At 46.5% G+C, this 72,089-nt stretch overlaps 1 long non-coding RNA gene across 1 annotated transcript; it reads left to right on the forward strand.

Annotated features, from left to right (window-relative positions):
• Positions 1 to 2,408: 2,408 nt before the first annotated feature.
• LOC109028432 (uncharacterized) lies at positions 2,409 to 49,971 on the forward strand. Its single transcript, XR_002007475.3, has 3 exons — positions 2,409 to 2,511; positions 47,145 to 47,336; positions 47,915 to 49,971. It is a non-coding gene; the product is annotated as an uncharacterized lncRNA (long non-coding RNA).
• Positions 49,972 to 72,089: the final 22,118 nt, after the last annotated feature.

The following is a 72,089-nucleotide window of genomic DNA, read 5'->3' on the forward strand; positions in this document are numbered from 1 at the left end:
GTCACAGCATATTGGCCAACAGCGAACCTCTGGGGGACCAGACCACTGTTCACTCCATGTCCCTTCCTTGCCGTCTCCCCAGCCTGCTGAGAAAGCCCCCTGGAGCCTGGCAGCCATGCCCTTCAGTGCTAATGACCAATCCTGGGAGGGGAAAACATCCACCAGGCACACAGAGAGGACACGTGGAGATGAAGGTTTGCTCTGCGGGAGCGGCTGGGGTCACAGAAGCCGCTGCTAATGGGCAGTGTTTGGGATTGCCATCCCCCTCCATTAGGAACTGGGCAATCCCGCAGCTCCACGTTGCCCTGTGAAGCTAGTGTCCTCTCCTGCTGGGGGAAGGCTGGGCTGTTTCACTAATGGGGACCCCAGGCAGCTAGAAGAACAGCAGGGGGCTGCTGCAGGCTGAGCAATTCATTTCTTCCTCTTGGGAGCCTCACAGGCTCTCTAAAGGGTTTGATACAGGAGGGACGAGCTCAGACTCCAAGTTAAAGCAGGGAGGCTGCATTGTTAGGTCTGGGCCAGGGAGTTTATTTGCAAGATGACTTGGAGAATATTCATCCCAGAGGGGATCGAGGCGGGTGCGAGGTGATGGAAAGTTCTGTGGACACAGAGTCAGGCAGAACTGACATAACGGTGAGAATGAAAACACACCTGCACTGGGGGCTGACTGTGTGCCCAGCACACCACTGTATGCTTGGTCTAATTCAACCCTCGAACCACCGCTGGAGGTGAGTACTATTATCTCTGCTTCACAAAGAGGAAACTAACAACCGAAGGTGCATCAATTTGCCAAAGGCACACGCTGGCATGTGATGGATAGAGGGCCTGCCCACTCTGCCCTGGTTTTAAACCACCACACTGTGGACATGCTCCAAGCCCAGACCTGGTCTGACACTGGCTGGCCGATGTCCCTCAGCTGCATCCCCCAGGACATGCACTTACTGCTTTGCCCCACAAACATTTACCCAGTGCCTCTGCTGTGCCTCTCACTAATCTTGTTTTACAGATAAAGGACCTGATATTCCGGGACACAAGCTCCCATATGAAGGCGGACAATAATTTACTACCAGGAAATGTGAGCCAGAGGTCCCACACAGCCCAGTTGCTTCTCTGTGAAGAGTGCAGTACCCACCTAATTCCTACCAGGGCTCCTGGGCTATATCTAGAATCTGAGGCAGGAGAGTCAGGGCAGGGCTGGAGGTCCACTTGGGAGGAGGGCAAAGGAGAAAATGCATTGAGAGACAGAGTCCACAGCCCAGAGAGTCAGGACCTGGTTGAGGGACAGACTCAAATGTGCCTTCCTGCATATAGAAGCCTCAAGCTCAGGGGACATCCTTCTGCAGGGGCAGCCAGGGGCCTGCTCTCAGCTCCCAGAGAGGTCCCTGGAGGGCCAGAGTTGAGCATGGAGGGTGACCAGTTTCTGCTCCAACCCCCTTGCAAGTGTCGTTCCTTAGAGCAGTCTCTGACACTGAGGGAGACTGGAAGAAGGGAAAGAAGAGCTGGCCTGGACAGGGGGACCAGGAGAAAAGGAAGGCCCAGAACAGTGGGTGGCGACGCCACAGGGAGCAGTCTGGGACAGCCACCAGGTGGGCTAGGCACCCAGGTCTCCCCTGCAGGACTGGAGGACGCTCTCCCCCAGCTGCTGGGAGTTGTGAGTGGAGAGTCCTCCACGTCAGCTGTCAGCCCTCTTCAGGAATGGACTAAAGAAAGCTACACTGCCAAGGTCACACCCCTCCCTGGGAAAGCCCACATCCAGTGACTGGCCAACTGGGAGGTAGAAAGGCCCAACCCCTTTGCCTGAACTCAGGGCCACTCTGAAGGGCCATCCTGCTTCAGCGCTCCCCACAGGGTCAGCTGCGGTCTCGCTGTGACTACACTGTAGCTGGATTTCTCCCTCAGCTTCTCCCTGCTTTCTTCCCTTTCCCATGGGTGTGGGTCCCGGGAACACCCCTCATTAATGTTCTACACACTGACCTCCGGCTCAGAGTCAACTTGCCAGGGAATCCACCCTGCAACAGTGGCTGACCTCAAACTCATGCTCATTCAATAAATCTGCCTCTAGTTTTCTTTTGGGCCAGACATGTGCAGGGTGCTGGGAACAGACATCTGGATGAGCTGTGTTTCTTGTGCTTTCCTCTGGTTGGGGAGCCTGATGCCGAAAGGTGGTGGGTGCTGGCACAGGGATTTGCTCCTGGAGGGCCTGACCAGGGTGTGCCTGCTCTCCCTGAGTGCAATCCCAGTGTCTTGGAAATGGAAAATGGGGAGTGGCCAGCCCTTTTTCTGAGGCTCGACTCACCAGGTAGTCAGCCCATCTGGCCTTGGGACCTTCAGTGCCACAGAGCTCACGTGGTCCTAAGTAACTCTGCATACGCAAAGTCCATCCTGGAGCTGTCCCACACTGGCATCATTCTGAGAATAGACTCGCAGGAAAAGTCCATTCTGGAGTCAGGGAATTCCTGGCAGGGTGCGGAGGCTCACTCACTGAGAGAAGCCCAGAGTGCATTCAGTAAGGTAAGGAGGCAGCTCCCTGCTACACAAATCTGCAGAGAATGGAGGGTTCCTTTTGGTGGATGTGTTTCCCACTTGAACCTGTTTACTCTCCAGCCTTGCAAAGTGTTTCTACATCTGGAACACATGCTCTGAGGATGAAGGATACATTTGGAAAATGCTGCAGGACTTCTCAGTGCCTGCATCATTGAAGTGTACGCTGGGAACCTGTGAGACCCGGGCAGAGTATGCAACATCTCCCAAAATTGTTGCACCATGGAACACTTTTTTTTTTTTTTGCAGGACATCTCTCAGGGCCAATGTTTTGGAAACTATATTTTGAAACAAAAATGCTGTTTTCAAAAATTCTCAGAGCTTTCCCTGTTCTTGCTCAAAAAAGAAAGGAATTCTATCCTGGTGGAGGTGTGCAGCGGATATTAAGAGGATACTGGGGAGTGCAGGAGGTGGGGGAAGGAGGGGGAGCTAGGGTGCCCCTTTCTCTCACCTTCCTTAGAGCCGTGACCTTGCAGGGTGCCAGGGGAAGGCGGTACGGGACTGTTCGGTGGGGTGCAGTGAGAAGCCTGGGGAGGCATGGGTGGCATCTGTGTGTCCCTGCCTCTGACAAATGCCATGCCGCAGGCTGACAAAACAAATGTGAGTGTGCACCAGGCTGTCCTTAGTCTCTGCCAGTTCAGATGCTCAGACACCAGGCACTGGCTTCCATCCTCCCTGACATCTGAATTACGGCAAGGCAGGAGGCAGGGCCTGGCCGCTCTGGAGTAGGGGAAATGGCAAACAGATGTCAGAGGACAAAGGGGCAGGATGTGCTGGAAGGTTTGTGGCATCTCAGGCCTGCTTGCAAAACAGCCCTTCCCCCTGGGGAACAAAGAGGGGTGCCGAGGCCACAACAAAGAGACGCTGGTGGCAGAGGGGTTAAGAGCATGGGCTTTGAAGTTCCACAGGCCTGGGCATGAATCTGGGCTCTACCACTTGCTAGCTGTGTGACCTTGGACAAGTTATTTAACCTCATGTGTCAAGGAGGGAACATAATAGTTCTTCGCTCAGAGTGTGGCTTTGGGTGGATTAAATAAGATGATGCATGAAAAGGACTTAGCACACTGCCTGGCGCATAACACTCAACAAATGTCCCTTGTTTATTTTGCTGCTGCTGCTTGGGAAACAGTTCCTGAAAGACTAAATGTTTATTTGTTCAGCAAATACAGACTGTGCCCTGCTCTGTGCCAGGTGCAAGGGCACAAACACAGACAGGCCCTGACCCTGGCCTTATGGAGCTGATAGTCAGGGAGTGGTTGTGCCAGGAAGCCACGCTTGGCTGCAGAGTGACATCTAGACCCAGAAGGCTCTGGGCCTTTCCTAAGACGAGAAGGCTGTGAAAGCAGGGATGGCAAGGAGGAGCACTGAACAACGTCAGGACCTAGCGCCGTCGTCAGCTAGAGACACTGTGTGTCTTCCTGAAAGTCCCCTCTGCCCAACAGACTCTTGCTCAGCCTTCAAGGCCCAGCCCAAATGCCCCTTTCTCTGGGGAGCTTATCCCACATGGCCAGGGCCCTCTTAGCTCTTGGTGCAGGTCTTGGTGGTGGCATTTGCCTAATTCTGGTGGTGTAAATGTCAGTTCTCTCCTTGACTGTGTCTCATTTTGGACTAGAAGGTTCGTGAGGGCAGTAAATGTTTGGGGAGTAGTATAGGGTGCTGTTTAAGGATGAAGGTTCTGGAGTCAGTCACATGCAGGTTGGAATTCCTGGATACAGCAGATTTTGTGAGCTTTGGTGAACTCATTATCAACTCTAAGCTTCAGTCTCTTTATCTATAAAGCTGAGAGAAATATACAGACTCCTGGAATTGTTATGAGGTGTAAAATTGACGCTAGCCAGAAAGGGCTCAGCACAGTGCTTGGCACACAGGGAGCCATGTACCAGCATGGTCTTATTTCCACCTTTGTGTCTATCTAGTCTTACCCCACTACCTAACCATGGTAGGTGCTCTATAATTAGTTATCAATTGAATCAAGTAAGTTCCCCATTCTAGGATTCAGTCTCCAAATCTGTAAAAAGGAAGGAAATGACCTCTCCAAGGCAACTTCAGATACATTCTCTGCACCCAAAGGAACTCTCGGACTGTCCAAACCCACCTTTTCAGTTTATAGAGAGGGAAACCGAGGCCTGTGCAATTGTGCAAGAGCAGCGCATGTGAGTGAATGCATCCATAGCCTTCCTGGAGAGGTGGAATGTTATTTTGGTTAGTTCTGCGGTATACAGATTCTCAATGGCCAGTTTCTTTCCCATCTGAACTGTTTTTGTAAAGAGGAAATATCAAGGTGTATGATGTCAATGCAGTTAAGTAATCCAGCCAGCTGTGTAAACATCTGGAAGTAGTAGAGACACAGCCCCAAAGCGAATGCAGGGATCAGCGCTTCCAGACGTCTCTGGGAGGCTTCCAAACTGTAACCTGTGAGGAACCAGCTAGGAGAGGCAGTGCTCTGATCAGAAACTGGAGTGGTATTCTCTCCTTTCCAGGTTCTGAGTTCTGGAGAGCTAAGGAAGAGGACAAGAAAACCACTATGCCCAGGGTGTGTGACTTTGGAAAATAGAGGTGAGGTTTAGGAAAATCCTGCTAATAACAGGTTAGCAGCAGATGGAAACAATGTGCCAGAATCACAGGGACCTGCTTCTTCTCACTCTTTTCCTGCGGTAGGGAAGGGATGAATGTGACCATGCCCTGACTCTAGATCCTCAAGGGAAAGGGAGTGGGTTTCAACATCTGGAATCTAGGGCTTCAGACTAGGAATCCCTGAGCTGCTTTCTCCTTAGAAGTGACTTTTCACAAACCACTTAGGTCAGGGGAGAAAGGATCTGCAGGTGCTTCCATTCCAAAGCTCAAGCTGTAGATGAGAGAATGGAAGCCCAGAGTGGGGGAGGCCACAGGGCCAAGGTCACATAGCTGGGCAGGGAAAGATTCAGGGCTAGGAGCCAAGCTGCCAGACTCCAAATCCATGCTGGATTTCTCCATAGCCCAATGGCTTTCCCTCATTTAAAATTACATATATATAAATATATATATATATATATACACACACATATATATATAAATATACATATATAAATATATATAAAATACATAGATAAATATATATATAAATATACATATATAAATATATATATATATAATTACAAAAGTAGCATTGTCAGAATGTGAAAGACACAGAAGCACAAAATACATTTGTAATAAAATCTCTAGCTGAAGCTAATCACTGCTTCTTGCACTCCCTGCCCCTACCTCATAAAATGCACACATGCATGCACACACATGCACACATTCACACACACAAATACACACACACACACACACACACACACACACACACACACACACACACACACGGTATCCAGCTCCTTTGGTAGACTTTTTCTCCTTTCTTCGCCACAATCCCTTTACAGGTGTGGTCTGTTGTTTCCTGGAACCAGAGATTGTAGTTTGCAAGTAGAGAGCACAGGGTGGAAGGAGACCTGGCTTTGCTTTATCCCTCACCAGCTATGGGGTCTTCTCTGAGCCTCACTTTCCTCATCTGCAAAATGGATTATAATGTATACCTTAGAGTAAATCAAATTAGATCAAATATGTGGAAATGCTTTATAAAATCCAAAGCACATTTTTCCACATTGATGATGGTGGAGGCTGGTGCTTGGGTAGGGGGCTGGTTTGTTGGTTTCTGCCTCAGGCCAGTTGGATCTCACTCTCTGACTCCTTTCCAGGGCAGCGTCCTTCTTGTTCCCACACATCCATTCCCAGCTCTTTGGCTAGTCCCTCCCCCATCTCCTCACCAGCCCCTGACCCCAACAACTACAGCCCCAAAGAAGAGACCCCTGGTCTAGAACCCCACATGGACAGACTGGCTGGGGGGTATCAGGTGGGCACTGGGGGTGGGCATGGGGACAGGATGGCCCTGCACAGAGGACTGGCAGCTCACCTACCTCAGGTGTCCTGCGCCCTTCCTTGCCCTGACCCCAAAACTGCCATGCTCATTTCACAGATTCATCAACCCAAACATTTCAGGGTTACAGACTGTCCAGCCTCTGTGCTGGCAATTTCTCCTGCAGCCTCTCAGCCTCCTTGCCCTGAGTTGGAGAGGTTTTCATACCTATTTTACAGAGGCGGAAACTGAAGACTCTGGCACTCCAGGTGATTCCCTCTTACAGAAATATTTGCATTTGAAAGGGCTCTTGAGAACCCAAGGTTGCTGATAGTGGAGATTTGGCTACTGTGTTTGTGCTGCTGCTGGTACAGTGGGCTGTGGGGATCTGCGAGGTCCCATCCTCCTCAATCCAGTTGCAGGCATTTGGGAATTAGCACTGACCTTTATTGCCATCTGCCTCTGCTCCTCACCTGCCCTGTCAGGACAGAGATGGATGTCATCCCGTCATTCCCCTGGCTACTGGCAGAGAGGCTAGGGACAGAGGCTGGTGCTGGCTCACACCAGCTGACCACAAAGCTGGCCATGCACATGATTCCACAGGTGTCCATCTCTGGGTGTCACCAGTCCCGAGCCCCAGGCAGGAAAGCTGGGGAAACACCTGAGACCAGGGAGGAGCAGGTGCTGACTATATCTCATTATTCATGTCAGCTGAGTTTCAAATTTAGGAGATGGCGGTCAATGAGTGTGGGCCTTGCTGGGAGAGGGGTTCTTCCTCCCAAGTCCACTTGTCTTACTGACAGCCTCCTCCTTAAATGTTAGACAGACAGAGCCTAGTTTCAGCTTCATGCCCTGGTGAGTTTGGATAGATATCTTAACTCTCTCACCTCAATCATCTGCAAAATGGGCACAATAATAAGCCCTAGTTGGCCTCCCTATTGGTAACAAATGAAAGACTGTTCAAAACTCTGTTTCAGTGTACAGTGGTTTTCCTGCCAGACAAACAGAACATGGCCACTGGCCAAAATGGTAGGGGACCAGGGGCCAAGGGAGAAGAAGAAAGCAGCAGTGAGACTGCCCTGCGATGGCTCTCTTGGCATTACCCCAGGGAAAAGCAGAGTCAGTGCTATCAAGGAGCCAGGTCCAGACCCTTGTCCCATCTCCCCATTCCTTTGAGAGCATTGCAGCCACCACTTCATGTTCTCTGCATGCCTTCTCCAGCTACAGGCCTTGGCTCAGTGGCTTGTGGGGCTTCCTGCCATGGCTCCATAGGCTGCATCAGCTTTAGGTATGAGGTAAGAGAGAATTAGCATCTCTTTGTGACTTTTTCACAACATCTTTATTCCACTGTGGAGGTGCCTTTGAACTTGGCTGGTGTGCATGGCCCATCGACTCACCCTCTCTATCAGCTTTAAAACTCTCCAGTGGGCACGTGGTTGCCCAGGGAGGAATGCTCTGGCCCAGGACTTCTCTGTCTGAAGGCAGGTGGTTCTGAACAGCCAGCTCCAGAATGCCAGTGGAATCCCAGCTGGGTCCCTTTAATGGGTCTTGTCAAGCCGACTCTCCTCTGGCAATGATAAGGGGGCCCCCACAGCTGGGGACAGCAGCCCAGAGACAGACAAGGGCTCCTATCTTCTGTTCTCATAGGCAATCATGGGAGTTCAGCACCTTTTATCAGGCAGATGTAATCTTCTCAAATAGCTGCCAAGTCCTCCTCTTCTTGGAGTTCCCTAAGATAACTGTTTCCCCAGGAGGTGAAGGGGCATTTCCTTCACCAGGAAGAGATTCCATCTGTGCGCAGGTTTGCACAAAGTCATTCACTTCTAGAGGCAAAGGTTGCAGATTGCCTTCCACAACATGCATCCTCCTTCTCCTCCTTAATAACAACATGTATGTAGGGCAGCAATGCCCATGATAAAAGGACTATTACTCTCAGCTTCTTTGGGGACCAGAAGGGGAATAGGTGACTAGGTTCTGGCCAATGAGATATAAGCAGAAGTTGAGTGGTAACTTTGGGAAGTCTTTTTAAAATGGATGGTGAAGACCTTACTCCTTACTTTTCTAAGTTTTCTACTTTTTACTACCTGGAATGTGGAGATGTGATGACTGGAGCTCCAGCACCTGTTTTAGGTCTTGAGGTGACCTATGTAATAGGAGCCATGTGCTGAAATGATTGGGCAGTGAGATTACAGAATTAGTCCCAGAGCCTATGGAAACACTATGCCAATCCTGGGCTGCATGCCTATGGAACTCTTTGCAAAAGAGCAAATAAACTGCCATCTTATTTAAGCCACGATTATGGGTTTTCTGTCATATACTGCTAAATCGAATCCTAGCAGATATTCTTTGATTGTGAAGTCTGGCAACACCATGTTGGTTTGTTCATTCATTGAAGGACTGATTTTTTTTTCAGCCATGCTGCAGCAAACACTCTGTGTACTAGGCAGTGTGCTGGGTGTCGAGGGCCTAACGACGAATGACACTCAGACTGCGCCACCTAAGAGCTCCCAGTCCAGGTTAAGAGTGAGATGTGATCCTTCTGCTCGGTGGCCTTCAGAGGCTCCCCTTTGCCTTGGGCTTGGTGCAATGTAAGGCTGACTGCCCCTTTTCCCCCACTCTCCCTCCTCTCCATGATGGACTCCTTGGTGGTTGGGGGTGCAGCCCAGGAGTGACAGCAAGGGCTGCAGAGTCAGTGGCTTCTGGGCTGAGATCTGCCTTTCACTAGCTGTGTGGCCCTGACACATTCCTCAAAAGTGCTAAACTGTTTCCTCATCTGTAAAGCAGAGATAACAGTTCTCCTCTCACAAGACTGTTCAGAGGATTCAGTGAAACAACGGTTCATGGCATGTATTACAGTGCCTGGCATGTAATCAATACTTTTTCTCAGTAATACGTGATATTACTGTTATCACCCTATTGAACTCACCGTTCCACTCAGTGATGATGACTGTGTATGAAGCAGCTGCCTTGTGCCACACCATATGTCCTCCCATATGTCCACTCCTGCCACTCTCTCCCTGGGCAGGCCCATCTCCCCTGCTTGCCTCATGGCTAGGCTCTTGGAGCCCGAAGCCCAGCTGCCCTGGAGGATCTTCCCAGTGCACTCAGAAGACTGAGGTCAGTGCCCCTCTTGGCAAGCCCATTCTTCTTCCTTGAAATGCCTCCACCTCATGGATGTTGCTTTCTATGGGCTGGGGTGGGGGTCCATGGAAGTCAAGACAGTGCCCTTGTTTGACTCTGTCTCCCCAGTAGTATCTGGTGCTTAGTAAATACTTGCTGATTGGATGGATGGACGGATGGATGAATGGGTGGTTAGATAAATTGAAGAGCTGTCCACAAACAGTGAGGCAAGTGCTGGAATAAATGAATGTACAAAATGCCATCAGAGGAAGAGGGAGTTCTAACTAGTTCAAGCAAGGGAGAAGGGGAGGGAGAGGACATTTGTGCTGAATGTTGATGGGTGGGTGTGAATTTCCAGGGTTGGCAATTACCTGCAAAGGGACCTACCATGAGTGGGATGATCTGTTTTGTTTTACTTACACCAAGAGCTGGATACGTTCATAGATCTTGCATGTTAAAGCCTCCTTCCATGAGGTGAGGAGGAGAAGGGGGTCCCAGTGTCCCTGCTTGAGAGTCTAAGCAATAGTTCTGGCACATGCAGGGCCTTTACCTTTAGATAAACAGTCATGAAACTTCATCATGAAGGGGATGAAGGCTGGTCTCAGCAGCATTGAGGAGGAGGGAAAAAATGCGAAAATGCCACCATATCCTAGTGTTACAAACGCTGACCTCCAAGCCTCTCCCAATGACCAGGTGAACACAGTAGCTTACTCTTCCACTTCAGGTGTGCAAGCTAGGGCTGGGAGTGGTTGAGCCATTTCTCCTGGTTGGTGATGGAGCAGCATCTGGAACCTCAGAAAAGGAAAGGCTGTTGGGAACAAAGGGCTTAGGCAAGGAGACCTCAGTGAGACCTCCTACTTCCCTCACCTTGGAAGTCAACTTTTGGTGCTAATATGTACTCAGCTGTGCATAGGGAGAAAGTTGGCAGGCTCCGTGGGGGCAGACCCTGGCTCAAGCTGCCCACTATATCAGAGGCTGTTATTTGTCTCCTAATACTGTTTCTCCTTTGTTTCCTTGCTAATACAACCCTAATTGTTATCTGCCCACCCAAATGAAAGATCACATTTCACACCTTCCTTTGATGCTTGACTAAGTTCTTGTCAACGACATGCAAATGGAAGTGACCACCTCTAGTACCTTCTTTAAAAGACACTGGACTCATACCCTTTGCTCCCTCTTCAGCTCTCCTTCCCTCCTGCAACCTGGTATTCAGGCATGATGGCTGGTGCTGTAGCAGCCATATGGGACCGTGGGACCTTGAGGTTGTCTTAGGAGTAGCGGCCATGCATGGTGAAATGAAAAGATTGAAAGAGCCTTGATGGAAAGAAACCCCCTGTAAGATCTCCAGACTTCCTATATTCCAGCTGTAATACAAGAAAGAAATAAACTATCTATGAAGGGGCCATTAGTTATATGTCTGATACTTGGCTAATCAGCACACTGCCATCGCTACAGGAGGAGAGATGGCCACAGAAGAGGCACACGCAAATTCAGGCCAGACCCAAGGATGCAGAAAACAGGATGCTTGAGATAAAGAAGTGACCAATCCCAAGGGGCCACAGCCTCTTTCAGCCTGCAGCAAGAGGTACAAGAGAGAGGCCAGGTAGAGATGTGGCTTTTTTTATCATGGTGAGCCTGCTCACCTGGACCACGCCCAAGTCAGCATCTTGGATGTGCACCAGTCTTATTTGCAGGTCCACCCTGAGCAAGTTGTGGGAGAAGGGCAAAGATGGGCTTAGCATGGAAAGGAGGTGGAATTTCTTTCGGCCCGGAGCAGAGCCAGTATAAGAGGAGCTTAACTCTAGGCTGACTCCCAACAGGTCTCACAGAGGCTCCTGAGTAGACAAGCTTTCAGTTAGCATGAACCTCGAGGCCTGGGGAGCCCTATGGCTAGACCACTGGACCACAGGGATTACAGGAACCAGTGTCAATGTAGTAACAAAAAGTAGCCTGTGTGGTCTGACTTGGAGCCATTTCCGGGAATGCATGGAAGTCTGAGAGATGATGTCGCTATGGTGGGATGTTCAGGATATTTGGGTGGCTTATGGGCAATGAAGACAGGCCATAGGATCATGGATTTGTTGATAAGAACTGGGGCTCTGGGATTGTGAATATGAGGGCCAGGGAGTGCTGGCCCCGTGGCTGCCAGGACCACCCCCCCACCCTGCCGCCATGGAGGTGAGTGGTGCAGGTGGGTGGGGCAGGGGTTTGCAGGCTCATCTCAGAGTCCGGTCACACCAGGAACAGCCACAGAGTGGGGTGCAGGTACTCACTCCCAAGATGGGTTCTCCAGGAACCCATCATATTTTCCCCCCTATGTAATAAGAATTAGCAGAAGAAAAATTTCAGAGCACTTGCAGGAGAAATGGCAGGGCTCATGCAGCTTCCTCGTCAGCTGAGGGCATGACCTTAACCCCACTGACCCCTTTTCACTTTGCCTGGTCTAATACTCTACAGTACTCACCCCAGGCTCTGGTTGGTTGTCTTTGCCTTGCTGTAAATGTCAAAAATGTCAGCTTCACAAAAAGTCAATTGGAGGTTTTTTTGTTCCTCGAGCTGGAAGTCTGCACTGGGATCTAGCCTTCTGGCTCTGGGTTTTCTATTTCTGAAGGCCCCATGGTGGAATTTCCACTGAAGTTCTGTTTCCAAAAATTCAAAATGTCCTGTTCCACTCAATGTTTTGGTGTCCCAGACCTCTCTCCCACCTGCCACCTACACAGTACCAGCATGGAAATCTTGCGTTCATTAACCCACCCCTCGTGTTGGTTCATTAAGAGAGGTTAACTCATTAACAGAGGACATACCCTGCCGTGACCACCACCAGTATTGTGAAAGCATCAAGTCCCACAATGTGGGGTGCCATCTCCTCTGGCCAGTAAGCTACCTCCTGCCTCCTCCTCTTCTCTTTCCCCTGGTCCGTAGCTTTCATCATCACCCAGTTCTCAGCCAGTGGAAGAGGAGATAGACAGGAAGGGGAGCTTGGGTGCCAGTGCATTCCCCAGAGCAGGGTTTGTCAGCCTCAGCATGATTGGCATTGAGGGCTGGATAATTCTTGGCCATGGGGGCTGTCCTGTGCATGGTAAGATGTTGAGCAGCATCCCTGGCCTCTACCCACTAGATGCCAGCAGCACTCTCCTCCCCTAGTTGTGACCAAAAATGTCTCCAGAGTTTGTTAACCATTCCCTGAAGGCAAAATTGCCCTGAGTGGAGGAGCTCTTACCCAGGAAAGGAGCACAGAGTGAGAGGAGGAGAGGCACAAAACTCTCTGTCCCTCTGTGGTTGAGTGAGACAGTGCAGTTGCAGGGCTGAGAGCAGCCTATCTCCACCACTTATTAGCGGCGTGTCTACAAGCAGGTGACCTCATCTGCCTGTGCCTCAGTTTCCTCATCTAGATATGAGGAAGACACTAGTAGCCCCTTAGCTAGCTTCCATGAGGATTGTAGTACTTTAAATGGTGCATGACGCTTAGTTAGTGCTGTATAAGGCAGACACAGATGCACGTGTTGTATGGGGAGGCTGTGACTTTTTACGATTATTTCCATGGTTCCCCTTTGCTTCCACAATAATATCCACGGCGTGCACTCAAGGTCCTCAAGACCTAGTCGTGCCCTTTTCTCCAGCGCCATCTCTCACCACGGCCCCCCACACCGGGGTGAACCGTGCACAGGTCACAGGAGACACAGTGTTGTCTGTCACAGCTATGGCTTTGCTCTTGGTGTCTGACCCTTGGCTGGGATTGGAAAGCCCTGGGCATCCTCCTTCTTCACTTAGCCCACCCCTACACAGGCTTCAGGAGTCACTTCCTCCAGGAATTCTTCCTGACCACCTTAAGATGGGGTTAATTGCCTGTCTTAGCTTGTTCCACTTTCCCCTTCCCACTCCAGCCCCACAACTAGATCCTAGGTCAATGGCTTGCATGCAGGTATTTTATTTTGGGAAGTGATCCCACGGTGGGCAGACTGAAAAAAGTGAAACAGAAAGAGGAGGAGAAGAAGCCAGTCCAAGAATGTATTGTCCAACCAGTTACAGCTGCGAGCAACTGGGGACGCTCTGAAGAACCTTCTGGAATGTGCCTGAGAATTTTTACATCCTAGATAACAAACATGGGAACATTTCTCCAGCTGTTCCTTCAGGCCCCTTCATTGGCCCGTGGCTGCCAAGGGGATGGCTTTTTTTTTTTTTTAGATAAGAGTCTTGCTTTGTTGCCCAGGCTGGAGTGCAGTGGTGCGATCTCGGCTCACTGCAACCTCTGCCTCCTGGGTTCAAGCTATTCTCCTGCCTCAGCCTCCCAAGTAGCTGGAATTACAGGTGCCCTCCCCCATGCCCAGCTAATTTTTGTATTTTTAGTAGAGACGGGGTTTCACCATGTTGGTCAGGCTGGTCTCGAACTCCTGACCTCAGGTGTTCCACCCACCCCAGCCTCCCAAAATGTTGGGATTACAGGCGTGAGCCACTGCATCTGGCCGCCCGGGGATGTTGACCTTTCAGATGCGCCAGCATGGCTGAGTGGGCTCCTTCGGGGGCTCCATCCACCCGGTGGTGGCAGAGAGGCTCTGGGACAGGGAGCAGAACATGGTGCAGCTGGGCTTCCGTGCTGTCAGGCCACATCCATGGGCAACTGATGGTTGCAGCAATGACTGGAGCACACCATGGGCTAGCGAGATGCGGAGTGAGGTATGGAAATGTTTGCTACATTGCACCTCTTCAGTCCCCTCTGTTGCCCACCCCTCCCTACCCCTCCCTTCACTCTCCACCCTGTACTGCAGTTCCCAAGTTAGCCTTGCCCCAAGACTAACTCCTTTTGAGCAGAGTCTGTTATTCTTTGCTATGTACCCTGGCCCCATGCAGGGGCTGAAAGAGGCTAGGTTTAAATAAATGCCATAATTGAATGAACAAATGAATGAATGAATGAGGCAGAGGTAGGCTTGGAATCTAGTGCTTTCACAACTTTTGGACTATGATAAGGCCAGTTTATCATATGCAGGAACCCTGTCCCATTATCTGAAAATGAGCCAGGTCTGGAGGTGGGGTTTACTGAGTGGAATGATATGAATATCTGGGAGGCTGGTTTGTGGAGTATGGCCACTGCTCAGGGCTGCAAATGGCCTTTGCAAAGAATGACCTCAGTGAAGACTCGAAATGGTTACAGCAAGCCACCACAGCTTTAGCCCTGTCTTCCTGCAGAGCCACAGGTTCTGGAAATGGGTTAAGCAGCTGGAGTCCTTGGCAAGATGCAGAGGTGTCTGGCTGCAGAGTGATAGCTGAGACCTAAGACCCAAGAAGACACTGCAATGCCCAAGGCAGGGTCAGGGACGCCGTCTCTTAAGACTCAGAACTTTATGGGGAGCAGAAGCCGTCACTGACTACTTCTCCAAGGAGAATGTTTTACAGGGATCTTAGGGCCTGCTTGAGCCCCATGGAGCCAGAGTTTGGGCCCCAGGATCCTGACTCCTAGCCCAGTGTTCTTGTCTCCTGTGTGTACTGTGGAGCCATACTGTTTCTTAAAGAGCTTTTGCGTATTGTTTTAGTTTGGATTCTTCAAATGGTGGATGCTGGCACAAAGATTTGAGTGTCAATGGTTTATTTAGGAAGTGATCTTGAGAAGCAGGAAAGTACATTACGAAAGGAGAAAGCCAATATCAGGGCACTCAAATGAGGCCACTGCCATAGACAGTAGAGCTCAGTTTCACTAGGACTTCTTGGAAGCACAGGAGACTTCTCTGAATTGTCTGAGAGCCTGGGACATTTATGCACTAACTCTGGGCCCCAAACTCCCTATACCTCGATGAGTGATCCCTTACAGTGCTTGGGGAGGTTAAGGGACAGAATAGGGAGAGTTGCTTGGCTGTGCTGGAGGGGAGAGGCTCATAGCGCAGGGTGAGTCTGAGCATGCGCAGAACTGTCCAAGAAGCTGAAATCGAAGGTGGGCCAAGAGGATGTGATAGAGGACCCCCAGGGTCAGATACACAACCTTGCAGCCCCCACAAGGATTTTTACTAAGGTGTCCCCTGTTGGATCTGGCTGATTGTTCTGGATTCCTTCTCTAAACCTTGGCAATCCAGTACCACAGCCACCCTGCCCTGTGTGATGTCAGGCCTGCCTGCTGTGCCACAGCACCCTCTAATCAGAGCTGCCCACCGACAGTCCACAGGCTCTGAGTGAGAAGCTTCATCAGACAGGTTGCTTTGAACGCAAGCCCCAGAAAGCAGCCCCGGTTAACCTCGCCAACGAGGAATTTGTGGAAGGATATTTAGGACTCTCAGGATCAATAGAAAAGCTGGGGATGCAGACTGGGAAATTGGCCAGAACCAAGAAAGGTGGGCTTGATTTGGATCTGTACCCGCCCTGTGAGACTCTATCCGGTAGAAAAGAACTAGTTCCTCAAAAGGAAATTGGCAAAATCTTAAACACAAAGTTACCAACTGACTTGGCAAAAACTTAAACACAAAGTGACCATCTGTCTCAGCAACTCCATTCTTAGGTACATACCCAAGATAAATGAAGACATATGTCCAGGTATAAACTTGTACACAAATGTTCCTAGCAGGATAATCCACAAGAGCCCTAAAGTGCAAGCAACCCAGAAGTCCCTTAACTGACAAACGGACAAATAAAATGTGCATCCACATGATGGAATACTACTTAGCCTTAAAAAGGAATGAAGGACTGATACATGCTACAACATGGATGAACAACATGGATGAACACAGAACACATTCTGCTAAATGGAAGAAGTCAGACACAGAAGACCATATATGGTGTGATTCCATTTCTATAAAATATCCAGAATAGGCAAATCCATGAGACAGAAAGTGGATTGGTGGTTTTCTAGGCCAGAATGGATGAAGGTGATTGAGGAAGTAAGAGCTAAATGGTTTGGAGTTTCTTTTTAGGGTGATGAAAATATTCCAAAATTGATTGTAGTGGTGATTGCAGTAGTCTGAATTTACTGAAAAGCATTGAATTCTACACTTTAAATGGGTGAATTATATGGCTTGTGAATTGTATTTCAATAAAGCTGTTTTTTTTTAAGTTGAGACCTGGGTGGTGTTTACATAGGAGGGACACTTTGTGCTCATTTGTGACTTTGCTCACTTTTCTCTATGGCAGTTACACTAAAAATAAAAAGACATCAGGGCATGGCTAGGGAAGGGGAGGGACTGCTAGACACTCAAAGACCACAAATGCCACTTCTCTCTTTCCTGGCAATTTGTACAATTTATACAGTTCTAGATATTTCTACATGTTAATGCTGGATGAAGGAGAGGGACTCGAGGCTAAGCTCTTTAGTAAAGCTTCAGCCCATATGGACTCACTGAAGAGTCACCAAAGAGTTCTTATGGGCTGAGGTCGCAAAGTGCCAAAAACCAGGAGGAGGACACGACTGCCTCCCAGGACGAAGAACCCAAGCGTTTCAATCATGTGCCATTTACCCATCTTGTGACCCCATGGGGAGGTTTCCATACTGAGAAGGGGCTGGTTTTGGAGGACAAGTGTCATTTTGGCCTCGGGGAAGGGGTTGAAGGTCTTGTTCAACATGTCAGTGGAGGTTGCCGTTGGGAGGCAGTGCCCTGTTGTGTGTTCCTGCTCACTCAAGCACATAAGCATAACCCGGTCACTGCTCACCAGCCCAGGGACCTCTCTCTCTCTCTCTGCAGTTCAGATTAGTAGTGCTCATAATGGTGACTGGCCACTTTCTCAGAAGGGAATCCAAGGTGCAGAGCAGCTCAATGCCTTGTCTAAAGCCACCCTTCATGCCTGGCCTCCTTTGCATCTAAACCCAGGTGACTTATTCCTGCAGGGGTGTTTGAAGCAGCTTTGTCATCCATGGGATCCCTATCTCCAAGACCTCTCATCCCCCCTCCCATCCTCCATAGTGGGGCAGCAGCCAATATTGCGGGCACAGGCTCAGCAGCCCACATCTTGGTCTCTGGACCTGGCTTTCTCCTGGCCCTCCCTGCCTTCCACCCATCTGAATCAACCCAAGTGGCTGTGTCCAAGGAAGATCTCTTCCTATCTAAACTAGGGCCGGTGGGGGAACTAGAAACCCATTCTGCAGTGATGCAGCCACTGAGGCAGGCAGTATCTAGCTTGGGACATGCCCATTTGAAGTCTTTTAAGGATCTTCCTGCCTGTGGATCCAGTGGCTAATTTGGCTGGAAGCTCAGAGCCCTTAAGTCACCTTTGGTTCTGGAGACTGTCTAGCATTTTGTAGTTGCGCTTTGATTTCCTTTTTCACAAACTGGGCACATTTTTTGCCTTGGGCTCTGAGGGGTCCCAGTGAGTGGACTCTGGAAACTGGATAGTTTAATTGGGCACCAGGGTGGGAGATGTGCCTTGACGCAGAGAAGGGTGATAGGCAGGGGCAGCCAGCCACAGCACCGATGCCATCAGGAATGCCTGATGAGAAAATGACTTGGCATTGTGTTGTCATCTGCTAATCTACACCAAAGGTTATTTTTCCTTTTGAATTTCTCAGCCCCATGTAGGTGGGATTGTGGGAAGCCTGTCAAAGGGGGAATTGGAGAGAGAGAAGAGAGAATGGCAATCAATTTATGCAATGTTAAAAATAACTGGAGGGATAAACAGGGGTCTTTGTGAATTCTTAACAAATTGTCTCCAGCAGAGGAAGGTGGAGGAAGCAACTAGCACAAATTGTGCTCCTGTTATGCGTAGATGTTGTGCTAGGTACTTTGTGGACTGGACTCATTTTGTCATTGTCACACCCCTGTGTGGTGACTTTTGCTATCCTTATTTGATAAGTGACCCAGAGAAGTTTATACAGATGTTCAAGAACTGCTTCTATAATAGGCGATGGGACCAGGGTTGGAGCCCAGGTGCAGCTGACCCTGAGGCCAGGCCATTCTGAAGAGACACCAGTTCACATGTGAAATCTTGCTTCCTCCTCACAAGCACTTTGCAAGGTGGGTGCCATGGCCTCTGTTTTATGGGCGAAAAGACTGAGATGCAGCGAGATGCATTAGGCAGGCAGCTGGCATTCTTTCCAACAAATCCAGTCTCTCTATTCTTTGCCCCTTGTGTGATATGCTAAGTCTAATTTTCAGAGACACTCCTCTCTCTCTCTCTTTCTTTTTCTTGTTCCAGGAAACTGCTTGAAAGCTTTGCTGCCCTTGACGCAGTGTTCCAGGTCAGCTCACATTCTAGAAGCATCTATGACTGAGGGTATTTTAAGAGCGGGTGAGCCAGGCAGGGAAATTTGGAAAGCAGCCAGTTGCCTGACACTTGTCTGTTTGGAGGGGGAGGGTGGGTGGTGGCTGATAGAGAGGATAGAGATTTTGTTTTTGTTTTTTGCTTTCTTTAGAGAGAGACCATCTCTGCCTCTGGAAATACAGAGTGGGGGTGAGAACAAGAGAAATATTAACAACAAAATACCTCTTCTGTGTGGTGTGTGCTCTACCTTTGCTCCTGTAACTGTGGCATCTCAACCATTAACATCATGGGAGGCCCTTAGAGAAATACAGATCCTGTACTACAAGAGACAGACTAAATTGGAGTCTGTTTCCTAACAAAGTCTCCAGGTGGCAGGGTGAGTCGAATGCACTTCCATTGGAGAAGCCCTGGTCTCTGCCATCTTTGCCAAGTGCACATCTATGAGCCCACCAGACACTTCTGCAGGACCTGCACCACAGCACATTCAATGGGGGCTGTCCGGCACTGAACTCATTCTCTCCCCAACTCTATCCTCCCTGTGTTCCTGTCTCCATGGCGCCATGTCCACCCATTGCTTACGGCCCAGCCAGAGGCAATGCTTCCTCCTGCTCTCTGTTGTCCACCCCAAGTCCAGAGGACCCCACTTCCTAAATACCTCTTGGTTGGTGCACTTGTGCTGTCCTCTCTGTCGCTGCCCCATTCCATGGGTGCCTTGCCTGGGCTTTCCGACAGTTTTTCACACTGAGGCTGGAGTGCACCTCCCTCCACACAGATCTGAAGACAGCACTCCCCAGCCCCCATCTAAAGCCCTCCTGCCCCCTACCACCCTTTGAATCAAGTCCAAGCCCCTCCATCTGGCCAGTATGATTGGGTTTTGCCCAACCCTCAATCTTTTCTCTGGAAACTGCTTCCCAGGCCTTTCAGAATGATTTCAAGCTTTTGTCCCTCTCTCTATAAATTATCTTTTTACCCCCTTTGGCTGCTTTATCATTTTTTTCTTTATCATTGGTTTCAGCAATTTGTTTGTAATGCGTTGTGGCTTGGTTTCCTTTGTGTTTATCCTTCCTGGGGTTCATTGACCTTTTTGGGTATGTGAGCTTATACATTTCATCAAATTTGGAAATGTTCAGCCATTATTTTATGCATTTTTTTTTTTTTGCCTCTCTCCCTTTCATGCTTATATTTGGCTGTTTGGTATTGTCCCATAGCTTACTGAGGCTCTGCTGGTTTTTCAATATCTGTGCTTCCCTTAGGATAAATTTATTCTCTAAGTCTTTAAATTTACTGAGCCTTTTCCTGGTAGGATCTAATCCATTGTTAATTTAATCTAGTGAAATACTCATTTCAGATAGAGCAATTTTTATCTTTGGAGTCTTCTTGATTTCTCCTACTTTTGTCTTTCTTGTGTCCCTGTTTTCCTTTAGATGGTTGAACACAATAGCTGTTTCAGAGTCCTCGTCTGCTGGCTCCATCATCTCTGCTATTTCTCATCTCTTTCTTTTGACAGATTTTCCTTCTGGTTATAGTCCACACTTTCCTGCTTCTTGGTATGTCTGGTAATTGGTAGTGGATGATGGACATGGTGACTTGTGTGTCGCTGAGTGTCTGGATTTTGTTCTGGAAAGCAGTTGAGCTGCTTGTGGATTATTAGATTGCTTCCAGCCTGTTTCTGGGAGTTGCCAGGGCAGGCCTGGAGTCACCCTCACTGTTGGGATGGTTTAAGCTGAATGTTTAGGTGCAATTCCTCTGAGGCCCCACTGAATGCCCCAGGTGATCACTGAGGACTCTCCATTCTCCTTGCCAGACTTCCAATGTCTCTCTGCCCTGTGTGAACTCTGGGAGTTGTGTGGTTTACGACTCCCCATTGGTTGTTTGCCTGGTTTTGTGGCATTTCATTCTATGCAAGCAGGCCTAGTACACATCAAGGGGGTAGCTCTGCAGATTTCTGGAGCTTTTTTTGAGTTAGTTCTTCTCTTCTGGAAATATGTCCTGCAACTTCCAGCCATTTCAGCCTTCCTGAACTTCCATTTCTGTCTCTTCAATTCAGTGAGGCTATGAAGTCTGACTTCCTCCTGTGCCTCTGATCTGGAACTCATCGCTAGGCAGAAAGCAAGGGGCTCACAGCCAGAAGGCCTGGATAATTATGGGATTCACTTCTCCCCTGCCCTACTCTCAGGAATCAGTGCCCTTGTCTCATCCCAGAAAGTGTTGTTTCATATATTTGTTCCATTTTCCTAGTTGTTTACAGCAGAAGATTAAGTCTAGTCCCTAATATTCCACCCTCCCACAATGACAGGGTTTTGGTAATATTCCCTTTGGCTAGAACGCTCTTGTTGGACTTTACCTACCCCGACCCCCAATCATTCCCCCCAGTGACTTCAAATACACTACATCATTGGAGACCCCATCTTTTGGGACAATTCCCATCGTTGGAGGGTTATGCCCAACCTGAGCTATAATCTGATTCCCAGAGTTCACCACACTCCCAGGAAGAGTTAGAGCAAGGATTGTCGCTAAAAATCTGAGCAGCATGCTACAACACACTTTCTTGTCTTCTAAAGTGGTTTTCACAAAAGGTTTGGAAAGCAACTGAGAAACAGAGGCTCAGAAAGGCTCAGCTCCTGCTCAAGTAAGTGGCAAGGTTGACTGATCAATCCCAGAGCCCGTACTTTAGGATTTGCTACCAGCAAAACTTAAGTGTCCCTGGTTCTGATCCTCTACCACATCCCCAGGGGTGTTTGTGACAGAAGATCCCAGCAACCTCTCCTCCATCTAGTTTGCTGCTGCACAGCCTGCACTCTACCTGCCAAACCCATGAGCTTCTGTTTGTTGTGACATTATAGTTTTGTTTTGTTTTTTTTTTTCTGAGGCAAACAATTCTGCTACCACAGTAGCTTGTTACGACTGTGGCCGGGGAGTGGGTGGTAGGAGCCCAGGAATCACTAGGGAAGGGAGCGTCTTTGGCAGGCTAGCCTGTTAAGAGCAGTCATAAAGGATCCTGCAGATGAGATGGTGGGTGGTGAGGAAAGAGCATCCCTCTGAAGGCATAAGCATCTGTCAGTCACTCAGGTGGGCTACAGCCTCTAATGCTGCCCTGGTGTGTCTAGGGTGGATCAGAAAGCTATAGTGGTGCCTGGAATGAAGGGGATTTTTGTATAAACAGGGAACATTCTCTTTATCAAGCATCCACTCTACCCCATGGCAGAAACTGTTTGAGGAACTGTATCTCCTGTCATTCTCGTGGTGTTCTCTTTGGGCGAACTTAAAAAAAAAAATGTTACAATTGTATATGCTCACTGAGAGGAAAAAGTATGAACAACCCAACAACAAAATAAACAAATCATTTTAGGATTAAAGAAAACAACTTATCCGCGTGCTATAGATCTGCTATAGTTTGGATATTTGTGCCCTGCAGATCTCATGTTGAAATGTGATCTCCAGTGTTGGAGGTGGGATCTGGCGGGGGGTGTTTCCCTGGAGGGATCCACGGTGGTGGATCCCTCATGAGTGGCTCAGTGCCCTCCCATGGTGATGTGTGAGTTCTCACTCTGTTTGTTCATATGAGATCGAGATCTGATTGTTAAAAGGAGCCTGGCACCTCCTCCCTTCTCTCTCTTGTCCGTCTCTCGTCATGTGGCACGCCTGCTTCCACTTCATCTTCCACCAAGAGTAAAAGCTTCCTGAGATCCTGCCCAGAAGCAGACGCCAGGGCCATGCAATTACTTTTGAACCAACCTAACACATTAGCCAAGTTCAGGTATGCCTTGATAGCAGCACAAAACAGACTACTACAGTAACCTTTCAGAAACACTTAAAAATAGCATTTGGAGGTATAATTTACATACTCTAAAATCCACCCATTTTAAGGGTACAGTTGGATAGTTTTAGTAAACTTACACAGCTGGTAACTTCTCACCACAGTCAAGTTTTAGAACACTTCTATCACCCCTGAACTTTCTCTGTTTGTCCCTCTGTAGTCAGTCTCAGCTCCCACACCCAGCCCCAGGCAAACACTGACCTGCTTTCTGTCTCTTTTGGTCCCTTTTCTAGAAATTACAGATAAATGGAATCATAAGACATAGAGACTTTTGTATGTGGCATCTGAAGTTTCTGAGGGTCACCATGTTGTTGCATGTATCAGTAATCCATTCCTTTTTCATTGTTGAAAAGTATTCCGCTGAATGAGTGTACCCGTTTATCCATTCACTAGTTGATGGACGTTTGGATTGTTTCCAGTTTTGAGCTATTATGAATAATACTGTGGTGAACATTCTTGGACAAGTCTTTATGTGAACATATGTTTTCATCCCAGTTAGGTAGATGGCTAAGCACAGAATTGTTGGTTTGCATGTCAGATGCATGGTTAGGAAACTGTCAAACTGTTTTCCCAAGTGGCTGTACTATTTTATATTCCCACAGCGATGGATGAGAGTTCCAGTTTCTCCACATTCTTTCCAACATTTGGCATTGTCAGTCCTTTTGATTAGAGCCAGGCGTGTAGTGATATCTTTTAATTTAAGTTTATATATTCTTAATACTAATGATGGGAGCCTATTTTCATATGATTATTGACAGTTCATATGTTTACATTGGTCAGGGGTCTGTTAAAATATTTTGCCTTTTTAAAAACTGTGTTGTTTACCTTCTTATTAAGTTGTAAGAATTTTTCTTATACTCCGTATACATGTCCTTTATCAGATATGTGACTTGCAAATATTTTCTCCTAGTCTGTGGATCATATTATTTTCTCAATGGTCTTTAGAAGGGCAAAAGTTTTTTATCGTGAAGTCCAGTTTAACAATTTTTCTTTTTGGAATGTCTTATGTAAATATATTTTAATAGGACTGCAAATGTACAATCATGTTTTCTCTTATTATTTTTAACTTGATAAATTATGTTAATAGATTTCAAACCTAGCATTACCAGATTACACCCTACTTAATCATACTCCATGATTTTTAATACATTTCTGAAATCTGAAATACATACATATTTATTTAGAATTTTTAAATGTAAATTCACTGATGATATTATCCTACAGATTTATCTTTTTTTTTTTTTTTTGAGGCAGAGTTTCACTCTTGTTGCCCAGACTGTAGTGCAGTGGCGTGATCTCGGCTCACTGCAACCTCTGCCTCCCGGGTTCAAGTGATTCTCCTGCCTCAGCCTCCTGAGTAGCTGGGATTACAGGCACCCACCACCACGCCCAGTTAATTTTTAAAATATTTTTAGTTGAGAAGGGGTTTCACCATGTTGGCCAGGCTGGTCTCGAACTCCTGACATCAGGTGATCTGCCCGCCTTAGCCTCCCAAAGTGCTGGGATTACAGGAGTGAGCCACTGTGCCCGGCCGATTTATCTTTTATTTATGATTTTTTCAAACATGGTTGGGTTAGGCCATTCTTGCATTGCTCTAACGAAGTAGCAGAGACTGTGTAATTTACAGGAAAAGAGATTTAATTGGTTCACGGCTCCACAGGCTGTACAGAAAGCATGGCAGCCTGTGCTTCTGGGGAGGCCTCAGGGAGGTTTTGCTCATGGCAATGGCAAAGCAGGAGCAGGCACTTTCCATAGTGAAAGCAGGAGCAAGGCTGTGGGTGGGAGGGAGGTGCTACACACCTTTAAACGACCAGATCTCCTCAGAACTAACTCAGTATCTTGAGGACAGTACAACCGGATGGTACTAAATCATTCATGAGAAATCTGCCCCTGTGATTCAATCACCTTCTACCCAGCCTCACTTCCAACATTGAGGATTACATTTCAACATGAGATTTGGGTGGGGACACAGGTCCAAAGTATACCAATGGTTATTAATCATATTCTAATTTGAAAAAAGAATTGGGTTTCATCTTTTTTAAAATATCCTGTAATAGTTTATATAGCTTGAAAATTACTTATTCTCTGAAATTTTGAAGGAAAAAATACTCTATATAAAACTATTTGAGCCTTTTGCTTTTTTAAAAAGATGAAAATTGTTTAGAGCTGTAATTCATGAATTTTTCCCCCAAATTATTCCAGACTTTTGTCTGATAAAATTTTTATTTTTTAAAGTTAATTTTAACAACTTATATTTTCATAGAAAATTGTGCATTTGATTTTGACTTCAAATTTTTTACATTGTTGGTATATATAGTTTTATATTAGTCTTATAACATCCTCCATATGATACCAATGGTCATATTCCCTTTCCCAATCCTAATTTTGAGTACTGTTTTGTCTTTATTATTTTTCTTAATTGGGCTAACTGGGTACTTATTTTTCTATTTTGTTGGTTTCCATTTTCTCCACTCCCTTCACCCCCACGCCAGTTTTGATCATCTCTTTTGGTTTCTAAGATGGGGCAGTTGACAAAATTTTTCAATGCTAATTTCTGGAAGGCACAGCAGTACTTTCAGGGAGTTGTCATTTTGCAGATGAAGATACTGAAGTTCAGAGATGTCACAAAGCAAGGGAATTGGTAACACTTACATGAGCTGGGATTGGATTCAAAGCCAGTACTTCTTCTTCCAGATCATGGCTCACCTCTGAGGAATGATGAGGTTGCTTGGGGGGTGAAATACACCACAAACACACTAGGATATTCATAAAAACCTGTATTAGGACAATTACCCTCATCCCAGAGGGGCACGAGAAATCCCACATCTGCCTTCCCTATGTATGGTCTCTGATGATTATCCCACCCTTTGTCCCTGAAGCTGCAGAGCCAGGACTACTAAGTCCCCAAGCTATAAATTTGCATATTGAGGCCAAGAAGTATCAGGCTGCCCTCTTTTCTCTTGCTGTGAAGGATGTGATGTGGGCATGGTGTGGGCACGTGTAAGCCTGTGTATATAAAAGGAAGATAGAAAGCCTGTGTTGGTCCCCATCAGGACTGCCCAGAGAAAAGACATTGACCTCATCCTTGACAAATATCATGATCTCTGAGAGATATGCTCTGGTAGGGAGAGAGAGGGGCTATACCACCAAACTCTGCCCTAGCCTGCACCTGTCTACACCCAAGACCCCCTCCCAGCAATCACATACTCCCATTCCAAGCTCAACTAGAAACCTACCAATTACTTCTGTGTTTCCCAAGTTTTTTGACATTTGAATAATGTACATGAACAGTTGTGGAATTCTGCTCCCCACTGAGAATGAATACGTAGTCCTTGGACTTCTAAAAGAGTCAGAGAATCCCCAAAGCTCCAATGCAGCCTCCTCCATGAAGCTGTCTCAGATATCCCAGGTGGAGGATCTCATCTCAGCCCTCTTGGGGCTGTTTAGTTTTAACTTTCTGTTGACATGCTTCAGGGTCTGCCTTGCATTCGTTCGTTCATTCTTTTGTTCAACATTCATTGAGCTTCAACTGTGCTATGGGATGGGCTACAACAGTGTACAAAGTGGGCACAGTGCCTGCCCTCAGGGAACTTGCAGTCCAGTGGCAGAGGGAACATGAGCTAGATGACAAATTGTGATAGGTGCTCTGAGGAAAAGCAGTTGGGTGGGAGCTCTGTCAGATGAGCTGAGCTACGAGGACCTGAAAGGTGAAGTGACCCAGCCACCTGAAGCGCCGTAGGAGCCGTGCCACGTGGGAGGGCCTTTGGGGAGTGACTGACCACAGGCCCCTGTGGCCGACGTGCAGTGAGTGAGGGAGGGTAATGGGGGTGAACAGAGAGGGATGCCGAGGCCAGCTTGTAGTGTGGCTGTTGGTCTTGTCCATCCTATGGCACAACCCTGTCACCACTCAGATTTTGTTAGGAGTCATCCCCCAACTTGAGAGTGGAAGCTCCTTTGGCACAAAAAGGGGTTCTGCATCATCCCCCAGCCCCCAGCCCTGAGCCTGGGTCTGGCTCTGAACTAGACCTCCATGAATGAATGCACAGCATCAGTGGGGATCCACCATCATGGGGAAATAGTAGATACAGGAATGATTTTCCAACCAGATTACAGACTATTTCAAGCCCAGCCAGAGCCTACCAGGCCAACATTCCCCAGGCTTGTGCCTCTCCGAGCCTCAGATTGCTCATCTTTCAAACGAGGGCAGCTCTGCTGGCGTTGCCTGCACTCTAGGGTCCTTTATAAGCTCAGACTCCAGCTTAGAGCACACATTGAGAGGCTGCTGCACCCAAGAGCCACATACGTGCAACAGAGGGTGGTCCAGGCCCCTTATTGGTCCCCATGGGGTTTGAGAGAGAAGCCTCCAGACCAGCTCAACTTCTCCCTCATCTCACTTAGGCCTTTGCACCCAGCTCTTAGGAGGTTGTCAGGTGACAGTGCCCCATTTCTTTTCTCTTCCCCAGAAATGATGCGGGGGATACCTGCTCAGACAGGACCTTCATGAAAGCCAGGCTGCGAGGTGTGTTAGGGAATGCATAATTGATAGGCCATCGTTCGGAGGCCCTCCTGGAGGACCAAAATGTAATCAGCAGTGGCGAGCTTGATCACGACAGGAATTCCTTTTACATCCTGTTGAGGCCAAAGACCTGGCAAGCAAGTCCCTCTGGTCATTAAGAAGCATCCTGACTTCAGCAGGCCACCTTAGGTCACTGCAGCCACAAACATCTTTGCTGCTGGATTCGAAGTAGGCATCGGGCTTGGATCTGGGCTCCGGCATCCTTAAGGTGTGGGCGGCTGAGTGCCCAGTCCCTTACCCACTCCAGCAGGTCAACTGGGGAAATCCATCTCTCCCACGATAAAGGAGTGCATAGGCTTCAAAATGTGAAAATGTGATATGGCTACTTTCATGATGAATTATTTACATATCAAGATGAATTATTAATCCATGCTTTGAATTAATTTTATTGGGTTTCCAAAAAAAGTGAGCATTTCAGAGGCAGGAAGGAGATGGCAGTACCCTCCCTTTTCCCCAATTATTAAGGGTGGGACACACAGGCTCACCAATTCGCTTAGAAGATTTCATTTGTTTCTGTGTAGGAAGGTGACTCATGGGCTATACCTACAATTTGTTTTTGACCTTAATAAGAAATTACAATAGTTCTAATTGCCCTGGAACCTTCCCTTGTGGTGGAAGTAAAAATTTCAGATGAAATGACTTGGCTTCTTCCCCAAGGTTGGCGGAGACAGCCTTGTAGACACAATCCCTTTACACTTGGACATGGAGAAGAGGATGGAGATGGATGGCCCCATCCTGCCTGGCCTGTGCACACCTGCCTCCCTGGCTCCCACTCCTCCTGGCTGGCTCCTTGACAAGCTCATTGCTGTGCTCACCAGAAAGTGGTCAGCAGAATGTTGCTTCTGGAGAAGTTAAGTGCAGGCTAGCAACTCCTCAGGGGTTCAGTGGATGAAAGGCTGCAAAATAGGGTTTGGAATCGCTTCATAGACAGAGCCCATGTCTACACATACAACAAAAGAAGTATTTTTTGGGGAAAAAAGTTGTATCAGAGGCTTTGGGAAACACAGAGAGGTTTTGCAAGAATTTAAAGCAGGACATAGGAAAGAAAGCATGCAGCCAATGTTAATTGAGTGCATACTATGTGGTAGGCTTCCTGCTAAGCTCTTTTAAGTCACTGCTTCATTGAAGCCTCAGGAGCCTAGGGGACTGGCTACTCTTCCTAACCCACAGAGGGTAAATAAGTCTCCTGAGGCCACCCAATAGGTAGGAGAGCTGAAAATCAAACTCAGGCCTGAGTGGGCCTTGTAGCTCGTAATTTTAATCTGTGTGCAGCTCATGTCTGAGTCTGTTTAGGCTGCTATACAAAATCCTTCAGACTGGGGAATTTATAAACAATGGAAATGCATTGCTCACAATTCTGGAACTGGGAAGTCTGAAGTCAAGCCGCCAGCAGATTTGATGTGTGGTGAGGGTTCACTTTCCTCCCCAAAGGTGGTGCTTTCTATGTGTCCTCACCTGGCAGAAGTGGGGAGCAGGCTGCCTCTGGCCTCCTTGTAAGGGTTCTAATCCCATTCTCCTAATCACCTCCCAAAGTTCCCACCTCTTAATATGATTACACTGGGAATTCAGTCACAACATATGAATTTTGGAGGGAGACAAACATTCAGAACATAGAGATCATCAGGATTTGTAGAGAGGAAAAGAATGCAGGTCCACATTAACTGCAATAACGACAATCAAGAACAAAGAACAATAAAGCCTGGAGCCCTAGATTCATGTCCCCACCCTCTCACCAGTTCCCTGGAATACTATGCAAGAGTCCCTTTGCTGCCTTCGTTTTCTCATTAGTAAGACGGTAGATTGACATACAAGACCCCTTAGGCCCAATCCTGTAAACTTCTCCTTTCCCCAGTCCACCGATGAAGACAGTTGGCTCAGGAACAGGGTCACATAATTTTGGGGCCAATCTGGTCCAACCAATCACATGGAACTTGAAGTCCCTTGACAGCACACTCAGAAACCCCAAGCCTGCTGTTAAGGTCCCCTACATGGAAATGAATTAGGCCCTAGGCTGCTCATGCCACCTTCAGAGAGGGCTGAAACAAAGTTGGCTCCCCGCTAGCCTGGAGCACTGTTGGTGTTCGATACTTATTTATTGAGCAAATGAAATATTTTTAGCATGACTTCCCTAAGTCCTTGCCACATGCCAGCACTGGCAGCTGCACTGAATTCCTGCTTGTCCGCGTTGAATTCTCTCCATCCAGAGTCACTGGGATACTCTTTGACTCCTACATGCTTGGCCATCTCTGTCCAGGAGATGAGGGGATTCAGAGGAAGACTTGACTCAGTTCGGTGGAAAGAAACTTATTTCTATCAGTAAACAGTTGGAGGGAGAGGAAGAGTGTGAGATGGAATAAATTGCATGCAATACAGTGCCCAGTCATTTGAACAGTTTCTGACACTTACTGGCTGTGTGATTCTAGACAAAACCCCTAACATCTATATCTCTTGGTTTTCCTCTCTGAATAATAGAGATATTAAAATCTAGCTTGTGGAATCAAAGCACCCAAAAGGAAGAGTGTGTGTGTGTGTTCAGGGATGCTTATTACACCATTGTCTGCCATGGGGTAGGAGCTGAGATAGCAAGGTGAGTGCCCAGCAGAAGGGGAGTGGGTGTAATCCCAGCTGAACCTCTATTGTATAGTGTGGAAGGCTGCACTACCATTCAAAAAGCATGCACCAGTTGACCTGGAGAGAGGGGTTTCTAATGCAGAGAAGGGTGTAAAATATGATCCCATTTCACAAAAACAAGAGTAGAGGTACATTTATATATGACGATATATGAGCCTTGAGGATGGCGTGTGGAGGACAGACTTCAGCTTATTAGTACTGGTGGCCTGGGCTTTGGAGAGATGTACTGCAAGGCAAAGTCAGAAAGTAGGAGGAAAGGAGAGATGTGGGAGACAGAAATAAGTAAAAGGGGAAAAGTGAATTAAGGTGTCCATAAGCAAAACAGCGTGTTTATTACAGAATTTGCATGCATATATGCACAGAGAGATGGATGAAAGAATGCTTGATAAAATGTGACTCTCCTAAGTAGGCTGCTAATAATGCCTGTGTTACAGGGTTGTCATGAGGGTCAGATGATGTCATCATATGTCAGGATGAGAGAACTGTCCAAAGTCACATTGTGAGAGGACATGAAAGACTTAAATTCTAGTCTGCCGACATCCAAGTTGATGTTTTTCCTTCACGCTGCCATTGCCTTGCTAAATAATCATGAACCAGACATAGCTCAGTGATTGACTTGTTGAACAAGGGACATTGATTATTAGTCATCCTCTCAGGCTAAGAGCGTGAATCAAAACAGATGACAATCCCCTCACTTTAGGTGGGAGAGTTTCACCCAATCAACCACGAGCACTATAATCATGATGTCAATGCAGCAATCACATTTCAGCTTAAAAATAACTGGGAATGCCCACTTGAAGTAAACATATGACAAGTGTGAAGCTAACAGGTAGTAGCAGTTGGGTGATTTTTGACATAAAACTGTAGTCAAACACATGGACTCATGCCTGTGAGAGCTAGAATATAGTGGACTTGTGTTAGGTGTTTATTTTGTGCAAAGCATTTTGCATACATTATTTGAACGAACACTACTGAGAACCCCATGTTAGCTTCCCATTTTACAGATCAGGAAACTGAGGCTCAGTGAGGTTGAGTAACTTGCTCAAGGTTTAAAAACAGGTATATGGTGGGATCAGGGTTAAAATCCAGGACTCCAGTACCCACAGTTTTAATCCTACACTACAATGGTGCAGCTCCAAATTGGGAGACTTTTCAGGCTTTGTTAATCTAGATTGCTGTGTGTGTCCATAGCGTTTCCAACATAGCTCTTCAAGCCACCAGTGGTAGCTTAATTATGGCATGTCTTTTGATGTGGCTGGAATGTGACATTATTCAATGTATTCATCTGCAATGGGATGTGACTCATAGGTGTAATTTATGTGTCCTTTGGTGTGTTATTAATGTGTGCTCTCGAGGGAGTTTTAATTTTGGAAATGGTTTTCTGTATCATGGTGAAGACTTGAGAGATAGTGGGAGTGGCATCCCTTGAAATGAAAAGCGCCCTGCTGCTCTCTCAAAGGTCACCAGCGACCCCTGAGATGCCAGACCAGTGGACCAGTCTCATTCTACTTCCTCCTCCACTTCCATGCTGCACAGGACACTGTGACAGTATCCTCCTCCTACTGTCATCTCTCCCCCTCCCACCTTGGGTCTTCTGGGAATGCGCTTGTCATGGAGACTTAGATGTGTGGAGGCAAATGGGATCTTGGTATAGTCATGACTTCTCATCACTCAGCCAATGCTCAAGCCTCCTTGAGAAAACTTCTGATAAGCTGGTGTCCAACATCGGCTGGGATACCTCTGCTTGTGGGGAACTCACTTCTGCATTTCCTTCCAATGCAGTTGTTCCAACTCTGGGCAGCTATACTGTTGTTCTTTGGCTCAAAATATGGAAAGACACAAAATAAGGAGGATTTAATGCTAATTTTAACCCTTGGGTAGAAGACACTGTGTTTACTCCCTTTCACTTGACAGTCCTTTAAAGAGTTGAAAATAGGAATCGTGAACCTTCTGAATTTTGTTCAAGCAGAGCAGCAAAGCTCCCTTCTACTCTTGTAATTATATCTGAGTATGTTTGAGATTGTCAGTTTTCCTTCTCAATCTTAGAGCTGAGAACTGAATACAAGACTCAGGTGAGGCCTGACTAGGAAGTCCTTTAATGGAACTTTGACCTTCTTTGTTCCACACTCTCTACTTCTGTTAATGCAACCTCAAGTTGCTTCCACCCCAGGAAAAGCTAGAGAACAATGTTTGTAGGTACTGAACAGCTGATGACCAAAACTCTCTTCTCTTGCTCAGGCTGCTCCCAAGACATAGCTCTCTCACCCTGTGCTTGTATAATAAAGGTTGTTGGACACAATTGCAGACACTTTTCCCCATTATGTCTTTTTTTTTTTTCCTTATAAGGTTTGTTGCATCACCACAGCCCACTGAGGGCTTTGGGATTGGAATTCTCCCATCTGCCTGGTTTGTTGTCCCCTCCTAGTTCAGTGGCATTCACAGATTTGATAAGGAGCTTTCTATGCCTTCAGTCAAGTATTTGTAAAATTTGTTTTAACAGGAGAGAGTCAAGGACAAAGCCTTTTCTCAGGCCCCTGGAGAGCTCCTGAACTGACAAGCTGAACAGGAATGAATTAATCAGCAAGCCCTGAGTATGATTCTTGAAGTGGTTATAAGTCCACCTTCCTGAATGTATTATTACCTTAGCTAGAATTTTTCATGTTACCCAAAAGGATATCATAAAAACTTTACTATATACCTTCTTGAAATCCAAATAGTCTGTGCCCAATTTCATTTTCCTGCTTTATGTGATAGTTACACCACACACACACACACACACACACGCGTGCATGTGCAAAAAAAGGAAGGAAGGAAGAAAGAACAAAAGGAATAAGGAAGAGAAAATCAGATTTCTGCACCAGGATTAGTCTTTACATGGACACTGTGATTGCTAGAAACCGATAGAAGGTCATGGACAATGCAAAACCATTCCTTTAATTGCTGTATGATTGCTCAGGAACAACATCTGACATAGCTGTTTAAGTGTTGCCCTCATGTCATTTTTGAAATCTAGAATAGGTTGGCTCATCTCCATTCATCCCTCAAAATTTTTCAGGGACCTGCTCTCTACCTGGCACTGGGCCAGCAGCCAGGGTTCGGAGGAAAGAGAACTCATGGGCCTGCATTGTGATACTCAGTGTCTTCCTTTCTCTCTCATTTCACAACTCCTTCAACATCTCCAGCCAAGGATGAGTGACTCCATGTTCAAGCTCTCCTTTTGCCCAGTGGATGGAGGTCTCGAATTAACATCAGGCTGTCAGTTGGTTTCCTCTTACCTCTCCAGAATCCTGAGCTCTCCTTTCAGTTCAAACGGCATCATCTGGACTGGAAAGACAAAGGTCATTTCCATCATCGCGATTGCATTATCTTATCGATCTAGAAAAGCAGGTTAATTTCTTTTTCATCCTTCTTGCTCTGAGTATAAATTTAAAAATTATTTCTGGCTGGGAGCAGTGGTCATGCCTGTAATGCCAGCACTTTGAGGGGCCAATGCTGGTGGATCATTTGAGCCCAGTAGTTCAAGACCAGCTTGGCCAACATAGTGAGACCCCATCTCTACAAAAAGTACAAAAGATTGGCTCAGTGTGGTGGTGTGCTCTGGTAGTCCCAGCTACTGGGGAGGCTGAGGTGAGATGATTGCTTGAGCCCAGGAGGTCAGGCTGCAGTGAGCCATGACTGTGCCACTGCACTCTAGCCTGGGCAACAAAGCAAGACACTGTCTCAAAAATAAATAAAATATGCCAGGCGCGGTGGCTCACGGCTGTAATCCCAGCACTTTGGGAGGCTGAGGCCAGCGGATCACGAGGTCAGGAGATCGAGACCATCCTGGCTAACATGGTGAAACCCTGTCTCTGCTAAAAAATACAAAAAAAATTAGCTGGGCGTGGTGGCGGGCACCTGCAGTCCCAGCTACTGGGCAGGCTGAGGCAGGAGAATGGTGTGAACCCAGGAGGTGGAGCTTGCAGTGAGCCAAGATTGCACTACTGCACCTCCAGCCTCGGCGGCAGAGCAAGATTATGTCCACCATCCCCCCAAAAAAATAAAATAAAAGACAAATAAATAAATAAGATAAGATAAAATAAAATGAAATAAAATTCATTTTCTCCAAATCTCATTCTACTCTGGGCTGTGGCCCTTCTGGCTAGTGTATTTGGATTCTTTTATTTGCAATGATAGAGAACCAAACGCAAACTAGCTAAAGCAAAACAGGTAATTAATTGGCTCTCATAACTGAAAAGTCTGAGGACAGACCAATCTTCAGAAATTGTCTTGTTCAGGGATGCACACATCAGCATCAGCAACCGATCATTCATTCTATTTATCTGTTCTCCTTGGCTTTATTCTTAGAGAGCATCTTTGGCCTCCAAGAAGCCTTAGGCTTATATTCTTCACTGCTGTAGAGCACAAAAGAAAAACCTCCTTCCAGAGCCTGTAAATGAAAGTTCCAGGGTTAGCACTGATTGGAGCCTTGGCTTGGGTCACATGCCTGCTCCTAAACCAAGCACTCTTGCAAGGCAGCGCTAAGCTCTGATTGGCCAGGAAGAGTCACATGTCCACTCCTGGAGCTGGGGTAAGGGCCAGCTCCACTTGAACTGAGTATGGCAGGTTTCCAGAGGATCATTTGGGGACTGCTGCTGAAAGAAAGAGAATAAATGCTGAGTTGCAAAAACAAAAACAAAAAACAAACAAAAAAACATAGAAGAGCACCTCAGTGCTTGTAAGGTATCTGACATAGAGTAGTTATTCCATAAATCTCTGGTGAATGATTTAAAAACTACTGGCATCCACGATGTGCTTCTTCCATGCCCATCTTTCGCTAATGTTTTTACCAATGGTGCCAAAGTTGATGCTTGTGGTTGTCTACAGAAGAGCCATTTTCCCTTTCTCTCTTATAAATAAAACCTGATTTAGATGAGATATTAAGGGCTCTGCACATCAGGGAAGAGGATGCCTGGGGGAAAACCAGAGCAATCTGAACTCATGGTTCTCAAACTTCAGTGATCTCAGACACACCTCGAGGGCTCATTATAACACAAATTGCTTCCCAGCACAGGGGTCATGTTTTGCAAATCATGTTCTAGAGAGACCACTCTCGTTCAAGGATGGAGGACAGCTAGAAGGTGGAGAGGGTCTTAAGTGGGAAAACCAGATAAGAGGCCATCATCACAAGGTTCAAAGTGAGGGGAAAGAGAAGCAAACTGGAATACTGGCCATGGCATGAACTGAGCACCATGTGGAAGATCCCTGTCTTAGAGACAGGGGCAGTTAGACTTGTCAAAGGATTAGCTATGGAAACTGAGAAAGGAAACAAAGATGACCGCCAAACGTCCACCTTGGGTAAAGGGGAATGGAGAAGTTCACAGAAATAGGGAGCAGAGAGGGAAGAGAACTTTCCATAGAGGTGAGCTCAACTCTGTATATATAGAATGAGTGGTGCTGGCAGCCACATCAGTGGAGTTGTCCAGTGGACACTTGGATAAGTGGAGGAGAGTATTAGTTTGTTCTGATGCTGCTAATAAGGACATGCCCAGGACTGGGTAATTTATAAAGGAAAAAGGTTTAATTGACTCACAGTTCCACATGACTGGGGAGGCCTCTCAATCATGGCAGAAGGTGAAGGGGAAGCAAGACACATCTTACATGGCAGCAGGCAAGAGAGAGCTTGTGCAGGGGAACTCCCATTTATAAAACATCAGATCTCATGAGACTGGTTCACTAACATGAGAACAGTATGGGGGAAACCATCCCCATGATTCAATTATCTCCACCTGGCCCCCTCCTTGACATGTGGGGATTATTAAACTTCAAGGTGAGATTTGGATGGGGACACAGCCACACCATATCAAGGAGAGAGGCCCAGGTCAGATAGACAGATGTAATGCCAGCAGCCTGTAAATAGCCACTGGGAGGCAGAGATGTTTGAAAGACCAAGAAAGGGGTGAAAAGAAAGAAGAGGACACAGAATAAAGCAGCAGTGGTTAAGCAGCAATAAAGCAAACCGTAGAGTGTATATTGTGCCTATGAGGATGGCTTCAGCTACAAGCAGCAGAAAACAAGGTCTGAATGGGCTTGAACAATAAGGCACAGTCATTGCCTCCCATGCTAAGTCCGTGGGCTGGGGTTTGCAGGGTTGGCTGATTTCATGTCTCTATGCCACCATCAAGGATCCAGGTGCTTTCCAGATATTTCGCTCAGTGAGCTGACTTAGTCCTGCTTGTTCCCCTCACAGCTGCAAGATGGCTTTAGCAGTTCCAGGTATCATATCAGACATGAAAATCTCCAGCGGGGAGAAAGCACCATCTCCTCCTGGGTTCTCTTCTTTAATACTGAGAGATCCTTTCCAGAAGCCTGCAGCAGACTTCCCTCATTGCCTGTGCCCATCCTAATCTCATCACTGGTAAGCGGAGTGGGAATTCCATGTAGTATTCTCCAAGAGTGGCCACAGACCAGTGGTACCAGCAGCACCTGGGGACTCTGTAGGAATGAGAACTCTCTGGCCCCACCCCAGACACACTGAATCAGAGTTGCTGGGGTTGGGGCTTTCTAGCTGATTCTGGTGCAGGCTAAAGTTTGGGAACCTCTGCCCTGGAAAAGTCAAACAAGCCAACAAACAAAAAAGCCTGAATTGGATGGTGCTAATATGTCTCGGCTAAGAAAAGCTCAGCAATAGCCCTTATGCAGTCACAAAATAAAACCCCACTTTTCTTCACGAGGCTTTCTTGGCCATAGCCTATCTTTTAGCTCCAGCCTCCCCCATATCCCTGGCATCTCTTTTTCCCTGGCCGGGTAGAACCTTGATTTCATGGATTTATGCCTTTGCTAGAGTTCTGGCCCATCTTGTTCATCCACTTATCCTTCAAGGTGAATCTTTCCTGAGAACTCCACCCTGACTCCCTGCGACAGGAACCAGGGATCTTCCCCTCTCCTGTGAAACCCTTAAATGGCCAAACCACATACTGCATCATCGTGGTATGTCTCTCTGTCTGGGACTCGGCTTCTGGGGGCAGAAACACCTGCTCTTCTCCTCATAACCCAGCTCCTAGGGCAGTGCCCAGCACTAAGCTAGCCCATACTGGAGATTACTTGAATGAATGAAGTTCCCCTAGAAATAATGTCTTTCATCTGTGTACCGTTCACCCTCCTGAGAATAAAAAGCCCTATACAAACAGTGGCTCATAAATAAGGCATCCGAATGGCCACCAAACACCTAAACTTATGTCAGGAATTCCAAGGCCAAGAGCTTAATTGTGAACATCAGAAAAAACAGTATTTGATCCTGGCTCTGCTTGGTTACTAGCTGTGCAACCTTGGGCCAATTGTCTAATTTTGCTAAGTATTGTTATTCTCATCTGTAAGTTGGGAATATTAATAGCATCCAAATCAGTCTTATGATAATGTGAGTTGAGGCGCTGATATGGTTTGGCTGTGTCCCCGCTCAAATCTCACCTTGAATTCCCTTGTGTTGTGGGAGGGGCCAGGTGGGAGGTGACTGAATCATGGGAGCAGGTCTTTCCCATGCTATTCTCGTGATAGTGAATAAGTCTCACGAGATCTGATGGTTTTATAAAGGCGAGTTTCCTTGTGCAAGCTCTCTTCTCTTGTCTCCTGCCATGTGAGACATGCATTTCACCTTCCACCATGATTGTGAGGCCTCCCCAGCCACGTGGAACTGTGAGTCCATTAAACCTCTCTCTTTTGTAAATTTCCCAGTCTCGGGTATGTCTTTATCAGCAGTGTGAAAACAGACTAATACTGGCACCTTGCTTGCCATACAGTAAGGCTCTAAAAATGCTGGCTCTTATTATTATTGGTTTCTGACAACCGTTCAAGTATTACAAGCAAACAGGTGCAGCGACTTGGTCAGTTCTGGTTTCAGTTGCCTCATTTCTAGGAGGCAATCAGCAGAAGATGATAAGGGGACTCATATAATGTGGCTAGAGGCTTCTGAAGCTGCCTGATGTAGTCAGTTGGACCCAAATAAGAAATTGCAATGTGCTGCCCAAAGTTGTTCTAGGCAATCTCCTTGCGTGTGTGTGTTAAGGGAGAGAAGGAAAAAGCCACCAAGGAACAAAGACATCTGCTCTATGGAGACCCCTTCTGCCTGCTTGACAAGCTCTTCTTCATCCCTCAAAATGTAATCCAGACATTCTCTCTCTCCAGAAGCTGTCCCTGTGTCCTGAGTGGTCACTCAGCTTCAATGTCTCCTCTGACCCTGGTTCTGACACTTGCTTTAGCCTCGTTGCACTGTGTGCCATGGTTGCTGACCCATCTGTCTTCAGCAGTAGACTATGAGCTCCCTGGGCCTAGCCCAAGGCCTGGCACAGAGGAGGGTGCAAAGTTGGTGGTCTTTCTCCTTCTCTAAGGAGTGTTATGTCTCTTTGGAGGAGCCTCAATTGACCTACAAAACAACCACAGCAAGCTTTCAGTATGGTGCTTACAACCTCAGCCTGGGCTCAAGAGACCTCGATCCTGCCATCAGTACCCTGTGGATGATGGGGCTCACAACCTGGGTGGTCAGAGGAGTTGGGCAGCCAAAGGATGAATGCATTTATGGTGGGATAGGAGTCGGCACAGCCAGGAAGAGAGGACAGCCCAAGAGAGGGCAGGGAAGGGACCCCCAGAATGGTGAGAGCCTTGGCCTTGTGCCCCAGTGAGGCTGTCCCAGACTCTTATCACAGCCTCAGGGCAATCAAGGCACCTATTCCTGCAACATCCCCCAACCCCATCCCACATGGCCAGAGCACAAATCCTAGTTAAAAATCCCCATGGACTTTGTTTACTGGGCTCCAGCTCTGGTTCTGGCATCAGCAGTTTGCATCTCTGATTAGCAACATTCTTATGATTTCTGTCCTACATCAGAAATGTAACAGCAATGTGGCAAGGATGGAGGCAGCCCCCTGCCCCTCCCCGTGTCTGAAAGCTTCCTCAGTGCTCAGTGGTGTTGCTGCTTGGGCATGTTAACTCTTCATCCTACAGGTCTGGACAGGGAGGGTGTGCATACAGAAGGAGGAAGGAGAACCAGGAAGGAGTTTCTTATCATGGCAGATCATAATATACACACCTGAACCTTTTCCTTAATCCTTCATGCCCTACCTCTTCCTTCGTTTTCATTTCTAATACTCATGGCTTACCCAAAATGCCAGAAGTCCACACTGCCATAAAAACCAAGAAAAGGAAACAGAAAAACAAGCCATTTCTTCTTTCTTATTAACTCAACAATCCCATGATCCACTGTATGTGTTTTTAGGGAAAGGATCACAGAGGTCAATCCACGTATCAGTGATCCTGATGTTTCTATCAAATGAATCATTTGAAATGGGATCTTCAGTTTATTTGAGCAGAATCACATCAGCGCTGTTCACAATGAAAAGTGTCTATGCCATGTGTTTGGATGTGAAGAAGTTTTTATCACAGCGAAAGTATAAAGGCTTGTATTACAACCTGGTAATCTCAGTGGCTTCCAGTTCTTGGCTTAGTTGGAGTCAACTTTGCTTAAAGAGAGGAAACCTATGTATAGCCAACCTAATAAATGAAAGTAGCCCAGCCCAGTTTCCAAGGTGGTAAAGCAATACACCCACAAGCCACAAAACCCCACTCTGGGAAAAAGTGAGGCAGACTTTTGGCCTATCGTGCTTTTTATCCTTTTCTTTCCACCCCTCTTTCTTTCCCACACACCAGGGGGGTGAAAGACACAGTGTCATTTGTACGGATCAAGCTTTCTTCTTGTAAGTTTCCAGTTAAACATTCTTTTGTAGCTGACACCTATTAATAATTTAAAGTGCTTGCTCTTTTGAACAATGATCAAAATTAAGCTATTACCCACAGGGGGATATTTACATACAGTTAGTCGGCAGCTGTTTAACAGCCTTTTCCATTCAAGATTTCTTGTGACCCTCTCTATCATTAGTAAGCAGAAGAATATTTGATGATGGTATGATTTTTTTCTTCTGTATATTTGATAAATGACCACTGGGAATCACTTAGGAAGAAAATAAGGTAATTCTTTGTGATTTCTGCAGGCTGCTGAAGTTATGAAAGAAGGGCAATTACTTTTAGATCCATCTACATGCAATTTACTAATAAGCCACAGAAGGCAGAAACATGTAATTAGTAATTACTATAGTATGTAGTGATTCGAGGCTTACCCAGTCAGTCTATGGGCCTATAATCTAGTAGGAGAAAATGAAATGAGTTAGTTCACACAAGCAAGCCCCATTATATTTAAAGCAAGTTGCTGACAATAAAACTAACTGATGTTTACAGAGATCATGGCAGTACATCGCGCGTTGCTACATCCAGCCTCTTGCCTGACCCCTACCCCTGGGCTGATGTAAAATAGCCTCCTTGCCTCCATTTTTAATGAGGGCCAGATTCAAAATGTGTTGAGGGGTTTCTTGAGATCACAGGCTAATGAGGAGTGGGCCTGGATCCTGAGCTTCAGGTTGCAGGCCCATTGCTGTCCACAACATCATAATGTCACCTAGTCATGCTGCCAGATCGGTGACTCACATCCTAGGAGTCAGACATATACAGGACTCAGAAGCCAAAGGTGCATATTTATGATGGAGTTGGAGGCTGTGAAGAGAAGGAAGAAGAACAATGGACATGAGACAAGTGCCTAGTTTTGAGGGAGGGACACTGGACATTTAATGCATATTATCTTCTTGACAATAGCTAGGTATTATTGTGCCTATATTACCTCCTATATTTACAGGAGAGGAAATCGAGCTTCAGTGGGGTCACTTGGTCAGGATCTCTCAAAGTGTTAAGTGGCGGAGCTGAACTATGATGCTGGGTAAGTCTGACTTCAATAGCAGCAATCTCTCTCCCTCACACCTGGTGGGTGTGACTCCTTATTCCAGCAAACTAAGTGTATCTTCATCAAGTATCTCAAAAAGAGTAATTTGGAGCAAATAAGCGAGCTCATAGATAACAGGATCTTAAAGCTGACTGTTTTGTCCCAGAAATCTCAATTTTAGGAATCTATCCTAAAAATAAAAAGGCAATCCAAAAAAAAAAAAAAAAGAAACACTGCAGATAAGAGTTTATATGAAGAGATGTTCAACAAAGATGCTATTTATAACAACAAAACCTGGGAAAAGACTTCAAACACCCAGTAACACAGTAATAGAGAATTAAGTTATAGTTATAACTATATGATGGAATATTAGGCAACTGTGAACAATAATATCAATGAAGTGTTTGTAATAACACTGAAGAGCCTTAAAACCTAACGGAGAGTAAGGCAAGATACAAATGTCTGTGTAAGTTAGAACTCATTTATGTAAACTAATATTTATGGAAAGAGAGATGTAGACCAAAATAGTATATGGTAGCTTCATGGGTATCGTATTTTTAAAATAACAGCTTAATTGAGATATAATTCACATACCCAAAAAATCCACCCTTCTAATGTGTAATATTTTTTAGTTTTAGTATATTCACAGAACTGTAAAATCATCACCATTCTCTAGTTTTAGGAAGATCCCACAATCCTGTACCTATTCACGGTTGTTCTCATTCTTCCCACACTCAGCCCCTGGTGAATACTTATGTTTTTTCTGTCTCTATAAATCTGCCTGTTTTGGACATTTCACATAAATGGAATCATACAATATGTGTCCCTTTGTGATGGGCTTTTTTCACTTATCACGATGTTTTCAAGGTTCATCCATGTTGAAGTGTGTATCATCAGTACTTCATTCATTTTTAAGGCTGAGTAATATTCCATTGTATGGATATAACACGTTGTGGTTATTCATGCATAAGTTGATAGACATTTGGGTTGTTTCCACTTTTTGGCTATTATGAATATTGTTGATATGAACATTGATGTACAGTATTTTCAAATTCTCTTGGGCATATGCTGAGAAGAGAAATTACTAGTAACTCTATGTTTAATATTTTGAGGAAATGTCAAACTGTTTTCCAAAGTGGCTGCACTATTCTACATTCTCACCAGGAAAAAATGGGGTTACAAGTTGTCTATGCCCTTGCCAAAACTTGTTATTATTTTTCTTTTTCTTTTTAACCATACTAGTGGATATGAAGTGGTATGTCATTATGGTTTTGATTTGCACTTCCTAATACCTTACCACTAGCCATGTTGAGCATCTTTTCATGTGTTTATTGGAAATTTGTGTATTTTGTTTGGATAAGTGTCTATTGAAATTCTTTGCTCATTTTTAAATAGGGTTATTTGTCTTTTTGTTATTGCGTTCTATGAGTTCTTTATGTATTCTGGATACTAATGTCTTATCAAATATATTATTTGCAAACATTTTCTTCCATTCTATAGGTTTTGTTCTCACTTTCTTGATAATATTGCTGACAGCACTTAAGTTTTTAATTTTGAGGAAGCTCAATTTATTTATTTTTCATTTTGTTGCTTGTGTTTTTGATGTCATATATAAGAAACAATTGCCTAACCCAAAGTCTTGAAGATTTATTCATATAATTTCCTCTAAGAGTTTTATGGTTTCAGGTTTTACATTTTCATCCATAATTCATTTGCATACAACGTGAGGTGGGAGTCCAACTTCATTCTTTGGCGTGTGGATATTCAGTTGTCCTGGCGCTGTTAGTTGATTTAACTGTTATTTCCTAATTGAATTGTCTTGACATATTTGTCAAAAATCGATTGACTGTAAATGTAAGGGTTTTATTTATGGACTCTGTACTTTATTCCACTGATCTATATATCTATCCTTGTGCCAATACCACACTGTCTTGAATACTGCAGCTTTGTAGTAATTTTTGAAATCAGGAAGTGAGAGTTCTCCAACTTGTTTCTTCTTTTTAAAGGTCTTTTGGACTATTTTGAGTTCCTTGCAATTCCATGTGAATTTTAGGATTGGCTTCTCAATTTTCACAAAAAGGCAGCTAGAATTTTGATAAGGATTGCACTGAATCTGCAGATCTGTTTGTTAGGGATCGCCATCCTGTGAAGGATATGATGGCGGTGCCTACTTTAAATCCTGCGGCTTATTCTGTGCTGTAAGTGAACGCCTTCTTTGCCTGGCAAGAGCAGTGCAGCTCCATAACGTTAAGGTGGGCTTGGAAATGACATCTCTATGGAGAAAACCTATTAGGGCACAGCAGCTGCTCCCCTGAGGCCAGTTCTCGGCCACTCCATACACCACACGTTTTCTATTACTTAGTCCAGCAAGGCTTTAAATACCTCAGGGCACCCCCTCTGCCATTTCCTGTGGAATACTATTTCACAGTCTAATAGATCTTCCTAAGGGAATTTCCCTGTTACTTAGCCCACATTTCCTTTTAAGTTTAAGTCCATTGCTTCCTTAGGACCATGCCATTCCAGACTGATCTGTCTACTTGGGATTCCCATATTTCATCGCCCCAGAGGTCATATTATTTCCAGATTGTTGGGTAAACTCTGAGTTTGATAGACGTGGGCTTGAAGAGGAGGTCTCTGGTGAAGGCTGACATGGGGCTCCCTTAGGCTCATGAAACCAAGAGCAAATGTGGCCAATCCAGAGAAACCCAGGAGCCAAGGCCCTCCTGGCCAGAAACTGGAAGAGCCCTCTCTGCAGATTAGGGAAGAATGATGTGCCCCAACTTTTGTTGTATGAAAGCTGGGGTTCTAGTACTCCCCAGGCTCCAGCAAGAAGGGCAAGGTAGAGGTGCCAGCCAAGTGCCTGCTTGGTAAGCTCACAGGAAAGCCAGCCCCCAGAGCTGCAGGGGCTTCCCTCATCACTGTAGAGGGAAGACAAGGGAGAATTAGAAGGAACCTCAGAAGAGAGAGGAGCCAGACAGGACAAGGTGAGGAATGAGCATGTCTGAGTGCCTCCTGTGTCCAAGATCGGTGCTGTGTCTTTCCTATATTATCCACTCGATCTTGCATCAGCCCATCTGGTCTGGGGGTCCTAAGGAGGAACTGTGATGCAGAGAGATGAAGCCACCAGCCTAAGCCATACAGCAAGCAAGGGAGCAGGCCAGGGGCTCAGACCCACATTGATTTTTCTCCAAAATCTACATTATTTCTGGTGCATAGCTGTGCCTCAGTTTCTTCAACTATGAAATGGAGCTGATGCAATATCACAGAGCTGCTTAGAGGACTGAGAAAATCTAGGTAAAAAAAATCAGGCTGGATAAATGTTATATTGCTTTCTTCCTTTCTTGCTTCTGGATGGCTGATCAGGGCCATTTCTCCAAGTAATTTAGCAAGGCGAGTGTCTGCGGTCCCTCTCCTCCCCGCCTCCTGCCCTGCACTGATAAGTTTTATTAGCAAAGAGGGAAGGGATTTTCTATGACCAAATTTCTTCTGAGCTTTTCAGGAGAAATTGTTGGAGCTGGCTGGTCCCTCGGCTGGCACTTCATCCTGGTGGGATTTCCTGGCCTGCGGGGGTGAGGGCGAGGGCTATGGAACCTGTCTGGCCTGAGGAGGGAGGGCCGGACAATGTTATTCTTCCGAAGGGGAAAATCATCATTTGGATTCTTGGGTTTATGTACCCTGGGCGCCAGGGAAGCAGCTGGAATTTGCCTGGAAACCACAGTGCTGTCTGTTTGGTTCTCAATGGGTGGTTGGGGACTGCGTTTGACAGTTTCTCACCTGCCTTTCTGTTCTGCATAATAAGAACCAGTTCTCGGGGCGTCTCAGTGGCTCTGCTGAGCTGGGGCTGCCGCTGGGTTTCCTGAAAAGGGGTTGTGTGTGTGGGGAGACATGTATGTGCCTGTATATGTATGTACATGTGTGGGTATGGGTAAGTATGTGTTTGTGGGCATGTGTGTGTATGGATACGCATGTGCCTGTGTGTGTGTGTGCATGTATGTGTTTGTGTGTGTCAGTGTGTAGGTGTGTTTGTGTTGGAAGCACAAGTATGTGTGAGTATACATGTGTGTTACCTAAATGTGTTGATGTGCATGTGTGTGCATGTGCCTTTGTTTCTGTTTCCACTAAATGCCAGATGTGGGTCCCAGGGATGCCCCTCGAGATGCCCCACTCACCCAGTTACCTCAACCTCCCTTGAGAAGCAGTGGGTGCCCGGGAAGCCACCTACTCTGAGTCTTACTCTGCCTCATACCAGTCATGTGTCCCGCCAAGGCCTTCTGTACCCTCACCCCTGATCCCACAAGTTCACTCACTCATTCTTAAAGGTTCAACTCATGTCATTCTCTACCTCCTCCTGGAAGCCCTCTCATTCTGACTCTCTCCCCATACCTGGGTTGAAATCCTTTCTCTGAGTGTCCATCTGTGTCAGCACTGAAATCTACTGTCTTCAGCAGATTCTACCCTGGGTAGCACATGACTCTCTACACATCAGCTTCCCACCCTGGACTGTGAGCTCCCTAGGAAGGGGCTAGTGGTTGGTTCTTCTCTGTCTCCTGGAGTCTAGTACTATAAGACACCTCTTAGATATTCAATTCATGTATGTGGAAGGAGTAAATGAATGAATATTCTTCATATCTCAGTGTTCTCACCTATAAATTGCAGGAACAATATTTCACATGGTTCATTGGAGGATCACATGAGATGAATTATGTGAAAGCATGTTTTAAAATGTCAGGCAACACAGCAATGCAGCTCTCTCGGGATCAGGGACACCCAACAGTTGAACAGGATAGCAGGCAACAGGCATGGTACAGAGAGAGCTGACTTTGGAGTCAGAAGGTCCTGTTTCAAATTCTGGCTCCACTACTCAGCATCTGATTGACCCTGGATGAGTTACTCACTCTCAGCCTTCATTTGTACAACTGTAGGAAGGAGCTATTTATACTTTTCATATTGGCATAAGAAACAGCCTATGCAAAGGGCATGGCACCCTGTGACATCCAGTGAAACTTGGTTAAGCAGAAGAATACTCACAAGGCCATGGGTGCCGACAGCAGAGGTGGTGTGTGTGCAGGAGGTCCCAGGACCTTGGGCAGTGGGCAATGAGTGTGCCCTAGAGGTGGGAGTCTGGAGCTGGGCTCAGGGAATGGGGCTATGGCAAAGCAGGAGGGGCTCTGCGGGGTGAGTCGGAGTGGGTACAGGATGGAAGAAAATGGCCATGTGAGTTGGGGGTTGTATTCTATTCATTTGCTGTTGCTGCTTAACAAACTCCCAGAAACTGAGTGGCTAAAAACAACATTTGTTTGCAAAATCTCATACTTACAGGTCAGAAGTCTGTACAGAGCTCAGCTGGGCTTCCCAGTAAGGGTCTCATAAGGCTGAAATCAAGGTGTCAGCCAGGCTGCATTCTCCCCTGGAGGCTCAACTTGGGAGAGATTTGCTTCCCTTAGGCTGTTGGAAAAAATCTGCTTGCAACTCTGGAAGTGAGGTTTCCATTTCCTTGCTGGCAGCTGGCCAGGGATCTCTCTCACCTCCTAGAAGCTGCCATCAGATTCTAGTCTCATGTCTCTCTCCCAACAGAGCAGCCAACCTCTTCCTTCTTACTCACGTCCTCTTTCAGGAAGGGCCAAGTCCTTCTAGCAAGCACCTACACTTGCTTTAGCCAGGCCCATCTAGGATTATCTCTCTTTTGAATAACACAAAGTCAACTGGTTTGGGACTTTAATTACACAAAAAAATCCATTCACTTTAGCCAAATATGGCCTAATTGTAGAAGTAAGAGCCCAACATATTCGCAGGTTCTCTTTTAGAAAGAAAGGAGATCATAGAGATCTTGTGTACTGGGGGGGGGGGGGGGGGGGGGGTGGGGGGGGGTGGGAGGTAGGGGGAAGCAGCCCTCTTGTAATTCTGTGCACCAGAGGGTTATCAAGCTGTTTTTTCTGGCTGTGCTGTGAGGCTAGAATTCCAGGAAGGAGGGTTTTGCTGTCTGTTCTCTACCCACCCTCACAGCTGACAAGACCAGCAGCGGAAGGGTGACCATATGTCCCTGCTGGCTTACATAGTCCTGGTTTACGCCTGGTTTTTGGGTGTGATTATCAACAGTACCCCCTGTCATTCTCATAACTGAACCAGATTGGAGGAAAAAGTATATTGTCATTGGGGTTAAAGGAAGCAGCCGCTCTCCAGAGTGTCCCAGGCTCTTTGGGGAGAAGGAAGTTGGAGGCATGTAAGCTGTTGTCACGGGCAACATGAGTGAAACTGCCCCAGCCAAGGAAAAACCTTAAAAGGAGAAGGTCCAAGGAGATCAGTGTGTGCAGAGGCTGTGCTTCATGCCAGGTGATTGGGATAAGGTCTCTTATTGTGTTCTAACAACGATCCTATGGGAATGACAGTATTGCCCCAAATTTATGGCTGATGAAACTGAGGCTCGGAAGATAACATTGAGCAGAGCAAGGTCCCAGTTCACACCACCAGGACGTGGAAGGCCTGGAATTCAAGTTGACTCACCTGGACCTCACATCAAGTTAGCTGCACCTGTACCCTCCAGCCACCTCCCTCTCCGGGGCCGTCCCAACAACACACACTGGGTACCCCTCTTATGGTCATCTGTTTCTTTCCACAGTGACATTTTCCCCTGACTGACAACAAGTTACAAGGCTGATTTCTGGGAAGTGATAAACTCATATCGTGGGTGCTGGGATCTGTTCATCCATGGGAAAAATCAACCAGCTCTCAAGCATTTGATTTTCTCCTGAGAGTGATGTCAACAGACTCTCTACCTTAGAATGGGTCTCGAATGCCAGCTCCACAGGAGGTAAAGCTATGTCTTCTTCATTGCTGCCTCCCCAATGTCTAGCAATGCTCTGGTATAGTACATGGTTCTCACTAAATATTTGTTCAAAGGATGAGTGAATAAACCCTTGACTCAGGGGAAACTTAACTTCAATATCAAAGCCAACTTATCTCTTTGAAAACGCATTTCAACAAAGAATTGGGGGTGAGGTCCTGGAGTCCAGTGTGGGGGAATGTGCCCAACAATTTTTCTACCTGTCTGGCTAAACCTTCTGTTCATAAGACCCCGTGCCATGGGAATGCGATAATACACATTTTAAAATAACAGCTAAGACCATTGATTTACATGCATTCCCCATGTCTAAGAGTGAATTAACTGTCAGTGACCACATCCATCAACTCATGGGGGATTAGTGTGAGAGATTTGCACAGTTTTCTGAACAACACACATGGGCGTGCCAAACATAGGTTTCTGCTGACCCAGAAGGCATCACAGTTTGTGTAGTGAGGTCCACATCAAGCTGGAAAACCTGATGGAGGGACTTTGTCTGGGGCAAAGCAATGGTGCTGATTACTCATCTCGCCTTTGCGTTCGCACAGGTTGTCCTGATTGATTGCAGGATGGTGCGGACTAGAGCAGAAGCTTCCTCCTCTGCTGAAGCAGGGTGGCAGGGCATCTGATAGCATTTGCCACAACATCGCTTCTGATTCATCAGGTTGCTTTCTCTGGGAGAGAAATCTGCCTTGAATGGAGTTATCCTAAACTCCGACGCCCAATGCAAGTAAACTCTTCAGAAAGTGGGTGCCGCTCCGGGAAAGCCAGGCTTTTTTGTGCTGGGAAACACACTTTGTGAGAAGAAAATGGCTGCAGAACAAAGACAAGAAAGCAAGAAAAAGAAAAGCTAAAGGAATTCTACTTCCTGTGCTCAGGGGTTGGGGAAGCCTGTGGAAATGCTCTGTAGGTTTCTCATCGAGGCGATTTTATGTCAGGGCAAATACATAATTGTTGGGCTCTCCTAGGCCCAGGCTTGACGCTATTTCTACCACCTATTAGCTGCGTGACCTTACAGAGAGCTGTAAATGCTCTGAGCTTCTGTTTCCTCATTTGTTAAAGGGGGAAAATAATAACTACCCCAACTCTTAGGGTTTTTATAGGATGGGATCCTGTGCCAAGATGCCTATGCCTCCTCCTTTTGGGGTTTGAATGAATGTTAAAGTCTTCACCCATCAGGCAAACCCAAACAACAGTAACAAAAGGCATATGTAGTCTGACAAAGACTATTTTAGAAAATGGTTCTAAATACATTTGTAGGAAAAGTCTTATAGAGGTACACAGATGAACACACATTGAACATGTTATTTTTATCAAAAATAACAAGAGTTTTACAAAACATTCAGAGATCCAGGACACATAGGGCTTCCCAGCCCACATGGACCACTCTTCTCATGCTGTGGCCATGTGTGCTCAGACGAATGTCTCAGACATAAGTGAGCCAGCCTTCACCTTTAGCAGAGCCAAACTGGGGTGCAACCAGGCCCTGGGCATTTATACCTGAAAATCTTGCCTAGCTTCAGGGAAGAGGCAGCAATCAGAACAGGTTCAGGCTCTTTGGCAGGGCTCGCCAGCCTCCAGGTTGAAGTCTTTTTCCTCTTGCTTCCCAGTCCCCACTTCTCAGCCAGTTGCTGCTGTCTTCCATTTGTGACCCTCTGCCTTCTTGCCTGGAATGTCCCCTTCCTTCTCTGTACTTGACCTTAGCTCTGCCCCTTGGAATACTGCTGCCTCTGGTCCTTTGAGAACTCTGTCTCCTCCATTCAAGGAGAGGAATCAAATAATCAAGGGGTTGTGTATCCCTGAAAAGAAAAAAAAAAGCATGTTGCTTTCTGCATTGATCACAGGTCAGCACCTTTTCTTTCATAAAATGGATGAAGCACAGGTCCAAAACCAAAGGAGCCCAGAGAAGCAGCAGGTTCTGTAAAAGGCAGAGTCCCTCCTGGCCCCAGAATATTCACAGCTAAGCCACCAAGATGCCTGCCAAGCAACGGAGTATTTTTTAATCGTTATTTCTCTCTTATAGGTGGGGGGAAAGAGTCATTTGTAGCCTGGCAACAGAGATCGGCGTGTTCTCCCTTCATGCCAAGCTGTAAACACAGCCTTCCCTATGTTCAGCCTAATGATGCTAAAAGGCCGGTGACCAGGAGAAATTAGGGTGATGGTGTTGATGGTTGCAGGCGTGGGTGGTGCAAACAGGACAGTAGTGAGTGTCGCAGAATTGGCACTGTGACCCAGGGGCTTTCAGTAGAACCCAAGAGCTCATTGGAAGAGTCCGAGATGAAGGGCAAGGAGTTCCTTCTAGACACAAGGCTGTTTCCTGCACTGGTCAGGGATGAGGTCCTGGAGTCCAGTGCAGGGGAAGTGTGCTATGGGGAAGGGCTGTAGGTGGTGGGGACAGCCTTGCTGCTCCCTCCTGGGGCACCCTCACTGGTCCCTGCTGGTGCCACCTCCTACCTGTCCCCCATGTACCTCTCCTCTGTGTTTTCCTCTGGTCCAGGCGCAAACTCTTCTCAGTGTGCCACAGCAGGCTTGAATGGGTCCAAGGAACATGTTCTTGAAACAAAGGTAAAAACAGGCCAGAAACACTAACTCAGGTGAGTGTACCCCCACCCCTCCCCCCACCCCCACCCCCTTCCCACCCCCCGCCCCATTGGCATCACCTTAGAAAGATTATATGAAGGAGTGGCTAAGAAGGTGGCCTTGGGGACAGACTGCCTGGATGCAAATCCTAATTACCAGCTGTGTGGCGTGGCAAATGACTGACTTCTGTGCCTTGGATTTCTCCTCTGGCAGGTCCAGGTAGAAATAATTTCTATAAAATAGAAGTTCATGTAAAGCACTGAAAACAGAGCCTGGCAATAGGAAATAAGTGCTAAAAGGATGTTAGCCATTATTATTATTGTTGTTATTATTATTGCTATTTCTGAAACATCTGACTGTAGGCAAGTAACATATTCATTCAGTTTTCTCCTATCAGGGTTGCGGTCAGGTTTAAATGAGCTTATGCACTGGGCTCATTGAGTACAGTTCCTGGCACCGAGTTGGTTCTGCAATCACTGTTTTCTATGGGTTCACTCTGTGGGCTAAGCCTGTGAGAGATGTGGCTGTGCCTACCTGGCAAACCATTGGCCTCTGTTCCCCACACAGAGCCAGGCACACAGCAGGTGCTCAGGAGGACACGTTGTTAGTCTACGAGTCTCTCCTTACCAGTAACTTACTCAGCACAAAGGGAGAAATAGTGATTTCACAGTGGAGAGGCCAAGCAGACACCACCCTAACTAAGGGGTCAAAGCAAACAGGGCCAACATCAGGACAGACCTGCATGACGTGCCCTGCAATGAGAGAACTTAGAAGGACACAGCAAAACTGCAGTAGGATTCCCTCCTGCCACCGACGTGAAGCTCGAACCCCACCTTGAGAAATGACCAGAGGAACTCAACTGAGGCACCTCTTACAAAGCAGCTGACCTGTCCCCAGAAATGTCAAGGTCAAGAAACAAAAAGGAAGACTAAGGAACTGTTCCAGATCAAAAGAGAATAAAAGATGTGACAATGGAATGCAATGCATAAACCTGGACTGAACTTGGACTGGATCCACAACTGGGAAAAAAATGGGTATCACTAACATTATTGGGACAATTGATGAAATTAGAATATGGGCTGTGGGTTAGATCGTATTATTATATTAATGTTACATTTTCTGATTTTGATCACTGAACTGTGGTTATATAAGACACAGTTGTCTTAGAAAATAAACATTAAAATATTTAGATATATACTGAAATATTTAGGTGTAAAGGGTCAGGAGTTCTCAAATTCTCAAATAGTTCAGAAAATTGTATATACTTATACACACACACACACCCCACACACAAATACACATATAGAGAAAGAGAGAGTCTATTTCATCCCAGCTATTATTTTCTTAAGGTTATCTTCTTTCTTTGAGCTTTTTCAGTTTTGCTTGTTTTGGGACTTTATTTACATGAGATCACACTGGATGTATTCTTCGTATCTTGTTTGTTTCTTTCTTTCTTTCTTTTTTTTTTTTTTTTTTTGACTGAACCTCCATCTGTTGCCCAGGCTGGAGTGGAGTGGCATGATCTTGGCTCACTGCAGCCTCTGCCTCCCAGGTTCAAGTGATTCTCCTGCCTCAGCTTCCCGAGTAGCTGGGATTACAAGTGTGCACCACCATGCCTGGCTAATTTTTGTATTTTTTAGTAGAGATAGGGTTTCACCATGTTGGCCTGTCTAGTCTCAAACTCCTGACCTCAAGTGATCCTCCTGCCTCGGCCTCCCAAAGAGCTGGGATTACAGGTGTGAGTGAGCCAACATGCCCAGCCTATATCTAATTTCTTGGCTCAGCATTACAGTTCTGAGATTCATCTGTGTTTCTGTGTAGAGAAGGGATTTGTTCATTTCCACTGGTATACAGAATTCCATTTTTTCTGTATCCATTCTCCCATTGGTGTGCATTTTGGTTGTTTTCTCTTTTTAGCTATTATGAATGATGTAGCTGTGAACATTCTTGCACATTTTTGGTGAACAAGGTATACATTTACACTGTGTTGATTCATACGAGTGGAACTGTTGATTTATATAGTACACATGTGTTCCACTTTAGTAGATACTGACAATTTGTCAAGTTTCTTGGACACTTTATACTTCCAACAGTGGTGTATAAGCATTCTGGTTGCTGCACATCCTTGTCAACACTTGGTATTGTCAGCCATTTGAATTTTAGTCATTCAAACAGGTGTATCTTATTGTGGGGTTATATCACATTTCTCTAACGACTATTGAAAGTGAGCCCCTTATGTTTATTGGCCATTTAAATACACTGTTTTCTGAAGTGTTTATTATAATCCTTTGCCCATTTTTTTCTGTGGGCTATCATTTCTCATTGATTTGGAAGAGTCCTTTATATATTCTAGATAGAAGGCCTTTGTCAGATATGCTTATTGTGAATGCTTTCTCCTGCTCCATGGCTTGGCTTTTCAGGCTTTTCGTAGTGTCTCTTGATAAGGAGAAGGTTTCATTTTTATGAGGTCCACATTTCCATTTTTTTCCATAAACTCATATTCCAACCTTTATTCTCTTAAAGAATTAAACTGAAAAGACTGTGAAGGTGAAGGGTAAAATCAGGAAGATTCCAATTCTAGGTTCCAGCTAGAAGGTCCTACCCAGGAGGTCCCAAGTTAAACTAGCTCACCCTCCTTCCTCCTCAGACCCTACCAGGTATGTGTGTTGTATCGAGGAGTGAGGTGCTTAGGGAAGACTGGTGGAGAGAGGAACAACTCCAGGCAGCACATAAAATCTGGGATTCAGAAGTCCAGCCTGCTTCTCCCCTGACTCCCCCATCCCAGGGCTCCAGGACCATTCTTTCCAGGCTCAGGCACAGTCCTCCCAGAGGGATACCTCAGCGTGGACAGAGATGCAGTATTGCAGTTCACGTCTCGGGGTCATCTGCAAAGGTGGGTGCTAAGTGACTTGGGACCCAGAGGATGAGAAATCACTCTACTGGCAGGAGGTTAGGGAGAGGAGTAGATCAGTGAAGACTTCACAGAGGAGGGGATTGTTGGGATTGGTTTTGATGGGTGTACAGGAACCTGCCAGATAGACAAGAGGAAGAAGGGCATTCTAGGTAAACAAGCATCCAGGACCCAGAAGGAGTTAAAACACTTGGGGAAACTGTAGGGTCTAAAATAGGGTGTGAGGAAGGGAGCAGCCATGGCCCTCAATTTTCCCATCTGCACGTGGGATGTTTGAATCAGCTGATCTCCCTGCTGACACATTGCTCATTCTTCATTGGTGAGTGTGATGGATGTGGAGAAGACTCAGATATAGGCTCCATCTTTAACGAGGAGAAAGGGAGGGGCACAGATAAGAGATCTGAGAGTTGAGGAGGTAGAATCCTGGAAGGTTGCACTGGAGCTAGGCCTTGAAAACTCTCCTATCCCCTCAGCTGTGAAGGATGCATCAGAGGGTCTTGCTACAGGTCACTAGAAAATTCTGAGCTGGTCCCCAGTGTGGCAGTTAGGGCTTGGGACTCTCTTCCTTATTCAAAGTCCCCAAGTGGGGACCCAGTGGGGCAGGGGAGAAGTCTGGGTCAGGTGGGGGAGCTGACCTCTGCTCCTCAAAGAGGACACACCCATGGACTATGCAGCCCTCCTCATGGGTCGTGCAGAAGACGCTTGTATAAATTGCCTATGCAAAAAGGTAGCATAGGGTTCTAGGTGCTTGGTAGAGAGCTTGCTGCCTGGACCCATTCTGATATGCCTCTCACCCCTGAGCAGGGAGGCTTCGTGCAGGTCAATAAAAGCAAGCCCTCTCTGTAGAAGTCAAATACCAAGTTTTCCTGCAGAACACAGTGCCCCACACCTATGTGTGCAAGTGTGCACAGACACAAATATGCACACGCACCTTGCACAGTGTTTCTTCTCCAAGCTTCCTTAAGCAAATAAAGCTTGAAATTGAAGTTGGAATTGAAGGCTACAATGCTTTATCACCAACTCACCTCTATCTCCTAATGAAGTTGGGTTTAAAAATTTTTTATACCGTTTTAACAACTCATTTTCAGATGTACATCTTCCCAGCAGAGTGTACTTGTCTGTTTTTCTCTCCTTCTTTCTCTCCATGTCTGTGTCTCCCTCTTTCTCTCTAGTTTCCCTCCAGGTAGTGGGGACAGGACCCAGTCCTGTTGCAGATGTGTGATGGGGCTGGCTCATACAGATTTGTGAGAGCACTTCTTTCAACTCCATAGTCAGCAACATAAAGCCCAATAGTGAAAGTGTTTACACCACAGAAATTGGCAAATGCTACGAATCCAGCCTTTTTGTTTTTCTGGGACAGCTCATTGTATAAATTTTACCACCTGGCTGGGCTGTCACCTATATTACCAGCAGCAGAAGCTGGGCCCTGGTTTGAGGTCTATCCCTCTGTTCCCTTGTGTGTTGACGCCCCAGATATTGTGGGTTGGCCACAGACCTTTGTGACATCTATTTACTATAACCTTAAGTGTCTCATAGGCAGAGGTTGAATATGCGAGGGAGTCTGGGGGTGACCGATCCTATGGAAGCCTGATTCCCCAAACACCTCCCTGAGCCAATTGAGAAATCCAGGCAGATCATAAGTAGTGTAATTTCACACCAGTGCTTTTCAAATATTGACCTAATGGGCATTTGGAGGCAAGGCAGAACTCTGTAGGGCAGAGAATGCAGAGGAAGAAGACAGAGGTTGCATTAGTTTTTGGAACTCTCTTGCCTCGTTTTCAGCTCTGGTCCAAACGTGCACACTCCCCTTAGCAGTCATAAGTTCTGCTGCTAATGCTGTGCTGGCCCTCCTTAGAAGGCAGGGGAGCGAGGATATGTGACTACACGGGCCTACCTTGGGGGCTCTCTCTGCACCAACTCCCCACTGCTCACAGGTGCTCAAAGTTATCTTCCCAAACCACAGGCGCTAGCCTCAGGAAGAAGTCCAGGGAGCAGTATTTCCTGTATCTTGTTGCATTCCCAGGGATGGCTTAGGGCTCCTCATAGATTGGCACTCTATGCTGTTGTCCAGCTGGCCTGGCTTTCAAACCTCCCTGTAGTCTCAGAATGGCTGGAGTGGTCTTGCCCTCTCTGACTGACCCTTTGAATCAGGCCAGCTGACCTGAGGCTGTACCTTTCCTCCCTACCTCTTACTTCCCACTCCATCTTCCATCTACCCACTCTACCCTGCCGGTCCTCCCTGGATTTGTTGACAATATCAAACATGGCTGAGAAAAGCTCCAATCCTGGCAATCCCAGTCCTGATCAGGCCCTTAGGCTGGGCCATTTGGCAGATGTCCCAAAACTACATGTCCTGACCCCTGTGTCACCTTGGTGCCAGGGAAACAGCCCAGTGTGATGAGGACACCCATAGGAGTGATCAGAACTCAAGGGTCACCGTGGCCTAGATTTCAGCCCCAGGAGCTGACTGTACACTGTGAGCAAGACAGCTTACCTCCCTGAATCTTAGTTTTCCCATCTGCAGAGTGGGGCTGCTAATTCACCTCTTTGGTTTACCAAGAGTCTTAGATGAAATTACGGCCTAAAGGTGTCTACTCTTTTCTTAATCAATATTTTGGGGCAGCTCTACGTGCCAGGCCCTGAGCCAGGAGCACAGTAGGTACCTAGCTGATAATTTGCTTTCCTATGTCCCTTCCTTTCATACAAAAAAGACTACAGAGATTGCAAGAAGGAGCTGAAAAAATGACTCTGCATTCTGGTCTTCTGGACAGTGCTGGAGGGGAAATTGTGTCCAGCATAGCTTTGGTGCCACTGCCACAAAAGCAAGTGTACATAACAAAATCTCAGGCCAGCACTGTTAGGCAAGGCATCCCTTGGGTGGTCCAAGCCTCTGGTCTCAGCAGCCAGACACTGGGTTGCAATAAGGCAGGGAAAACAACCTCAAATTCCTTGAAAGTCTAAACCCTCAGCCAGTGATTTACCAGCAGGTTAAGATCTGGCCCAAGTTCAGAATGGACAGTCTAGGCAGGTTCCTGGGCTTGAAGGCTTGAGGGTGGGGCCTGGTGGGGCAGAAGATAGGTGAGCAGGATAGCAGTGCGTGAAACATATCAGCACCACTCATGGGGTTTCTAAACAGCCCTGGGGCCCAGGCTGCAAGGGGTGGGAACATCTACTGTGCTCTGTAATTTCTGCACGCTATTTTAGCTAATCATGAGCCCATTTTACAGATAGAAAAACTGAGGATCAGCTGGAGTCAACAGCTTACCTGACATCATCTTGAGTGGCAGAGATGTAATAACTCAAGTTGGCCAGCTCTTCTTCCTATTCAGCACTGAACCAGGCCATTGGCAAGTGTTCCATCAGCACCTTAACAAAAACTGGACTCTGAGCCAAAACCTAGAACTATCCATAGCTAGTGAAACAATGAGAACAGAACCAGCCCTTGTCCCTCCCCGCACAGCCTAATTAATGTGTACAGACAAGAACCACTGCACATCACTTATTATTTAACTGGCGTATAAGTACTATCAAAGGTGCCATAGTCAGGCATGGTGGCTCACATCTGTAATCTGAGCACTTTGGGAGGTCGAGGTGGGAGGATCACCTGGGGTCAGGAGTTCGAGACCAGCCTGGCCAACATGGTGAAACACCATCTCTACTAAAAATACAAAAATTAGCTGGGTGTGGTGGCCAGTGCCTGTAGTCCCAGATATGTGGGAGCCTGAGGCAGGAGAATCACTTGAACCTGGGAGGCGGAGGTTGCAGTGAGACAAGATTGCACCGCTGCACTCCAGGCTGGGTGACAAGAGTGAAACTTGGTCTCAAAAAAAAAAAAAAAAGAGTCCCCTGCTCCCCAAAGAGCTGAGGTCAAGTCGGTTGGGCTGACAAGAGCTCTTAAGAGAATGGTCCTGGGGCTGGGCTGGTGGAGAGAAAGCCCAGAGGAAGGAATGTGAGGGGACAGTGTGCACAGGGCAGGGTTGCTGAGCTCAGAACTAACCAGATCTGGGCTCCAAATTGGAGCACTGTTATCAGGAAGTTGAAACCCCTGTCTCCCAGGCTTTCTGTACCAAGTTGGGCACCAGCATTTTTGTTTAAAGAAAATCACCAGCATGGGCTGCTCCCCAAACCTATCCCCTAATGCACACTCAATCTCAGAGGCAGCCTGGGGCCCCTCTGCCTGGCCCACAGCCTCCTGGGGCTGCACAGATTTCCTAGCCCCATCGCCTGCTGATGCTGGCACCACTGGCTGGCAGTGGCTCTAGAACTGGAAATCCCAGGAGGATCCAGGATCTGCAGCCTGAAGACAAAACGTTCTCAGGGCTGTTCCCTAGCAACCCAAGCTGCTCGCAATAGCTCCAGTTTCCACAGCTGACGCCCTTCCATCCGTTTGCACTGAGGCATTTGGTTTTAGGTGCTCCGGGATGCTTCCTAGTGTCCCTTCAATGATCCACGAAGCCATTTGCTTATAAAATCTTCCTTCCTCCCTCCTCCCGCCCTCACTCCGCCCTTCTGCCAGCATTTAGTGTAGTGAACCCTCTGCGGCAGAGGCAGCAAACAGAACCCTGGGTGGCTTGTTGAACAAAGCCCTCATTCCATGGTGGCAGCAGCAGCATGGGGTGACGTCCCTTGCGGTGATGCTGCCCGCCGTGGGCTGTGTGGGGAGGGGCAGGAGGGGATTGATGGGATCCAGAAGACAAGAAGCAAAACAAGCCCAGCACCAGGCAGAGGTGGAGGGGAGAGGGGAGGAGGGAGAACCAGGCAGGAGGGAGAGGAGAGGAGAGGAGGAGGGAAGGGGGGAGGAGGAGGAAGGAGAGGAGAGGTAAAGGAGGAGGAGAGGCCACTTCATTTATTTATTATGATGCCAGTTGTAGTGTTGGTCTCATGTGTGGGGAGCAGACTGTATTTTATGTTTTAATCCTCCAAGCTGTGTGTGTGGGCTGGGGATAATCACATTGAGAAATGTGTATAATATGTGGAAGGTTCTTTTTGTGGAGAATGGGAATGCTCCAGTGGAATATCTTCCTCATGGCAACCAGTGCCTTTTCCATAAGCCACTCAGAAGGTGCCAGTAATTGGGAGTGCAGTAGAAGTGTGGGGCCAGCCCCCCAGTGTGGCCAAGTCCTCCTCCATTGTAGGGGAGGCCTGGGCATCTGAGGAGCAGGGCTGGCACCTTCCCTTTGCCCCTGCCTGCCCGCTGCTTGGGTGGATGACAGGCAAGATACAAATGGGATGCCTGATTGCTTTCTTGGCCACAGCCTTGGGGCCTGCCGTGGAAGAATGCAGGGAGGAGCTGATAGGCAGGCTGCTAGGAGACAGAGCAGCCATGTGTGCATGCTGTCCTGAGTGGCACACATGCACATATGGGCGTGCACATACGCACACAAGGGCGTGCACACACTCTCAGGGACACAGGTGTGCAGCCCCTGCCCTCACACACACCCTCACACATCTACACAATGCACATGTGCATGTGTACACACACCTTCGCACACGCAATATACCCACACGTGCATGTCCACACTTACACCCACTCATACACACACCCATGTGCATGTGCACACACTCACACCTTCACACACAATACATAAACAGGCACACACTCAAATGCTCACATTCACATTCATACACACACACACGCACATGCACTCACATACCCACTAACTCACTGTCACAATCACAACGTACACAAATCCACGTATCTATTATGCATGTGTATGTACATGCCTTTTCATTCTCTCTCTGTCACACACACACACCCTTGTATGTATGCACACACACTATTGCTTGCATGGGCTGACACTTGTGAAGTGATATCAGAAATATTGTTAGTGACATTTTTATTTGGAATTTTAAAAAAAGAAATTGACATCTCCTTCCTTAAAAGGCCACAAGAGTATCTTCAACCCTGACATCTTAAATGTTTATTTTTTAGCACACATGCTTTACTGACTGCACCACTCACTTAATTTAAGCCACATGGCGAGCGTGCAAACTTTCCTTCAGTTCATGCCGAATGCTGATTTGATGCCTGTTTACCCAGAAACTGCAGATCCAGTGGAAAAAATACTCCAAGCTATGGAGATACCAATTAGTCTCTCTTCCCATGGTGGGCCAGCTTCTTCACAGGATGAAATCCATGGGACAGACAGTGAGGTCCTTGGAAACCCCAGCTGTGATGAATAGGCCTTCTGGCTCCCTTGGGACTCGGCTGGTTATTTTGTAGGAAATTGAATTTCTTGGTAAGTTAGAAGAAGTGCTAATGAGCCCTAATGTGGGGCCGAGAGGGCTGGAGGTGGACTCCAGTCTAGGCATCAGCTGGGTCAGCTCCCACTTTTGCCTCTGTGACCCCTGGATTCTCCTTTCCCTTCCTCCATCTCCAGTCTCTGACAACCAAACTGGCACAATTCCACAACCCTGGCATGCTCTTCTCCCCAGGCACTGCCGCCTCGCTCCAGTCCAGACCCTCCTGTCTCTCTCCAGAGAGTCTATGTTGACCCCGAACTTCTGTCCTTTCCTCTGACAACACCCAAACCTTCCATGGGCAGAAGCATTTGAGACAACATATGGCCTACAGGATTCAGCAGGAATTTCTCAGCCTGGTGCTAAGGCTTCTTCTCTGTGGCCAGCCTGTCTAGCATCAACTTCCACTAGCTCTCTGTTGTGCCCTCTTTGCTGATCCAACAGCAGTGGTCATTGTTTCCTGAGCTTGCCCTGGTCCCGCACCTTGGCCTACCCACCAGTGTATCCGAGAAGTGTCCACACTCTCCATTAGCTCCCATTGCAGGGAAGAGGGGTCCATGTACCTGCAGGATGGGGCTCTGCAAGGCCTAACGGCTTTGGCTTCCTGGCTGCTCCGAGTTGCCTCTGGTGGTGTCCCTGTTTGTCCACTTGCTCCAGCCACACTGGCTGCCCTCAAATGCTCCAGGCACACCCCCAGAGTAGGGCCTTTGCACTTGCTCTTCTTAATGCCTGGAAAGTTCTCCACCCGGCTGTCCACATGCCTCACTTCCCAACTTGCTAGGTCATCCCTGAAATGTCACCTCTGTGAGGCCGTGCTTGACCACATCGTTTAAAGTGTCACCCTGCCCCTGGTTCCTGCCCTTCCACATCCTCTTACTCTGCAGCCCTTGTCACCACCTGACCCTGACCCTGACCCACACCCACTGTGCATGCTACTAGAGAGTGAGCTTCAGGAAGGCAAATGCTGGGGCTGTTTCAGTCACTGCTGTATCTCTTGAACCTGACAGAAACCAGGGACTTAGAAGCTACTCCACTTCCCAGCCCATCTCCAAAACAGCCTATTCCCAAGTCCATCTTAGGCTGGCAAAAGGAGCTGAACGCTTTTTCCTTTGTACTCCAAACATGTGTTGAAGGTTCTTGCTGCATGTTGACCCAGAGAACAAACCCAGATTTCTTTTTTATTGAGCATATTGAACTTCTCATGTACTCTTAAAGTATTTTACATGCATTATCTGATTTGCTGTTCACAAAAAATGCAATTAAGTTAGATGTGCTAATTAGCCCTCATGTGGGGCCGGGAGGGCTGGGAGTGGGCTCCAACCTAGGCATCAGCTGGGTCAGCTTCCACTTATGCCTCTGTGACCCCTGGATTTGGTGGGGGGGGGGGTCTACAAGGCCTTCTAGAGGTAAAAATAGGTACTATTTTTATCCTTATTTGATAGAAGAGCAAACTGAAGCTCAGAGAGGTAAAATGACTCACCCGGGTCACACAGCCTCTACCTTCCTGCGCCCTTTCTGCTAGACCCCACCACCTGCACTATTTATACCCTCTCTCCCTAGTGGGTGGTGATCTCTGTTTCTTAGCAAGCACCCAGTTTTTTGCAACCAACCTAGGCCATGTCTGAAGTGTGAGTCATAAGCACAAAGGCCCTGCTTGTCGGCCAAGAGAGCATCATCACATTTGACACCCGAGGAGAGACTTCAATCCCACTGAAGAGTGGATTTTCACAGGAGGATCTCTCATCTGGCACTTCCTGACCATGTGACATGGGGCATATTGTTTTACCTTTTGAGCCTCTGTATCCATATCTATAAAATGGGGTTAATATCTACCTCCAAGGTAGTTGTGAAACAGCACAGTTGATTTGTTCCTGCTTACAAATAATCTTTCTGTAAATAATTTATAAATTCCTGACTCAGGGAACTCCAACTCACCAATTGACACTTTATCACCCCCCAGGATTCGTTTTGCTTTACTAGGCAGTCACCCTGCGCTACAGCCCCATGGAGATTTAGCAGGCAAAGAAAAGTGCCACGCCTTTTCCCTAGAAGCTGTCCTATAGCACGGTTGATTTCCCACCCTGGAAGTGGCTGCTGGGTTTGGGGATCCAATCAGAGGATTCCACAACATCCCCAAAGAAGGCTGTGTGGGGGTGGTAATGGGGTTGAAATAAAACCCCAACAGAAGTAGGGGGGTCCAGGATCAAATCCAAGCCAGAATGGGAAGGCAGCTGCAGGGAAAGCTTGCCCTGGGGGGTAGGCAAAGGGGCCCCTCCAACAGGGAGAAGGTAGAGGGCTCAGGGATGAAAGCTGGCGGGAGGTGTATGCCTTCCCAGCCCTGAGCCAGGTTCCCTGGACGTTTCCATGCAGCAGCCTCCCAGCCACTGTGGTGCAAACAAAGCCAGAGGTGCTGCTGCAGACATCGCACGGCGACTGGGAAATAGGGGCCGTCTGTACCTTTCAATGCTCTCATCTCATTAATCTTGTACCTCTGCGGTCCTTCTGAAGAGCGCACTCACAGCAGCTCATTCATTATGGCTCTAATAACAGCGGCAGGCATTAAAGCACCAGGCTGCAGAGGAACTGGCCTCTGCAGCTGCAGAAAGCCAATACCTTTTTAAATACATTTACATGGCAATAAATAAAAGCGGTCTCAGTTTACCTCTTTATTAAACTCTATTTGCTCGTTGGAGTTAAGGGTGGCATTTGTGTCTCGCTATTCAAATTTATTCGTACGCGTCTCCTAGGCTGGTCACATTTATTCCATCATGCAATAATGGTGGCTGGAGCTTAAGGGGGCCTTTCATCACCAAGCAGCACTCATTAAGGGCTCTGCTTCAGGCTCCTGGGCTCAATTTGGCCACCATGAAGACCACCCCCATTATCCAGAGGGGCAAACGAAGGCAGAGAATGAACATGCCTTCATTAGTCTCACTCAGCAACCAGCCGGCTGATGACTGGAGGCTGATGAGACATCAGTGTCCCCCAAACTCTAGTGTGGAGAGATGGCCCCCTAAAGGGGTTGCTGCACCTGACACACACCCTCCCGCCCCCTAGCTCCACAGTATTGAAAAGTCATGGCATGTTAGCATAGTAAAGACCCTGAGAAAGCAGGGAATCTGTTCAAACTTGTTTTGACCTTGGATCTCCTCTCTCTCTCTCTCTCTCTCTCTCTCTCTCCGTCTCAACACCTGGTCTGTTTCAAACAATCAACATTCTGTATTTTAGTTTGTGCAAAGTGTGGGATTTACCAACCTGGAAAGTTTCCCCCATTTGATGTATCTTGACTATTCCCATCATGGGCAATTTCTTGCTTCCACAGGCTGTTCAGAGATTGAGATTCCACCTGTCTTCCTTTATTAAGGGCTTATCTTCTTTGAGAATCCTGGATTTCCTAAAAAGACCCCAGTGGATGGGCAGGCACAGTTGCTGGCAATATACACATGTCCCGAAGCTCATGGGATGTCTATACTCTTCTGATTTTTGTGCCCAAAGGCCTCAGGGCCTAGGCCACTGTCCTTAGACTCAGGCTAAAGCAAGTGGGTTGTAGACTGCTGATTGGTCATGACCAGAAAACCCAGGTGGGGTGGGACTCCCTAGGCAGGTAATGGCCATAGGGTTTTGTGGGCAGCAGAGTAGTAAGAGCCCTAGGATGGTCACTTGAGGGTGCCTGGATATGTGGACCTGGCCACCTGTGGAGACCAGTGGTGTCTTAACCACCAGCAAGAGCCAGCAGTGAATGAACTGTTCCCCAATTCACCGGGGGAGTTCTTACTCACCAGGGTTCACTGCAATGGCTCACCTGTACTGAGAAAGCAGACATGCCACGAATGCATTACCTCCCATGGGACAGCAGACCTACGAGGCAACAGGACTTCTTCCGCATTTCACGGATGGACAAAGTAGGCACAGAGAAGTTGCATGGCTTGCCCAAGGTCACACAGCTAGTCAGGATTCCAACTCAGGGAATCCACTCTGATTCCAACTCTCTGCACTGCTGTCTCTCCAGAAGCAGTTTCAGGAACCACCTTGGCACAAACGGCCTCCAGGAGCCTCTGAGGGATTCCTTTGTTGGAGAGTGAAGGGTGCTGTGTGGGGTCAGAGTGCTGAAGGGCCCTCAAAGTCCTGCAGCTAGTTCATACCTCCAAATTATACTAAATGGTAGAGTCTTCTTTCCCCAGGATTTTCTACTTCCTGCCCCTTCCCTTCCATTCCTCCCACATCACATTCCCAAGAATGACCTGTCCTGGACGTGGTGGAATGAACAAGGATCAGGAGACCAGCAGGAGAGGATTCTGGCCTAAGATTTGTGGATTTCTGGCTGCACCGCTCTGAGCCTGTTGGAGTCAGAGCTTGAATCCATTTTTCCTACATTATCCCAAACCTGGTGCTGTGCTCTCTTTTAAAAGAAAGCACAGGGGATGGCCTCAGGCTGGCCTTGAGTCCTGGCTTGGTGACTTACAAGCTGTGCCGTTTCAGGCAGGCCACTTCTCTCTGGGTCTCATTTCCCACATGTGGAGAAAGGCTGAGAGAATGCACACTTCACATACCACACAGCATCTATGTGACGAGGAGGCACACAGGAGACACCCAGCAAACAGTAGGGGCACAATAAATGCAACGAGTTTGTTCCCTTTCTTCATCTTAGTTTCTGGGCAGCTGGGGCAGGGGAGGGAGTCAGTTCTTTTCAGTTTAGGGAGAGAGGAGGGCAGCCTATCCGTTTACTGACAGCATCAGAACCCAGATGTAACCAGGTCATGCCAGCTAAGTGGCTGAGAGTACTGACTGCTAACTGCATGATGAGAGAAGCCAGGCTGTCTGCTTACACTTCTTTCCCCGATCCTGGAGCTGTGGGCTGGGAGACACTATTCAATAGCTGCTCAAATTCACTGTCAGTCCCCTTTTCCTGTATGTGTTAGAAATCAAACCCCTGAAGATGGCCGAATAGGAACAGCTCCAGTCTACAGCTCCCAGCGTGAGCAATGCAGAAGACGGGTGATTTCTGCATTTCCAACTGAGGTACTGGGTTCATCTCACTGGGGAGTGCCGGACAGTAGGTGCAGGACAGTGGGTGCAGTGCACCATGCATGAGCCGCAGCAGGGTGAGGCATCGCCTCACCCGGGAAGTGCAAGGGGTCAGGGAATTCCCTTTCCTAGTCAAAGAAAGGGGTGACAGATGGCACCTGGAAAATCGGGTCACTCCCACCCGAATACTGCGCTTTTCCAACAGGCTTATCAAACGGCACACCAGGAGATTATATCCTGCACATGGCTCAGAGGGTCCTACGCCCACGGAGCCTCGCTCATTGCTAGCACAGCAGTCTGAGATCAAACTGCAAGGCGCAACGAGGCTGGGGGAGGGGCGCCCACCATTGCTCAGGCTTGAGTAGGTAAACAAAGCCTGGGTGTAAACAAAGCCTGGGAGTAGGTAAACGAATGGGGTGGAGCCCACCAGAGCTCAAGGAGGACTGCCTGCCTCTGTAGGCTCCACCTCTGGGGGCAGGGCACAGACAAACAAAAGACAGCAATAACCTCTGCAGACTTAAATGTCCCTGTCTGACAGCTTTGAAGAGAGTAGTGGTTCTCTCAGCACACAGCTTGAGATCTGAGAACGGGCAGACTGCCTCCTCAAGTGGGTTCCTGACCCCCGAGTAGCCTAACTGCGAGGCACCCCCCAGTAGGGGCGGAATGACACCTCACACGGCCAGGTACTCCTCTGAGACAAAACTTCCAGAGGAACGATCAGCCAGTAGCATTTGTGGTTCACCAATATCCACTGTTCTGCAGTCACCGCTGCTGATACCCAGGCAAACAGGGTCTGGAGTGGACCTCCAGCAAACTCCAACAGACCTGCATTTGAAGGTCCTGACTGTTAGAAGGAAAACTAACAAACAGAAAGGATATCCACACCAAAAACCCATCTGTACGTCACCATCATCAAAGACCAAAGGTAGATAAAACCACAAAGATGGGGAAAAAACAGAGCAGAAAAACCGGAAACTCTAAAAATCAGAGCGCCTCTCCTCCTCCAAAGGAACGCAGCTCCTCACTAGCAACTGAACAAAGCTGGATGGAGAACGACTTTGACGAGTTGAAAGAAGAAGGCTTCAGAAGATCAAGCTACTCTGAGCTAAAGGAGGAAGTTTGAACCAATGGCAAAGAAGTTAAAAACTTTGAAAAAAAATTAGACGAATGGATAACTAGAATAACAAATGCAGAGAAGTCCTTAAAGGACCTGATGGAGCTGAAAACCACAGCATGAGAATTACGTGACCAATGCGCAAGCCTCAGTAACTGATGCGATCAACTGCAAGAAAGGGTATCAGTGATGGAAGATGAAATGAATGAAATGAAGCATGAAGAGAAGTTTAGAGAAAAAAGAATAAAAAGAAATGAACAAAGCCTCCAAGAAATATGGGACTATGTGAAAAGACCAAATCTATGTCTAATTGGTGTACCTGAAAGTGACGGGGAGAATGGAACCAAGTTGGAAAACACTCTGCAGGATATTATCCAGGAGAACTTCCCCAATCTAGCAAGGCAGGCCAACATTCAAATTCAGGAAATGCAGAGAATGCCACAAAGATACTCCTCGAGAAGAGCAACTCCAAGACACAAAATTGTCAGATTCACCAAAGTTGAAATGAAGGAAAAAATGTTAAGGGCAGCCAGAGAGAAAGGTCGGGTTACCCACAAAGGGAAGCCCATCAGACTAACATTGGATCTCTCGGCAGAAACTCTATAAGCCAGAAGAGAGTGGGGGCCAATATTCAACACTCTTAAAGAAAAAATTTTCAACCCAGAATTTCATATCCAGTCAAACTAAGCTTCATAAGTGAAGGAGAAATAAAATCCTCCACAGACAAGCAAATGCTGAGAGATTTTGTCACCACCAGGCCTGCCCTCAATGAGCTCCTGAAGGAAGCACTAAACATGGAAAGGAACAACCGGTACCAGCCACTGCAAAAACATGCCAAATTGTAAAGACCATCAAGGCTAGGAAGACACTGCATCAACTAATGAGCAAAATAACCAGCTAACATCATAATGCTAGGATCAAATTCACACATAACAATACTAACCTTAAATGTAAATGGGCTAATGCTCCAATTAAAAGGCACAGACTGGCAAATTGGATAAAGAGTCAAGACCCATCAGTGTGCTGTATTCAGGAAACCCATCTCACATGCAGAGACACACATAGGCTCAAAATAAAGGGATGGAGGAATATTTACAAAGCAAATGGAAAACAAAAAAAGGCGGGGTTGCAATCCTAGTCTCGGATAAAACAGACTTTAAACCAACAAAGATCAAAAGAGACAAAGAAGGCATTACATAATGGTAAAGGGATCAATTCAACAAGAAGAACTAACTATCCTAAATATATATGCACCCAATACAGGAGCACCCAGATTCATAAAGCAAGTCCTTAATGACCTACAAAGTGACTTAGACTCCCACACAATAATAATGGGAGAATTTAACACCCCACTGTCAACATTAGACAGATCAACGAGACAGAAAGTTAACAAGGATATCCAGGAATTGAACTCAGCTCTGCACCAAGTGAACCTAATAGACATCTACAGAGCTCTCCACCCCAAATCAACAGAATATACATTCTTTTCAGCACCACACCACACCTATTCCAAAATTGACCACATAGTTGGAAGTAAAGCACTCCTCAGCAAATGTAAAAGAACAGAAATGATAACAAACTGTCTCTCAGACCACAGTGCAATCAAACTGGAACTCAGGGTTAAGAAACTCACTGAAAACCACTCAACTACATGGAAACTGAACAACCTGCTCCTGAATGACTACTGGGTACATAACGAAATGAAGGCAGAAATAAAGATGTTCTTTGAAACCAACAAGAACAAAGATATAACATACCAGAATCTCTGGGACACATTCAAAGCAGTGTGTAGAGGGAAATTTATAGCTCTAAATGCCCACAAGAGAAAGCAGGAAAGATCTAAAATTGACACCCTAACATCACAATTAAAAGAACTAGAGAAGCAAGAGCAAACACATTCAAAAGCTAGCAGAAGGCAAGAAATAACTAAGATCGGAGCAGAACTGAAGGAAATAGAGACACAAAAAACCCTTCAAAAAATCAATGAATCCAGGAGCTGGTTTTTTGAAACGATCAACAAAATTGATAGACCACTAGAAAGACTAATAAAGAAGAAAATAGAGAAGAATCAAATAGGTGCAATAAAAAATGACAAAGGGGATATCACCACTGATCCCACAGAAATACAAACTACCATCAGAGAATACTATAAACACCTCTATGCAAATAAACTAGAAAATCTAGAAGAAGTGGATAAATTCCTGGACACATACACCCTCCCAAGACTAAACCAGGAAGAAGCTGAATCTCTGAATAGACCAATAACAGGCTCTGAAATTGAGGCAATAATTAATAGCTTACCAAACAAAAAGAGTCCAGGACCAGATGGATTCACAGCCGAATTCTACCAGAGGTACAAGGAGGAGCTGATACCATTCCTTCTGAAATGATTCCAATCAATAGAAAAAGAGGGACTCCTCCCTAACTCATTTTATGAGGCCAGCATCATCCTGATACCAAAGCCTGGCAGAGACACAACCAAAAAAGAGAATTTTAGACCAATATCCTTGATGAGCATTGATGCAAAAATCCTCAATAAAATACTAGCAAACTGAATCCAGCAACACATCAAAAAGCTTATCCACCATGATCAAGTGGGCTTCATCCCTGGGATGCAAGGCTGGTTCAACATACGCAAATCAATAAACGTAATCCAGCATATAAACAGAACCAAAGACAAAAACCACATGATTGTCACAATAGATGCAGAAAAGGCCTTTGACAAAATTCAACAACCTTCATGCTAAAAACTCTCAATAAATTAGGTATTGATGGGACGTATCTCAAAATAATAAGAGCTATCTATGACAAACCCACAGCCAATATCATACTGAATGGACAAAAACTGGAAGCATTCCCTTTGAAAACTGACACAAGACAGGGATGCCCTCTCTCACCACTCCTATTCAATATAGTGTTGGAAGTTCTGGCCAGGGCAATCAGGCAGGAGAAGGAAATAAAAGGCATTCAATTAGGAAAAGAGGAAGTCAAATTGTCCCTGTTTGCAGATGACATGATTGTATATCTAGAAAACCCCACTGTCTCAGCCCAAAATCTCCTTAAGCTGATAAGCAACTTCAGCAAAGTCTCAGGATACAAAATCAATGTACAAAAATCACAAGCATTCTTAAACACCAATAACAGACAAACAGAGAGCCAAATCAAGAGTGAACTCCCATTCACAATTTCTTGAAAGAGAATAAAACACCTAGGAATCCAACTTACAAGGGATGTGAAGGACCTCTTCAAGGAGAACTACAAACCACTGCTCAATGAAATAAAAGAGGATACAAACAAATGGAAGAACATTCCATGCTCATGGGTAGGAAGAATCAATATCGTGAAAATGGCCATACTGCCCAAGGTAATTTATAGATTCAATGCCATCCCCATCAAGCTACCGATGAGTTTCTTCACAGAATTGGAAAAAACTACTTTAAAGTTCATATGGAACCAAACAAGAGCCCGCATTGCCAAGTCAATCCTAAGCCAAAAGAACAAAGCTGGAGGCATCACGCTACCTGACTTCAAACTATACTACAAGGCTACAGTAACCAAAACAGCATGGTACTGGTACCAAAACAGAGATACAGACCAATGGAACAGAACAGAGCCCTCAGAAATAATGCCGCATATCTACAACTATCTGATCTTTGACAAACCTGAGAAAAACAAGCAATGGGGAAAGGATTCCCTATTTAATAAACGGTGCTGGGAAAACTGGCTAGCCATATGTAGAAAGCTGAAACTGGATCCCTTCCTTACACCTTATACAAAAATTAATTCAAGATGGATTAAAGACTTAAATGTTAGACCTAAAACCATAAAAACCCTAGAAGAAAACCTAGGCAATACCATTCAGGACATAGGCATGGGCAAGGACTTCATGGCTAAAACACCAAAAGCAATGGCAACAAAAGACAAAACTGACAAATGGGATCTAATTAAACTAAAGAGCTTCTGCACAGCAAAAGAAACCACCATCAGAGTGAACAGGCAACCTACAGAATGGGAGAAAAATTTTGCAGCCTACTCATCTGATAAAGGGCTAATATCCAGAATCTACAATGAACTCCAACAAATTTACAAGAAAAAAACAAACAACCCCATCAACAAGTGGGTGAAGGATATGAACAGACACTTCTCAAAAGAAGACATTTATGCAGCCAAAAATCAAATGAAAAAATGCTCATCATCACTGGCCATGAGAGAAATGCAAATCAAAACCACAATGAGATACCATCTCACACCAGTTAGAATGGCAATCATTAAAAAGCCAGGAAACAACAGGTGCTGGAGAGGATGTGGAGAAATAGGAACGCTTTTACACTGTTGGTGGGACTGTAAACTAGTTCAACCATCGTGGAAGTCAGTGTGGCGATTCCTCTGGGATCTAGAACTAGAAATACCGTTTGACCCAGCCATCCCATTACTGGGTATATACCCAAAGGATTAGAAATCATGCTGCTATAAAGACACATGCACATGTATGTTTATTGTGGCACTATTCACAATAGCAAAGACTTGGAACCAACCCAAATGTCCAATAATGATAGACTGGATTAAGAAAATGTGGCACATATACACGATGGAATACTATGCAGCCATTAAAAATGATGAGTTCATGTCCTTTGTAGGGACATGGATGAAGCTGGAAACCATTATTCTCAGCAAACTATTGCAAGGAGAAAAAACCAAACACTGCATGTTCTCACTCATAGGTGGGAATTGAACAATGAGAACACATGGACACAGGAAGGGGAACATCACACACCGGGGACTGTTGTGGGGTGGCAGGAGGGGGGAGGGACAGCATTAGGAGATATACCTAATGCTAAATGACGAGTTAATGGGTGCAGCACACCAACACGGCACATGTATACATATGTAACAAGCCTGCACATTGTGCACATGTACCCTAAAACTTAAAGTGTAATAATAATAAAAAATAAATAAAAATAAAGATTAAAAAAAAGAAAAAGAAATCAAAGCCCTGCCTTTCCTAGTTGCCCTTGCAGCCACGAGTGGCCACAGGATCAAGTGTTGACCAATGAAATATAAATAAAAAAATTTTTAAAAATCTGCAGGGTTGGGGGTGGGATTCTGGAAAAGATTTTGTGGAGGTAAAGAATTTTGATTGTGGTGATGGCTTCATGTGTGCATATGTGTATCAAAACTGATCAAACTGTATACTTTAAATATGTGCAGTTGGTTGTATGTCAATTATATCTCAAGGATGCTGTTTTAAAAAGCCCTGCCCAGTCTCTGGGGAAGACTGGTTTTCCTAATCAAAGAAAGCTTCACAGAATGCCTGAAGTCTGGTGGCTCCCTGATAACCAAGAGTAACAAATACGTTGGCAAGTTCAAGAGAGTTCCTGAGATGTTGACTCTAACCCAGCCAGAAGTCACCTTCTTGCTATAGGAGGAAAATAAAGACCTATTTGTTTGAACCCCTGCAAAAGAGGTTTTGGATTCCTTGCAGCCCAAAGCTTTCCTACATTTACTTAGGTGCTCAATCAATATTTGCTGAATAAATGCATTAAGGATTTGATAAACCAATGAGATGAGAGGAAGGAGCAGTCTCTCTGGGCTGGAGTGACCAAGAAGTCTTCTCATTTGGGTCTGGTACTAGAGCTGGCCCTGGCAGGATGGGTGGAATTTGGCTAGCAAGAGAAGGTGCAAGGAAGGGTTCAAGGCAGGGAGGGCAGCAGGAGCCAGGCACCTCTGCCCAGGTAGACCCTCCCTCTGAGGCAGCAGCAGGCATCCTGCCTCCCTCCATCTTGGCTAATAAGCCAGCCCATAGTTTACTTTCCTCCGCACATTCTTTTTTTTCAGTGGCAGAAAATTACAGCTGACAAGTGGCAATTGATCTCTTCACATTATTTTGAAGCGGTTATATTGAAACAGGAAACAATGCTTCCAGGAAAGAGCCCAATAACAGAGCCGAACACAAAGCTCCCTCTAAGATAGATAGGGGAGGCCAATTTGCACTGCATAGAAACTGACCAAATTTCCTTCTCCTGAAACTACAGTTAATTACTGCCTGGAAATCTTCAAAGATAACTTCTACTTCCATCCAGGGAATGGAGGACAGGCCTGAGTCCCCAGGTGACCTAAAGAGGGGTGAGGTGCCTTGGGCCTGTCAGCACTCCCAAACAGGGAGCCCTTAAACTCCCACATATCAAGAGGGGATCTATGGACTTGAGTCTGGGCACAGGAAACCAACTTGCGCAGAAGGCATTAGGCTATAATTCCCCAAAGTTAGAACAGCCTAGGACCCTTAAAAGAAACAGATTCCTGCAGACCCCAATATTGACTTAAAGATTGTATTTGAATACTACTTAAATTTTTACAAACCAAAGGTAGGAATAAACTTCCTTTGCTTATAGTTTATATATAATGGGAAACAAAAACATCATTCCAGATATAAAAATAAGCCATAAAACCAGCAAAAGCAAATTAACATCAATTTAATGCAAAATATTTAATGCTGCTTTGCTGCACCAAATTTGCACCTGTGACCTGGGTATGATGCCATCGCCACAGAGCCAATCTCTGTGTGTTTTTCATGGTGTGTCACTGTGGCAGTTTGACCAGGACAATTTCTTGTCACCCCTCTCTTCTGTCTCCTGGAACTTCTGTTCATGTGGCATGCCTGGAGAGCGAGGCTTCAAAGAGCCTGTCTTGACTCTTTCCTCATGAGTCTGCAGCAGCTTATCTGGTGCCAGCATGACTGTAACACAAACAGGACATGAATGTGTAAGGGGACACTTTGGGGGCAAGGTGTCCTTTAGATGAGTGGCTCTCAGACTCCGTAGTACAGTGGAATCACTTGGAGAGACTTTAAAAATGC

The sequence above is a fragment of the Gorilla gorilla genome, chromosome 8 (genome assembly GCF_029281585.2).
Source record: "Gorilla gorilla gorilla isolate KB3781 chromosome 8, NHGRI_mGorGor1-v2.1_pri, whole genome shotgun sequence".
NCBI classification, from domain to species: Eukaryota; Metazoa; Chordata; class Mammalia; order Primates; family Hominidae; genus Gorilla; species Gorilla gorilla.